The sequence below is a fragment of the Staurois parvus genome, unplaced genomic scaffold (assembly GCF_062004578.1).
Source record: "Staurois parvus isolate SC_StPar_1 unplaced genomic scaffold, SC_StPar_1.0 ptg000088l, whole genome shotgun sequence".
In the NCBI taxonomy this organism is placed as follows: domain Eukaryota; kingdom Metazoa; phylum Chordata; class Amphibia; order Anura; family Ranidae; genus Staurois; species Staurois parvus.
This window is the reverse complement of record NW_028317884.1, coordinates 2,205,395-2,256,120: the sequence shown is the minus strand read 5'-3', so window position 1 is coordinate 2,256,120 and position 50,726 is coordinate 2,205,395. Positions and strand designations below refer to the sequence as shown.

General features: G+C 43.2%; 1 protein-coding gene across 1 annotated transcript; it reads left to right on the top strand.

Moving 5' to 3' along the window:
* Positions 1-11,893: 11,893 nt before the first annotated feature.
* AP3M2 (adaptor related protein complex 3 subunit mu 2) lies at positions 11,894-50,428 on the top strand. The gene is made up of 9 exons (XM_089670257.1): positions 11,894-12,050; positions 34,754-35,079; positions 36,747-36,918; positions 38,548-38,685; positions 40,654-40,739; positions 42,924-43,057; positions 46,138-46,345; positions 46,434-46,578; positions 48,219-50,428. Exons 2-9 carry the CDS (start codon positions 34,807-34,809, stop codon positions 48,317-48,319), a joined length of 1,257 nt encoding a protein of 418 aa, XP_089526383.1. The 5' UTR covers positions 11,894-12,050; positions 34,754-34,806; the 3' UTR covers positions 48,320-50,428.
* The last annotated feature ends 298 nt before the right edge of the window (positions 50,429-50,726 follow it).

Genomic DNA, 50,726 nt, shown 5'->3' with positions numbered 1-50,726 from the left:
AACCTGCACAGTGAAACCACCATGTAAATATAATTGTAAATGTATGTCTCTTGCATGCTTGTACAAAATTTTAAAGTATTTATACTGCCTAAGAATAAGTGTTTGAGTTTTGCTTGCTAGTGTGTGGAAACCTATTGGACAGTGACTAAGAAAATATTTTTAATTATGCTAAATGCACCCTAAATCAGGCAAGTCAAATGACAAATCATGCCAAGATTAGGCCTCTATAAAAGACACAAAGGAATGCAACCCTGTAATCATTGAGGGTTCATTCATACCACAACATGCATGTTTTTTATGCATGTTCTAATGAGTTGTGTTTTGGGCACCAATGGGGCAGGCACAATTTTTTTAAAATTGCACTGCACCAAACCCCCTGGTACTAGAGTACTATGTGCTTTGGTGGCCGTAAACCCACCTGCATTTGCTAGATTTGTTGGGGTGCCTTTAAGAATCGATCCCCCCGCACATCTGCAGAAGGCAGTGCGTATTCATGCAGTACAGCAAAACATACTATACCACACACATTCCCACACCGCAACTGATGTGAACAAAATCCTGAAATACCCTTCAATTTTGTTTTTTAATGCAAGCAGTGTAAGTACCTGACTCTGACCTGGTATCAAACTCTTCCAGTGTTCTATAAAGCAGGGCTGGAGTGTGAGAGGAAGAAGCAGCACAAGGAGCCAATCTGTGCATATGCTGACAAGAGGTGTGTTGATAGGAGGAGAGAGTGATGGAGACAGGGGTGTATTTACCACAAGGCAAACAAGGCATTTGCCTAGGGCAGCATTTTTCATGGGGGCAGCACTGCCCCTCGGACGAAGTGACAGAAGAAGGGACACATGTGGCATGGGGACCTGGTGGGTTCTGAGAGAGGCTGCGGGTTTCATGACGGTGTATGCACAGCCCGACTCTCGTTCCTTGGGATGTCCGAAGCTGTGAAGGTGAATGTCTTTCTCTCTCATGGGGGATGGTGGTTGGTGTATGGGGGGCTGTGGTAGTGGAAGGCTCTTTCGGGTAGGAGGCAGGGGTATTCTTGGTCAATGTCAGGCTCTTTCTGCAGGGGGTGCAGATTTTTGTGTTGCCTAGAGCATCACGAAACCTAAATACACCATTGGATGGAGAGATGGGCTCATTACCGTGCTACTGTTGCATTCACTGTCCACTCACAGGCTGGGTCGGATCCACCATGACCTGGGCTCAGAGGAAGTACATTGAATGATGTTAACCTTCAGAATGAGGACATTTAGCACCACACAAAAATCAAAAACTAGTTTTGTAATTTTATCTTTAATGGGCTTTTTTTATCTTGTTGTTTTTGGCTGAATTTTTGCTGAATGCGTGCCTGTACTAGAAAAAGAAAAATACATTGCCTGCTATTAGTGAAAATGCTAGATAGCTGACTGTCATGCTCAGGGCTTTTTTATAGTGGGAACGTGAGGGACCGCACCTTCAGCACTGAATGTATGTAATGGCAGTGGGTGCTGGGGTGTCCTGGAAGGTCCATTGACACTGGCTGCTTGGGGATATATTATCACTGGAGGGCATCTATTGTTGAGGGAGGGGACCATTGTTGCGGGGGGGGGGTCATTGTTGCTGGGGGGTAATGTTGCTGGGAGGGATCTACTGTTGAGGGAGGGGTCTATTATTTCTAGCTTCTGGAAGGTGTAATAATGCTGATGGGGGTCTATTGTTCCTTGGGGTTGATCTGTAGTTGCTGGGGGGTGTTTTGTTGCAGAGGGTCTGTTGTCGCTGGATCAATCTACTGTTGCTGGTGGAAGATCAATTGTTGCTGGGGAGATCTATTGTTGGTGTGTGTGTGTGTGTGTGTGTGTGTAGGGGGGGTGGCTATTGTTGCAGGCTGAAGGGGATCTATTTCACTGCTTTTCTGGCTATCATTAACAAATTCCATGGAAATGACCTAACAGCACAAAATTATACTTGGTTCTGTTTTCTATAAAAGGGGGCGTTACTGGGAGGTGGATGATACTGCCATCTTGTGTTTAATCAGTACATCACTGGATCTTCATCATACCTGATGCGAAATACACCTCCGGAACGTGAGTGTATTTCTTATGTTTTAGTTGATGAATAAAAGTTTAAAAGGATAAAGCACTATGTTGAGTTCTTTTTAATGAGGAATATGGCTGATACAAAGACGCTTATCAGGAGGGAGCTTACTTTGGAGTCTTCATTCAGCAAGCTGATCTTCTGAGTCCATATGGGACCAAAAGTGCAGTTAGACTGTAACATTGTATAATGTGAGGTCACACTGCGTGAGGTGAGCAGATATATGGTGGAGGATGTCTTTGCATGGGAATTGATGACAGATGCACATATGTTTTTGTTATCCAAAGGAGGGTTCACTGAATGAACACTTGATTGAACTTGATTTTTTTAATGACTTTTGTTTGATTCATACTTAAAAATAGTATTTATTTTTTATTTATTTTTTGTGTGGTTTTTGTTTTATATATATATATATTTTTTTTTTTTCACTTTGTTTTTTGGTTATATTATGGATTGTGCCATTGTTTCATGTAGCACAGCATTTTTGCACTTCACATTATGATTGTATAATTTGCCTCACTGAGACATGGGTTGTGTGCACTAGTGGCTACAGCATTTAATTGCAATTTGTTGTTTTATTTCACCATAGTTAGCGTTATTCAATTTATTTTAGAATTCTCTTTGTGCCTGCGTGGGTTTCCTCTGGTTAGCACTTTTGCCTAGCAGCACTAGGCACAATTCTCCTTGTGCCTGTGTGGGTTTCCTCTGGGTACTCTGGTTTCCTTTCACACTCCAAAAACACATTGGTAGGTTAATTGGCTCCTGTCTAAATTAGCTCCTGTCTACTCTGGTTTCCTTTCAGACTCCAAAAACACACTGGTAGGTTAATTGGCTCCTGTCTAAACTGGCCCTAGTATGTGTATGTATGTGAGATAGGAACCTTGGGTTGTAAGCTCCTTAAGGGCAGGGACTTATGTGAATGTACAAGTGCTGTATAATTTGACAGCACTATATAAGTACCTGTAATAAATAAGTAAAATAATACCACTTTAAATTAAAAAAACTGCAGGCAGGCAGGCAGGCTCTTTATATCAGGCAAGACTTGCAACGTCTCTATTGTAATAATATAGATCTACCTGCCTGCTTTCAGTCTTCTCTAGAATGTACACTGAGCTGTGCATGAGCAGCTCAATTTACATTCCAGCACAGATCTTGTGTGTCGGGATGACTGAGCTCTAGACACATGCACAAGAGTGATGTCATCCTGTGCCAGCCAATGAAGACAGTTGGATCCCGGCATCTGGAAGAACCCAGACTGAAGATGCCAGCAAGGTACCTTGGATTGTTGAAGGAGAACTTTTTAGTGCAGACTAGTTAAAAAAAAAAAAAATTTGACACGGCTACTCAGGCATCTGTGGCAGTGTTACACTTTGTGTCCCAACTAGTGTTGCCGCCTCATCCCTTTAAACCCAAACACATAATTACTGAGGTTCTGAGGCTAATTTAAGTCAGATAAGGCACTAAGTGAGTTTAATTACCACCTTAATCAGCCACAGAACCTGTGTAATTAATATGTGTTCGGTTTGAAAGGGATGAAGTGGCAACTCTAGTCACCATCACTTTTACTGGTCAGCATGTAAATATGGCTAAGGAAAAATAAAGACAACTGTAATACAAAAATAAACTCAGATAATATTTTTTTTCCTACAAAGCTCTGCAGTATGGTACTTATCAAGTTTCTGTGATCAAAAACATGAATGGTGAAATCAAAGCACACAAAAAACATGCAAAAGGGTAGAAACATAGAGTGATGGCAGATAAAAAACTAAGTGGTTTATCGAGTCTGCCTTTTTCTTATACATATACAATATTTGTATTTTTTTTTTTTGTTAACTTTTTTTGTCTGAGTATAGATCTACGTATGTTTGTTACAAGCATGTTTGAAACCACTGACAGTTCACGGACGCACTACCTCTGCTGGAACTGGAAACTACAAAACTCTTCTCCCAACTCCCCAACCATAGTACAGAGCTCTTCCCTCAACCCCTTGCAAGTACAGAGCTCCCCCAATACCTCACGGCAGGGAGTGCTTTGTATGAGCCCACGAGAGTGGCACTGACACTTATTGAAAACACAGAAGCCAGTAGAGAGAGCTGACTTCTGTGTTTACAATAAATGACAGGGTTGAGCACAGGGCTAGTACTGTTGGTGGCAGTATGCGGTAGATGTTGCATCTTTAGTATCTCCATTGGTCCTGCTGATGCAGTTATTAGGCTATGACTAGTGTCAGGAAGACATCCGACAGACATCTGATTATCGAGAGGCCTTTGGCCAACCTTATGTGCACTGAACCTGTTTATTACTTCTGTAGGACCTTGCTGCTGCCAGTGGAGCTCCATTTTAAAGGGTTTTTTTTCCTCATCTTTCCATCTTCAGTCATCCTAGAAATAGCCATCCACTAGCCAGTTTTAAGTTAGGTTTAAAAAGGGATAGTTAGGCCCCATAGTCATCTGCACCCCTTCTCTTCTGTCTAAGACTGTTTATTCCATTTATTGTTGTGTATTGCTATTATTGACAGTATCATTCTTCACTCACCTAGTGCATTTAAGTGTGTTTCAGACAAGGTCTTTCACTGGCTTTAAAGAGAACAAACACAATAATTAATTTGATTGTGGTTCTGCATGATACAGCTAATATTCTATTTCTTTTACTGCTCTTCAATCTGTTTAACCAATACTCATCTGCAGGGCATACATTTTTTTAAATAATGCCTATTCTTCAGTCATTGGTGTGCTGTGTACTGTTGGTCCAGTTACAGTATGCATCATCACTGGAGAGGATAGGAGAATCCAACATTTCTTGATCATAATTCATAGAATGCAGGAGTTTTGTCTAATACCAGTGGACCACCTTCAGGATCATTGGACACTTTCAGCAAAGGTGTAAAGAGCAACCCAGTATAACTCTTCCCACTCTCAGTATACCTTCAGTTTTTGCTAGTGTCCTTAGAACAAACATCTTCAGGTTACTTGATCAAGCTGCAACACTTCATTCTGCATATGTGTATTTCACACAGATTGTTCTGGATGCAACACATATGGATGATATCCCCACCCACTGCACACCTTGCCAGCTCCCCACATTATCAGAGTCAGCTATTACACCCCCTTTGGTCTGTAGTTGGTGAGGAACCCTTGCTGGTAATGTTTCACTGTGTACTGTTGGTACATCGACCGAGTCACAGACAGCTATTAAACCTCCCTGTTTTTCCCAGGTATGAAAAGTGGACTTCCTCAGTCATCCATATCTTGACTCTAGAGCAGCCTGGGGTGTCTCTGGGTTTCTTCAGTGGTACCTTGGCAAAATACCTTAAAATTGCCCAAAAGCTGCATACAAGCCAGCGGGTGGATCAAGCCTGTCTTTTAGTTACACAAAGACACGTTTTCATTGTGCACCATTACAACCTTCTAGCCATTGGTGTTCTAACAATCAATGATGGACCAAAGGAGGATGTCGGGCACCTGCACAGCATCCTTGCTTACTCTTCCCCTGCCCCCCTCCATCACCATTGGGGTCACATTAGCTGAGTGAGAAAGAAAAAATTAGGGAAAAGTGAAAACTTGGAATACTAGTCAGAATCAGTGTGCAAAGGTGTATTTGCTTTGGCAGAATAAGTCACCTCTAACATGTCCTACATGTTTGGATGCTGCTGCATTATGTAAAACTATTAGTTTAGTTTTTCACATTTTAGAATGGGGTGCCTTGAGATTGTGCATAATTTTAAAGGGTGCCTTGACTGAAAAAAGGTTGAGAAATACTGTTCTAGAGTAGGGGTCTCCAAACCTTCTAAATTAGGAGCCGGTTTACTGTCCTTCAGACTTTAGAGGGTCTGGATTGGGGACAAGGGAAGTAGATAATACCTCCAGCTTGGTGGTCAGTGGGAGTAAAAAAATTACGTAGCAACCTTGTGGTTAGTAGGAGGATGAATAGTGCCCCATTACTGGTATTAATGGGAGGAATTGTGTCCCATCATTGATGTAAGTGGAAGGAATATTGTGCCATCATTGGTGTCAGTGGGAGGAATAATGCCCCACTGTTGGATTTCAATGAGAGGAATATTGCCCCATCATTGGTGTCAGTGAAATGTATATTGCCATAGCATTGGTATCAGTGGGAGGAATAGTGCCCCATCATTGGTGTCAGTGAGAGGAATCATGCCCCATCATTGCTGTCAGTTGGAGGAATAGTGCCCCATCATTGGTATCAGTGGGAGGAATAGTGCCCCATCATTGGTATCAGTGGAAGGAATAGTGTGCATAGTGTGCATCATTGGTGTCCATGGGAGGAATAGTGCTCCCATAGTTGGGGTCAGTGGGAGGAAAAGTGCCCCCATCGTTGGTGTCAGTGGGAGGAATATTGGCCCATCATTGGTGTCAATAGATGAAATAATGGCTAATCATTGTTGTCAGTGCCCCCATCATTAGTGTAAGTGAGGGGAATAGTGTCTCATATCAGTGGAAGGAATAATATCCCAAGGGCCAAATAAAGGCAAGCAAAGGGGCCACATTTGGCCCCCAGGTTGCAGTTTGGAGACCGCTGCTCTAGAGAATGGTGTTTACTTTGAGATGCTGAGGACCTCTGTACTAGATGGGGTGACATAGTCCTAGATTCCAGGGGTCAGGAGTGCATAAACGTCTGAGATCAGGGGTCAGGAGTGCGTAAGATACAGAAAGCAGAGGTCAGAAGTGCATAAAATACAGAGTACAGGGGTCAGGAGTGCATAAACATCTGAGGTCAGGGGTCAGGAGTGCGTAAGATACAGAGAACGGGGTCAGGAGTGCATAACATACATAGTACAGTTGTCAGCAGTGCATAAACATCTGAGATCAGGGGTCAGGAGTGCGTAAGATACAGAGAGCAGGAGTCAGAAGTGCATAAACGTCTGAGAACCGGGGTCAGGAGTGCATAAACATCTGAGATCAGGGGTCAGGAGTGTGTAAGACACAGAGAGCAGGGGTCAGAAGTTCATAACATACAGAGTACAGGGGTTACGAGTGCATAATGCACAGGGTGCAGGGGTTTGGAGTGTGTAACACAGAGTGCAGGGTCAAGAGAGTGTAATGTACAGGTCAGCAGACAGAATACAACAAAAAATGACCTCCCTCCCAAAGCCAAAATATCCCTCTCTCCTATCAGTATAGCTCTCCCCAGTAGAGCCTCCTTCCCCTCCCTTCTCACCAGTACAGCTCTCCTTCCCATCCAGTACAGTTCTTCCCCCCCCCCACCCCTTGTACAACTCTGACCTATTAGTACAGCTCTCCCCACTCTGTAGTGCTCTCCTTCGGTACAGGTCTGTTCTTTCAGTACCCCCCCCCCCCCATAGAACACATTTACCAGGCCAGAGCAGTTCAAAGTAAGGGACATCCTCCCCTGCCTGGGTCATGTTACTGGACCAGGGGCAGACTGACCATTTGGAAACTCGGGCACTGCCCGAGGGCCCGGGGTCAGTAGGGGGCCCCATGAGATGCCCCTGGTACCTTTTTCATAGGCTTTTTTGAGTTTGGGCAAGGACACAGGTGCCCCATGATCCCCTATTGCCCGTGGGCCCCATGAGTTGTCAGTCCGCCCCTGTGCTGGACCCAGAAAAAGTAGCCTTCCTAGCTCTACGCTGATAGGCTGCAGGATCAGCTCTGCTTCCTGTGCCTGGCACAAGCTGTCATCACTAGCTGCTGCATTGGGCTGCGGATACTCTATCATCCCCTACTATATGCCCCTGAGTGGGAGGGGTTATAGTGGAGTGTGCTTCCAGCCTTGCTTGCCAGTGTCCTGCAGGTGGCAGTATAAACCAGAGGTAAAAGACTAAGTTTCTGTGTCCTGTGAGGTACACCGAGAAAAGGATTTTGCAGGCAAGTCAAAAATCCTACTTTATTAGCAGCTTACCATGGGAGTTAGTGCTACAAACTAAAAAACAAAGTAAATGGGCTTTAGAGTTTATGTATAGGAAACATTTTTTTTTAAACATTTTGGATAGAATGTGAAAGGGCTAGATCCTCTGTCAAGTGTTATTGTTGTCTGTATCCCCACTGGAAAAATACACCCCTTTTGTGCTGGTGACCACTGATAATGAAACACAATATGAAATCCAAAATTTTAGAGCCATCACCAGAGCAACATATAGGGGAAAATATTACAACATTTTACATTTGTCAGCAAAACAAAATACAAAATAAAATATTCCAATGGCAGTAATCTTTTCGCAAGAAAGCTACACTGTGTTTCCAAAAGTATTGGGACACCAAGGGGTTTATTTACTAAAGCTGAAGAGTCCAAAATCAGATTCCCTTCTGCATAGAAACCAATCAGCTTCTAACCTCAGCTTGTTCAATGAAGCTTTGGCAATGAAACCTGGAAGCTGATTGGTTTCTATGCAGAAGGGAGTCTGATTTTGGACTCTCCAGCTTTAGTAAATAAACCGCCAACTCTCTGCAGTCAATAGCTAAAGCCCTCCAAACTTCGTGTGGCCTTCAGATTAGTACAACAACAGTGTGTAGAGAGCTTCATGGAATGGGTTTCTACGGCCGAGCAGCTGCATCCAAGCCTTACATCACCAAGTGCAATGCAAAGCGTCGGATGCAGTGGTGTAAAGCATGTCACCACTGGACTCTAGAGCAGTGGAGACGAGTGACCAATCACGCTTCTCTGTCTGGCAATCTGATGGACATGTCTGGGTTTAGCGGTTGCCAGGAGAACAGTACGTGCCTGGCTGCATTGTGCTAAGTGTAAAGTTTGGTGGAGGGGGAATTATGATGTGGGGTTGTATTTCAGGGGTTGGGCTTGGCCCCTTAGTTCCAGTGAAGGGAACTCTTAAGGCATCAGCATACCAAGACATTTTGGACAATTTCATACTCCCAACTTTGTGGGAACAGTTTGGGGATGGCTCCTTCCTGTTCCAGCGTGACTGCGCACCAGTGCACAAAGCAAGGTCCATAAAGACATGGATGAGTGAGTTTGGGGTGGAGGAACTTGACTGTCCTGACATCAACCCGATAGAACACCTTTGGGATGAATTGGAGTAGAGACTGTAAACCAGGCCTTCTCATCTGCCATCAGTGCCTGACCTCACAAATGCGCTTCTGGAAGAATGATCAAACATTCCCATAGACACACTCCTAAATCTTGTGGACATCCTTCCCAGAAGAGTTGAAGCTGTTATAGGTGCAAAGGGTAGGCCAACTCAGTATTGAACCCTATGGACTAAGACTGGGAGGCCATGAAAGTTCATGTATGTGTGTAAAGGCAGGTGTCCTAATACTTTTGGCAATATAGTTTATCTGTTCACATGGGCTGGTGAAGAGTAGTAAAAACAATTGGGCGTGTCGCAGTTTTACGGAACACCCATCAAAACAATAGCTTGCAGCTGCTCAGGGTTGTACACAGGCCACGGTCCTGGCAAAAAATATACCACAACCCATGACAGCACAGCGGCACAGGGCAGCACAGTGGCTAATGGTTAGCACTTCCGCCTGGCAGTACTAGGGTCACTGGTTTGAATCCCAACCATGAAACCACCTGCCTGGAGTTTGCATGTTCTCCCTGTGCCTGTGTGGGTTTCCTCCAGGTACTCCAGTTTCTTCCCACACTCCAAAGACATGCAGGTAGGTTAATTGGATCCTGTCTAAATTGGCTCTAGTATGTGTATGTATGAATGTAAGTTAGGGACCTTAGATTGTACGCCCCTTGAGGGTTAGTGACTGATGTGAATATATATGTAAAAGCGCTGCGTAAATTGATGGCACTATATAAGTAACTGAAATAAATGGCTAGATCTAGGGGGGGTGCAAGGGTGGAATATGCCACCCTCCAAATTTTAATTGTGCCCCTCCCCCAAAGCCAACCCTAACCTGTCACTATGCTGCCCTAATCCGACACTATACCACCTTAATCTGATACTTTATCGCCCTAGTATGACATTATACTGCCCTAGCCTAACAGTATACTGTCCTTGACTGACACTATACTGATCTCAGTTATGCATTGTATGGGGAGGAAGTGCTGTGTTGCTTGTGCCCAGGCTGTGTTCAGTGCACTGATGGGGCAAAAGAGCTGTGCCCCTGTCCTCTGCCCTGCCTGCAGTGACCCTTGTCCTCTGCCCTACTGATCTCCCATCCTCTGCCCCCCCCCCGACATTTTTTACTGAACCCCCACATCAGACTACATCTGACCCTACCACAACCTCAAGCTAATTGTGATTCATTGAAGTGAATAAGGCCAGGCTACAATGGTGAGCCAAACAGTTGACTTGCTGTTGCTGCACAGTATTTACATACAAAATATCGGTTTGGCTTTCAAAACAAAAAGCATTCAGGAGGTGGCAGTATTACTTCTTGAATGCCTGGCAGCAGCTGCTCTGCCACCATCTGATAAGTGATCCACTGCAGATCGCTTTTTAGAGGGCAGCAAGGGTTGCCGCCTGTGTGAACTAGGGATTTCCCCTCACATGGAAGAGATTCAGTTTAATTCTTTCAAAATGTAAAGTGGATAAACACTCCTAACTAGAACATATCTAGTTTGCTAAAGCACCATGTGTCATAAACAATTGCCATTTTATTTTTTCATTTTTATTATATTATTATACAGGATTTATATAGCGCCAACAGTTTGCTCAGCACTTGACAATATAACGGGAGACAATACAGCAACAATACAGTTCAATACAAGAGGGTTAGGAGGGCCTGATCCTTGGAGCTTACAATCTAAGGCTGGCCACACATTATACAATTTTCTTGAGAATTTTGCTTTAGATTTACCAAAAACCATATAATAGGAGGTCAAACCCAAACAACACTTTCAATTGTATCCAATTAGGAAGGCCCTTGCACTACACAGTTGAAGGTAAATCTAAAGGAAATCGGGCAGAAATTGGACAGAAAATTGTATAGTGTATGGCCAGCCTATGAGATATCATTAAACTTTTTTTTTCACCCTAAGGCTGGCCATACATTTTACAATTTTCTTGAGATTTTTGGTTTAGATTTACCAAAAACTATATAATAGGAGGTCAAACCTAACAACACTTCCAATTGTATCCAATTAGGCGGGCTTTTGCACTACATAGCTGGAGGTAAATCTAAAGAAAATTGGGCAGAAATTGGACAGAAAATTGTATAGTGTATGGCCAGCCTTAGTTGCATATCAGTGTGGCTCATCTCCAGCAGCCTTTTTTCATCCATTTCCCATCTACATGTACTCCATAGCATAGGTAGCTTCATTTCTCAGGGCAGGTTTCCTGCGTACTTGCGTAAACGTCGGTCGCTTCTGCATTGGCGATTACCCACGCATGCACATATGGCGTATTTCCCTAAACATGAAAGAGGTGCATTTTGACAAATACCTTAGATTGTACACCGCTTGAGGGTCAGGGACTGATGTGAATGTACAATATATATGTAAAGCGCTGCGTAAATTGACGGCGCTCTATAAGTACCTGTAATAAATAAATAAAACGTACACGTAAAGACTGATGCAGAAGCGATCGGCGTTTATTCCAAGTATGCCATTCACTTGAATTGGAAAGCGGAATGGATTTTATTCTCGGCGACTTTGCAGCCTCTCAATGCCCGTGAGGCCTAAATCCTGCGTTGGTACGAGGTATCAGGGATCGGAAACAAGCTACGGGGATAGATGACAGCAGCCTCGGGTTTCCTGATGAAGAGAGACATCTGTGCAAGTCAAACTATAGGAAGAGGGCATGGGCATGTGTGTGACAGCAATGATTAACATCTACATGAATGGGAACATTGCATATTGGGGAAAGGGGGGCATCCCAGGAATAATCCATTATACATCAGAGAGAGGTGGAGCGGAGGACCAGACCTGAGCACACACTGGTTCCTCCCTCTGTGACAAAGAGGCGAGCAGCAGCTGGTGTAGGGAGGAGGGAGTCAGCTGAGAGAGGGGAGGAAGCATCATATGATACAGAGGAAGGAGCTGGATGAGTGTGACATTGTATCCCCGGGTGCAGGGATCTCCTGTGTAAGGTAAGAGCCTCTATTGTCACCATCTACGTTGCATACAGACATGACCGACATACCCTTTAAGTGTACTGCACTGGGCGCAGTTTAGTATAGCACAACATCTGATATATATAATGTGTTGTGCATGTAGACAGCATGTCTCCTGGGTCTATGAGCTCCAGCTTCCTGTTTCTAACCATGTGCTGTGTTATACAGCCATCATACACTTGTACATACAACATACTTATTATCATGTAGAAGCCATTTTATTGCAGCATGCCACCCTATGACCTCTGGTCAATGCATGGTCCTTATCCGGCAGCACAAAGAACATACGTATGTTCCTGCAGTTAAAGGCATGGTTTAGGATTACAGGTGAAACCTTCTATATGAAAGGCAGAAGGTTAACCCAGTGGTGGGCAACCTTTTTTTTCAACTGAGCCAAATCTCGCCAAAACCATGATTGAAATTTATTTTGAGAGCCACATTTTTAAAACTGAAAATACATCTCCCATATAGTAATTCATCCCCCATAGTAATTCATCCCCCATATAGTAATTCATCCCCCATAGTGTAATTCATCCCCCATAGTGTAATTCATCCCCCATAGTAATTCATCCCCCATAGTAATTCATCCCCCATATAGTAATTCATCCCCCATATAGTAATTCATCCTCCATATAGTAATTCATCCCCCATAGTAATTCATCCCCCATATAGTAATTCATCCCCCATAGCAATTCATCCCCCGTATAGTATTTCATCCCTCGTATAGTATTTCATCCCCCGTATAGTATTTCATCCCCCGTATAGTATTTCATCCCCCATATAGTATTTCATCCCTCATATAGTATTTCATCCCCCATATAGTAATTCATCCCTCATATAGTATTTCATCCCTCATATAGTATTTCATCCCCCCATATAGTATTTCATCCCTCATATAGTATTTCATCCCCCCATATAGTATTTCATCCCTCATATAGTATTTCATCCCTCATATAGTAATTCATCCCTCATATAGTATTTCATCCCCCCATATAGTATTTCATCCCCCCATATAGTATTTCATCCCCCCATATAGTATTTCATCCCTCATATAGTAATTCATCCCTCATATAGTATTTCATCCCCCCATATAGTATTTCATCCCCCCATATAGTATTTCATCCCTCATATAGTAATTCATCCCTCATATAGTATTTCATCCCTCATATAGTATTTCATCCCTCATATAGTATTTCATCCCCCATATAGTATTTCATCCCCCCATATAGTATTTCATCCCCTCATATAGTATTTCATCCCTCATATAGTATTTCATCCCCCCATATAGTATTTCATCCCTCATACAGTAATTCATCCCTCATATAGTAATTCATCCCCCATATAGTATTTCATCCCTCATATAGTATTTCATCCCCCCATATAGTATTTCATCCCTCATATAGTAATTCATCCCCCCATATAGTATTTCATCCCCCCATATAGTATTTCATCCCCCCATATAGTATTTCATCCCTCATATAGTAATTCATCCCTGATATAGTAATTCATCCCCCATATAGTATTTCATCCCCCCATATAGTATTTCATCCCTCATAAAGTAATTCATCCCTCATATAGTATTTCATCCCCCACAGTACTATTCCCCCCCCCCCCCTTCTAGTAAGCCAAGTCCCCCGTGTCAATTCACTTACCTTTTGCGTTCCTCTCGCTGTCTTCCCGCGCCGTTCGGGTCTTCAGGGCGGACTGTGAGAGGAGCCTAGCTCCCCTCCCCTCACGTTCGGCACGCTGCCCCGCCTACACACATCCTGACAGCCACATCCGCAAGCCGGATTAAAAGGTCCGCGCGGACTTTTGGGGCTGCCAACCGAGAGGAGGCAGGGGAGCGGCCGACCGAGAGGAGGGAGGGGAGCAGGCGCCCGGCACACAGAAGAGCCGCATTAGACTGGGTAAAGAGCCGCATGTGGCTCGCGAGCCGCGGCTTGCCGACCACTGGGTTAACCCAATGGAGATCTCGGATGTAATGGTGGCATAGAGATGTTTAGGGATGTTGCCCTTGGTTACCCACCTTCCACCTGTCATTTTTCCAAAACAGGTTAGAAAATGGAGTAGCATCAAATGGGTTGTTCTTGCCATCAGCATCTCCACCTCTTGTAGGGGCGGACTGACCATTTGGAAACTCGGGCACTGCCTGAGGGCCCAGGGTCAGTAGGGGGGCCCATGAGATGACCCTGGTACCTCTTTCATAGGCTTTTTGGAGTTTGGGCAAGGACACAGGGGCCCCATGATCCCCTATTGCCCGGGGGCCCTATGAGTTGTCAGTCCGCCCCTGGCTGTGTCCAGGATGATGCTGGCAGGAACAACCTATTTGATGCTACTCCTATTTTCTGCTTTGGAAAAATGACAGGGGGAAGGTGGGTAACCAAGGGCAGCACCCCTAGACATCCCTACACCACCATTATATCCGAGTTCCCCACTGGGATAACCTTCTGCTGTCATATACAAGGTTTCGCCTGTAATCCTAAACCATGCCTTTAACTGCAGGAACATATGTACTGTATGTTCTTTGTGGAACATATCTTTAGGGCCAGTTCATACTGAGGAATGCACTGTGTGTTCTGGTGCGATTCGTATGCAGGTCTGTGCGATGCGATTTCAGCCCCGTTCATTTTGAATGGGCTGAAATCGCACCACATAGCAGCAAAAGTAGTGCATGCAATACTTTGCAAACTCCCTGTACCCACATCAGATGCTACTTTGGACCATGCGACCCGGTGCAGGCAACCGCACTGTGTTTGCATCCTGCGTTTGGGGTGTTATCAACTTTATATTGATATCTTCTGCAGATTGCATTTGAAAGTGCAACACAGGTTTCCCACACCATGTTCTGGTGTGAACTGGCTTCAAAAGTACACTTGTTGCAAGGGAAGTATTTAGTCTAAGGCTCAATTCACACGTTCTCCATACAGATCATTGTAAGTAGCAAGGGCGGACTGACCATTTGGAAACTTGGGCACTGCCCAAGGGCCCGGGGTCAGTAGGGGGCCCCATGAGATGCCCCTGGTACCTTTTTCATAGGCTTTTTTGAGTTTGGGCAAGGACACAGGGGCCCCATGATCCCCTATTGCCCGGGGGCCCCATGAGTTGTCAATCCGCCCCTGGTAAGTAGTCACAGTCACAAATCGTTACAGCCACCGTCAGCCTGTCATTGCATTGTAGGGGCTCAGAGGCCGCACTTCTGTCAATCCCAGCCACAGGAATTCACATACTCTTGCCGCTCAGATTTCACAGAATGAGTAATAAAACGAAGGACCGATCATTCGATTTTCACATAAATAGTGTACCTACTGTGACCGGAGATATTCCTGCCACCATTGAAACTGAGTGAATGAACATGTTGGAAATTATTTTTAGAATGAACGATTTTGTAATTGTTAAGCCCCGGTTCACATATATGCGGCCATGCGGGCCGTGTTTTGAGCGGGCACGAGAGCCCATTCATTTGAATGTACCCCCGTGCTCTGTGACATGCAGGGAAGGAGTCCCTGCACTCCTTCGGAAACCACAGCCTGCACGGGAACCTTGGTTCCCAGTATGGCTGCGATTTCCATTGCAGGGTGGCTTGCCATTAGAATTAATGACACCCGCCCGCGGGTCTGCATTCTTTGTGTGGGTGGCTGCATGGATTTTCGTGCAGATCCACAGCGGCACCACCCGCTCATATGTGAACCTAGCCTAATAGAAGACTCATTGGAGGAAAAAAATTAAAATGAAATTCGCATGAGCTACTTCCGTCTATGAAGAAATCAATCGAAAAAAAGATGTGTCTATGTTGACAATGATCAGAAATATGTTGTTATTTTGCTGCACAATGAAACCATTATGGGACTATTGCTTTTGATATTCGTTCCAACAATCGTTCAATTTTCTACTCATCTAAGGCCTGCTTTAGGCCTATGGTACACTTGTAAACCTGTCAATGGTGACAACCCACCAGCCACAGGATCACTATAGAGGGAATATAAATTACTCACCTGTTTTCACAGCGTCACTTCCTCATTGTTAAGAATTTAGCAGTTTTTCCATCAGAGGGCGACAGGATTGTAAGTGTTCTAAAGACCTTTTACTGACAACCTACTTCTGAAAATGGTAGTCGCCTGGTTGTTCTACTGATCCTCTGGCTTAAGTATCTACTGATCCACTAATCCAGGACAGGACAGTCAGAGCTCTTGATCTGCCTACCTGTGCCAGGTCAGGGAAAACCAGCATGAAAGTCCAGCAACAAGTATTAAGCTGGCCATCAATTAATCAAATTCAGTTGGTTTAGCAAGGACTTGCCAAATGTCAATCCTTGTATGAGCAGGCTGGTTCTATAGAAGTCAATCAGTAGACAGTCTGTTGGGTTTTTCCTGATCGATCAGTACAGCCGGCAGCACTGATAAGTGTATTCTGACGGCTGGGAATTTATGAATTGTGTATGGGCTTTCATTGGTAGCCTACATATATTTCTCATAACAAGTTTCCTGTAATGAAAATTCCATTATAACTGACTCCTTCTGTAAAGATTTAATGGAGTTCCTTCTGCCGTAGTTCTTGGACCCTTGCAGAAATAACTTTTCTCTAGGAGTGCCACTGCTGGACAACATAAAAATTGGGGAATAGGGAGAGCTGTGATGGTTGGGGACCCTGCATGTTTCTACTTGGGGAAATATTTTGCTGTGGAAACCCCCTTGAATCAAACAGCCTTCCAGTGAAAAACTGGATTGGGTTTTCACTATGGTGCTGTGGTAAGGCATAAGTTACAACGTGCTTTACAGCAACGCACAACAGCACACATTAAATGTGTTATTGCAGTGGCATGCAGTCTGAATTACATCCCATCGCCCTTTTGAACAGATGTGTGTTGCAGCACCTCTGTACCCATTTGATATTGGGCAGCTGAGGGGCAGTAAAAATTAGCCCCCCTCTTCCCCCAGCCACTGACCTAAAAGGTAAACTACAACCAAAGGAATCAGTTTAAAAGCGGTAGCCATGATGCTTTGCGTTGCAGCCCCCTACAAATTTGGCAAATTTAATGTGGCATGTCAACCTGACAGGCAGCAGTGCCTATAGAATTCAGTCATTCAAATCAATGGACCTGTATCACAACCATAAACCTAACATCTGACCTCATTATAAATTCCCATTCAGCATTAAAAAAGAAAAAAGGGCATTCAGGAGACAGCAGGATTGATTTTCAGAGTATTGGCTTGTGTCAACATAGCCAATATGAGCAGAAATCATCCTAATGGGGACAGATTATAAATTAAAACCTGACAGAGGTACTATGACTTCCCTTTTTTACTGAGAAAAAAGTGTGTTGTTGCAATCTATGTCGCCGCTGGACAGATTTGTCATCACTTTCCGCCTTGGATGAAGGGGACATAGATTGCAAACACAAACCTGACAGAGGTTCTATCACTTCCCTACTTGATCCAAAATAAAAAGAAAAGAAAAAAAAAAAGTTTGGGTTGGATCTAGGCTTCAAAGAACATATTTATTTGAAATAAACTGTGCTGAATGTGAAAGTGACATTTTCGTATCAACATTTACTTAGCTTGCGGGCTGGGCACCATCGGCTTATTGTTGACTAGTCAAACACCAGAGAACACATTACAAATCTATGAAAATATTTTATTGGTATGATATAGTTTTCATATAGTGCTTTTGTTTTTTGGAATTATATGTGAAAGTAAAACACTGTGGATATGTGGAAGAGGACCTGTCATATAACACAGTAAGGTCTACCAGTAACAGTTGCATAGGATAAGTTTGTTCTGACATGGAAAATATTAGGTCAACATAGTCTTGAAAAATGTTCATAATAAAATCTTGCCCTTCCAGAAGACCCCATTGTTATCTGATGTGCAGGTTCACTGTACAGTGCATGCTAGAAAACTCCTTACTGTAGGCAGTGAAGTGTGGTACCACCATATCTTGGAATATAAAGAGAACAATGGTGACAATGTTCCCTTTACCCCCCACCTCTCTGACATAATTAGTTCCACTATGATGACACAGGGGCCTACAGATTAGGTAAGCCCTAGTTAGCCTGATCAATACAATCCAGTGACATAACTCTGGAACAACACATTTTGTGCACTATATCACTGTGGAGTCATTGTATTAAGCCGTCCGTACATGGATCAAAATTTGGCCAGTTCAGCAGGGACTGGCCATATTTCGATCTATCTACACTATATTGCCAAAAGTATATGGACACCTGCCGTTACATGCACATGAACTTTAATGGCATCCCAGTCTTATTCAGCAGGGTTGAATATTGAGTTGGCCCACTCTTTCCAGCTATAACAGCTTCAACTCTTCTGGGAAGGATGTCCACAAGGTATAGGAGTGTGTCTATGGGAATGTTTGACCATTCTTCCAGAAGCACATTTGTGAGGTCAGGCACTGATGTTGGACGAATAGGCCTGGCTCTCAATCTCTGCTCTAATTCATCCCACATGTGTTCTATCGGGTTGAGGTCAGGACTAGTGCGCAGTCATATTGGAACAGGAAGGGGCCATCCCCAAACTGTTCCCACAAAGTTGGGAGTATGAAATTGCCCAATATGTCTTGGTATGCTGACGCCTTAAGAGTTCCCTTCATTGGAACTAAGGGGCTAAGCCCAACCCCTGAAAAACAACACCATACTATAATCCCCCTTCACCAAACTTTACACTTGGCACAATGTAGCCAGGCAAGTACCCTTCTCCTGGCAACTGTCAAACCCAGACACGTCCATCAGATTGCCAGACAGAGGAGCATGATTCATTACTCCAGAGAACACGTCTCCACTGCTCTAGTCCAGTGGTGGTGTACTTTACACCACTGCATCCGACACTTTGTGTTGCACTTGGTGATGTAAGGCTTGGATGCAGCTGCTTGGCCATGGAAACTCATTCCATAAAGCTCTCTATGCACTGTTGTTGTGCTTGTCTGAAGGCCACATAGTTTGGAGGTCTTTAGCTATTGACTATGCAGACAGTTGGCGACTTCTGTGCGCTTCCACATGTGCTGAACCCACTCTGTCATTTTATGTGCTGTACCACTTCGTGGCTGAGTTGCTGTTGTTCCCAGTTGCTTCCACTGTGTTATAATACCACTAACAGTTGACCGTGAAATATTTAGTAGCAAGGAAATTTCATGGATGGACTTATTGCACAGGTGGCAACCTATCACAGTACCACGCTTGAATTCACTGAGCTCCTGAGAGCAATCCATCCTTTCACAAATGTTTGTAGAAGCAGTCTGCATGCCTAGGTGCTTGATTTTATATACCTCTGGACACTTGGAACACCTGAATCCAATGATTTAGAGGGGTGTCCCAATACTTTTAGCAATATAGTGTATGTACTGGCTGGTTGTATACAAGTTGATCTATCAATCAACTTGTGTACACCCAGCCTGTCTGGGTTTCCCTGAACAAATTATTGCCACCTACTATAGCCAGCAGCACTAATCTTTGTGTTCTGCTGGCAGGGAAGTCTTCCCGCCAGCAGAACACAGTTGCACTATGGGAAGTATTCAGTGTTGATGGGTGGAAGGAAAGTAAATTGCACAATTTATGGCCTGCCTTCATAACAATTTATTAAGTGTATCTCTAGCCAGTTTATTTTTTAGTTTTGGATAGAATGGAGAACTGTTTGAACTCTATGTAAAGGCTTTTTTTTTTTTATTGCTCAAATACACTCCCCAGCCACTTTATTAGGTGCACCTTGCTAATGCCAAAAAATATTCCCCACGCCATTACACCACCACCAGCCTAAACCATTGATACAAGGCAGGATGGATCCATGTTTTCATGTTGTTTACGCTAAATTCTAACCCTACCATATGAATGTTTCAGCAACCAGTCTGCCCATTCTCCTCTGTCATCTGACATCAACAAGACATTTTCATCCACATAGCTGCCCCTCACTAGATATATTCTCTTTTTCAGACCATTCTCTGTAAACCTTAGAGATGGAGATCAGCAGTTTTTGAAATACTCAGACCAGCCCATCTGGCACGAACAACCATGCCATGTTCAATCACATAAATCTCTTTTCTTCCCCATTCTGATGCTCGGTTTGAACTTCAGCAAGCCATCTTCACCACATCTACATGTGTAAATCCATTGAGTTGCTGCCATGTGATAGGCTGATTAGCAATTTGTTACCAAGCAATTGAACAGGTGTACCTAATAAAGTGCCCAGTGAGTGTATGTAAGAAGCAGTAATGGCCCCACATGTCATGTCTATGGTAGTGAGCTCTATCAAACAACAGCTTGGGGTTCCCCAGGGTGCGGAGTCTAAGCTCCAGCCTGCTTGTTCACCAGGGCCCCTGATGGTGGGGATGGACTTAGAGCAGGCTGGAACCAGGTCGCGGCCCCCAGGTACACCCAGCTGAGGTAGAAGGGACCGCTAATAGGAACAGGGTACAAAGGGAGTACAGACAGGAGATCCAGTTGGCAAGCTGAGGTCAGGACAGGCGGAAAACTAGCAATGTCAGGAACGAAGCCGGGGTCGGTACACCGATATACTATAAAGGATTCTCAGAAGACCACAAGGGAGCTCCGACAACAACCATTGCTCAAGCAATGTGGTCCAGTCTGAGCACATCTTAAATAGACAGGCAGACAAGGAGGTGGGACAGTAAGTGATGGAAGGGAAGGACATGAAACCCAGGGAATAGCAGACAACGCCCATAGGTGAGCACAGAACAACACACATGTGAAGGAATCAAGAGCAGCATGGAGATAAGAGTAAACACACAAGAGGCTGCAAGCTAACTTGTGAAAGTACCCCCCCCCCCCCTCTTATGAGGTCTCCCCACTTTTTTTAGGGCCAGGCTTAAGGAGAAACTTCCAATGAAAAAATTCCACCAGACTGGGAGCAGAAACATCAGTAGAAGGAATCCAACACCTCTCCTCGGGACCATATACCTTCCAGTCAATAAGATACAAAAGCTTCCCTCTGATGAACTTAGAATCCAAGATTTGCTTGACTTCATACTGTTCCGAAGTACTCGCTATTGGGGAAGGATAACGATGAGGATGGGAAAACCTGTTGATAATATAGGCTCTCAGAAGAGAAACATGGAAAACATTAGGGATTCTCAGATGTGAAGGGAGGCGGAGTTTGAAAGCAACAGGATTGACCTGGGGAAGGATGGTAAGGGGACCAATGAACCGAGGAGCAAATTTCATAAAGGGTACCTGTAAACTCTTGGTAGAGAGCCAAACCTCGTCACCCGGGAAATATTTGGGACTCACCCGGTAATGACAATCAGCAGCTACTTTGTACTTAGAAGCTGACAGATGTAAGCTCTTGGAAACATTTGCCTCGGAAGGAGTAAGAATAGGAGAACATGACAGGAAGCTGGGCTGGAGCAGACACCAAAAATTGGGATGAAGGGTCTGGTGAGGAGGCTGCCAGGGAGGGCACAGGGGTAGGCGTGAAGGCTTTGATTCGTATAGTGGGCAAGACAGGCTGTGTGGAACAGGAACCTGGGGTAATACAAGGAACAGAGGGCACTATGGGATGTATGGGGACAGGACAGGGGACAGAAGGTACAGTAGCTACTAATGTGGAAACCACGGCTGGCTCCAAAGCAGCTGAAGGGAGTTTTGGGGTGTCAGCATGCAGGAAACATGAATCTGGGAACACAGATGGTACAGAGGTCACCCATCTGAAAGGTCGCGATATAGGATCTCTGAGCTGCAACATATGTAAAGGGACCGAAGATTTGGGCAGCAAAGAGGGTAAGGAACTAGAGTTCGACAGCACCGGAAGGGGACCCGTAATAGGAGTAGGCAGCGGAGCAGCCTTACTACAAGAAACATCTTGTAAAATCTGGCAATGTTGAGGGGGCATCGGAGAGGTGGTGGCCACGGGTACAGTGCGAGGTGGGGACACCTTAGGGAGACAAGTCTGATTGCATTTTGACCCCCAAGACAATACTTGGCCAGAGTTTCAGTCAAGATTTGGTGAGTGTTTCTGCAACCATGGAAGTCCAAGAATGACGGGGCTAGAAGACTTAGGGAGGAGCAGGAAGGAGATTTCCTCACAATGAAGAATGCCAACCTGCATAATTACGGAGGAGGTCCGGAAGCGTAGAGGTCCTAAGGCCAAAGCAGAGCCATCAACTGTAGATACTGATTGGGGAGTCGTCAAGGGGACAAGAGGAATGCCCAATTCAGTGGCCAAAGATTGCTCAATGAAGTTCCCGGCTGCCCCAGAGTCCACATAAGCAGAAACCTGGTAAGTATTTAAGGCCCAATGAATGGAGACAGGTATGGCAAATTGAGGGAAGGTGGCAGAATTCAGGTTCACCTCCCTCAGTGACCCAGACCAGAGTTTCCCGTTCGGACAGAACATGACTTAATTACTTGACCCTTAGCCCCACAAAAAAGGCATAGACCAAGTCTGAGGCGACACGATCGCTCTTGTGGAGTAAGGTGTGTTCGGCCTAACTGCATTAGTTCAGGAGATTTTTGGAACACAGGAGCAAATGAACCCACTGGGGGGGGACGTGGAGCAGACTTTTCCAGATCTCGTTCCTGAAAGCGGACATCGATTTGGATGCTAAGAGCAATCAAGTCATCTAGAACAGTGGGTATGTTTCTTCCAGCTAATTCATCCTTAATACAGTCCGCTAGACCTTGCCAAAAGGTTGCAGAAAGGGCCTCATTATGCCATGCAAGTTCCGAAGCCAAGGTGCGAAACCGAACTGCAGTCTACCCAACCGTCATGCTACCTTGACGTAGCTGAAGAAGGGCTTCCACAGCAGATTAGGTCCTGCCGGGCACATCGAACGTTTTCTGGAGAGCTTGCTGGAAGGCTGGGAGACTGGGGATAGTGTGGTCTTGACGCTCCCACAGTGGAGAGGCCCAAGCCAGTGCATCACCTGAAAGGAGGGAGATCATGTATGCCACCTTGGAATGATCGGTAGGGAAAAGATCGACTGCTAGTTCAAAATGAATCGAGCACTGATTGATGAAGCCTCGACAGGCCTTGGGATCACCAGAGAAGTGAGGCGGTGGAGGCAGCTGGAGTCTCTAAGGATGGTGTTCCACAGGGGAAACAGTGGAAGGTGGAACAGCAGGGGCCGAAGCCAAGAGTGAGGAAGTAGACACAGCCTGTAGCTGGTCTAACCGGGAGGAGAGTTCCTGTAGACAGTGCATAATCTGTTCTTGATAGGTCTGCTGGACATCGACTTTCTGCGCCAAAACCCTGAAGTTGCTCCAGGAGAGGCTGCGGTGTCTCTGAAGAGCTCATGGCCTGAGCAAACTGTCACGTCTATGGTAGTGAGCTCTATCAAACCACAGCTTGGGGTTCCCCAGGGCGCGGAGTCTAAGCTCCAGCCTGCTTGTTCACCAGGGCCCCTGATGGTGGGGATGGACTTGGAGCAGGCTGGAACCAGGTCACGGCCCCCAGGTACACCCAGCTGAGGTAGAAGAGACCGCTAGCGGGAGCAGGGTACAAAGGGAGTAGAGACAGGAGATCCAGTTGGCAAGCCGAGGTCAGGACAGGCGGAAAACTAGCAATGTCAGGAACAAAGCCGGGGTCGGCACACAGATATACTATAAAGGATTCTCAGAAGACCACAAGGGAGCTCCGACAACAACCATTGCTCAGGCAATGTGGTCTAGTCTGAGCACATCTTAAATAGACAGGCAGACAAGGAGGTGGGACAGTAAGTGATGGAAGGGAAGGACATAAAACCCAGGGAATAGCAGACAACGCCCATAGGTGAGCACAGAACAACACACATGTGAAGGAATCAAGAGCAGCATGGAGGTAAGAGTAAACACACAAGAGGCTGCAAGCTAACTTGTGACACCACATCAATGGTCAAAGAGTTCAATTAAGTTTTTTTTACTTTGTGTAAAAAGAGCACCAACATGTTTCGGAGTTCAGATATTACCCCTTCATCATGGTGGGCCTGTGTTTCTTGGAACCCGAAAAATGTCTGGAATCAACTGAATTGTAATAACAGTGGTGTTTAAAAATCAGATACCTTCGCCAGAAGGTTGTGCACCTCCCTCATTTCACTTATCTAGTGTAAAAAACTTTTAGGACTCTAACCAATAGTGTGGCACCCTTACTGCTTCTTGTAGTACATTTAGACACCCTTCCACTTAAGGTGCTCGAAGTGAGAAGTCTCACTGAAGCGATTCAGCTTGATCAATGAGACAGTCTATCACAACATTGGATATTAATAATAGTAGATTTAGAGCCTCCTATGCATGTACCATATAATTTTTTTCTGTCTGGCAAGATTAACCATCTCCTGATGACCACTGTCAAAGGGAAGGGAGATCCACATTTTTATGGCTGTCATAGAGCAGAAGGTAAGGGGAAATCTTCCAACTGGGACACCTGTTTTGGTGCCAACTGTGTCCTCTCACTTTCTGTTGTGTCTCTTAGACAGGAGGTGAAAGTAAATACTACCCAGCAGAACACAGAAATCAAAAAAAGAAAACTCCAAAAACAAAACGGGTTTGTCTAACGATGTACTTTAAAAAAGCCAAAATAGGCCTTCACACTGGACATAGAGCAAAGGAGACCCTTCTTTGTATTGCATCCTAAAAAGTTTTAAAATACTTCACTTCCTAGACCAGTGGTGTTCCACTTTCAAGCTATAGGGCCCCATATAATATAAAACGTAGGGAATATTCAGTGTCCGAGACACACACAACGAGATATAGTGAAAAAAACTATGGGTATACCAGAAGAGATGGTCAGAAACCTGTGGATGTAATTCAAGAGATGGTCAGAGACGGCGGTATAATCTACATTTATAGACTGGAGACCTATTGCATCAATGCTCAATACCACTACCATAATAGGGCAATAAGGAAACCCATATTAGTGTCTTCAGGGGCCCCAAGGGCATCAAAAAAAGTGCCAAGGGCTACAGGTTGGTGACCAGGGTCCTAGACACGTGTGGTTTTTTTTCAGGGTTTTTTTATATTGGCATCAATTAGAGGGTTATTAATTGTCTGGTTTAATACCATGAGGTGTATTGAAAAAATTGTACTATAGACTGTTGGGTAGCAATAGGCAGAGTTTGAATAAAAGTTTCCCAGACGTCAAAAAAATGTTGGAGATATGATTCCCTATGCAAGGAAGCCTTCACCCATTTCATAGGAAAAACATAAACATGGTCTTTTTTTTTTTTTTTACCTCTTATGTACCTGCACCATTTATAAATGGTGCCTGATAATGACAGCTCCTACAGGCCTCCCTTGGCACTAGCATTTGAATGGCTTGCTGTCGGTGATAGCTGGGGTCCAGCACTAAGCTGAAGCGATCAACTCCAGAGCTTCTGATAGTTTTACAGTTTAGATAGTTGTGATAGTTTTTAGAGTGGAAAAAGAGAAGCAAAAGTAAACACAACACAGAAAAAAGGGATGTTGCCGCTTTCTTGTCATTACAGTTTCGTCCCTTCTCTTCATACAGCAGTAGAGCACTGCTATAGAGATCTTTAGCTTACTGATTGCACCAATGGCATAACTAGAATCTTCAGGGCCCTGGTGCAAGAAACCATGATGGTTCCCCCTGACCCCCGGCTGGTGTCCTTTCCTCTGAACCCAGTAGTGGAACGCCAGGGCCCGGTCGCAGGTGCAACCATTGTGACCCTGTTTTTTTATTTATTTTAAATATTTTTTACAATTGTTTTTTTTAGGAGTTCTGTTTGGGGGCTTAGGTGAGATATCAGGAGTCTGGAAAGTAAAGAAAAAAGAAAGCGAGAGTAAGGAAGGAAGAAAAAAAAAGGAAGAGGGAAAGGAAGGAAAGAAAAGAAGGAAAGAAAGAAAACTGTCAGCGCAAACTCTCAGCTCAGGTGCAGCTGAAAGAAGCTAGATAGGACGAGCAGTGGGGCGGCTGCATATAAAGGAATCCAACTCTTCATGTTCTTCCTGCAGCTGCTGAATGCCTGCTTCTCCTCCTCTCCAACAGGCATTCTGCGGCTGCAGGAGGAACAAGGAGAGATTGGTTCCTCTATTAACAGTTTCCCCCGCCTCTCATCCAGGCGTACAGGCCCTTCAGCACGGGGCCGGATTGCAATTTCGACCCCTGCAACCCCTGTAGCTATGCCCCTGGATTGCACCCAGCAATAGATAACTGTAATTGATCTGCTATTGCTTGGGGGGGATCTGAATTAGTTCTCTACTGATCAGATCCAGATAAATTCCCATGTTGCAACAATTACGCCATATCCAGATGACATCTGTGTTTATTGCGCAATCCTCAAATGCCCATGTAAGTGAACACTTTGCAAAATGTTTGTAATCACAAATCTGTGAACAAAGTTGCTGTCAAGCTATCTTGTGCTCTTATCAACCCAACTTAACCTTTTTTTAATGTTACATTAGCAATTTTCGCAAACTGTCTTTCTCTTCTCACCTTCCAGGATGGCACACCTTAGAGGAAAACAACTGTTAAAGTCCTCACCCTTCTTGTCCCTCAGTTTTGATTGTGTTTTTCCCTACACAGCGGAATGTTTGTTGTTTTGTTGAACCAAAAGACCAGGGAGAGTTGGATGGTACCCCTTTGAGGCAGGTCTAGTAACGCTGGAGAGGGCTGAAGTAATCTGCATGCCACTTGCCTCTTGCAAGTTGCCCAGAAATTGTACCAGCAGTCCGGTCACAGGGGAGTGTGAACCGCCGCTGTTGCACACCACTCAACATTCTCAGCCTCTGTCTCCTCTTGTCTTCCTCTGCATGTAGGCGAGCCTGATGGCCAGTTTTTGATAAGGTCAACAACAGGGTGAGGGTGGCAGCACAACCCAGAAGGGGGATGTACCGGAGTAGATGCTTGACCCATGTGGCGGCTGAGGAAAGAGCTAAAAGAGGCACCAGGTTGATACTGTGTGGGCAAGTGGTGCAGTGGAGTGAGTGTCTGCCTAACCACCTCAGATGGAAAAGGAGTAGGGAAGGGCATTGCCAGTGACTGTGGGTAAGAGCACGTTGGAGCTTGGTAAATTCCTTCCCTGAGCGGGGCTCAGAAAAAAGTCAGAGTGCCCTAAGAGGGGACAACAGAAGCTAGTCACCCCTGGCTTTCATGGCCCTGGCCTCTCCATCCTTCCTTTTTGAAAGATTTGGATCCTAGGAGAGGTGTGTGTGAGTGTTTCTGATGCAGTATGGGCCAGCTCTGCAGGAGGGACAGAGACTTGGAGAGGGTTGATTTTGACCACTCTCCTCCTCTCCCTAAGGATGGAAAAGCGAGCCCTGTGACTGTGGCAAAAGGTGTAAGACAACAGGCGGTGAGTACTTTCCTTTCGCTTTGGGTGTTTAGCAGCAGAATCCCTAAGAACAGCCAGGTGGTTTCTGGGCATGGAGATAGCACTCCCTCCCTTAATCCGGGTGCTACTATCCTTTTACCCTGGGGTATGGAGACAAATAGCCCAGAAGCTTCAGCTAAAACCACCATCCACATCTTCTTCCTACTTCAATAGATGCTGTGGTTATTGCAACATAAAGCCTCACTGTAGTAAATTAATAGTAGTGAACCTAGTGAAGAGGTGAGGCCTGCTAGACACTAGCTCCCTTTTGAAGACCCGAAGAGCCTCTTACAGGCTATTTATGCCTCTGAACAAGTTTCTGACATTCTGACAAGGGCTATTGGAAAAGATGATGTGCAGTGATTTGCTGGAACCTGCAGATTCCAGGAGTACTACAGCAAATTTCCCTTGATTAGTGTGTACACGGGGCAATCTGGATATATTATACCAGCTGCTATGACTATGGCAAAGTAGCTCCAAGATGGCTCACTTTTTATTAAGAGCTCACCTTCTAATTGTATCCATACAGGGAGGCATAGTAAGGTGTACCAGTGTGAACATATCCTCTTTCTGGGAATTGTTTGCTATAGGTAAAATCTCACAACCTATTCCTCCCTATATTGCCATCATATTTGTTCTTGTGTAAGGGTTATTTGGGACCTCTTGTGTTTTGAGCTACAGCCCACCCTTTGGCTGAACTAGAAACATAAAATCTTACCCTGCAACCCTTAATTGATGGGTTCCTGGTGCAAACCTCTATACAAGAGCTACATATACGAACCTGCATTTAAAGGAAAAGTTCGCCTTTTGGAACAAGTTACATGTTCAACCCGTTTTTAGGGTGGAATATGTATCGTGTTCCCAATGCTGCAGCTACCCGATTCCCCCTCCCCCGCGACAGAAGTATGGGTAGAAGTTCCCCATACAAGCTGTCACCTTTTGAACAGAGCGCGGCCATGCAGGGCTCTGTCCACACAACCGCGTCATTCATTCACAGCGTTCTGTGAATGAATGGACTACAAGTCCTGACAGCCTTAGTGGCTGTCGGCTTTTAGTTCTCCATGAACTACCACAATCCTGTACGGGCAGGCAGATATACTGACAGTCTGCAGGAGACCTGCATGGCACCAGCAATCTGTTGATTGCTGGTGCAATGGTTTACAAGCTTCTGCAACCAAAAATAATAAATGCACATTTTTTTACCTGCAAAAAAATGTGCATTTATTATTTTTGGTCAAAAGGTGAACTTATCCTTTTTAATGATTGCTTGTTAAGGCCTACAGATGTCTGATTGCCTCCAGGCTAATATGGTGTCCACCTATTCTTCAGGTAGTCTTAATTGCTCTCTAGGACTGTGCTTGGTAAGACCTTAGGATCTGAAAGGCTTGGAACTCGCTCCCACCTGTGTATGGGCTAGCCAAACCAACTCCTACTTATGTCAGTGTATGGGAGATTGGGTGGGTGTAGGACTAGGTATGCAGTGGTAGGGACACAGCTACTACCACAGTGGCGTATTCATCCACCTCAGATTCCATTATTTAGAACTACCCGGGTTCTACACTGGATTGGTAGATGAAGGTTTAGTATACAGAGTCCAGGCTATACCTATGATAGATATTGTCCTTGGTTGAGTATTTCTTAGATGCATACACCATGACTCTGATCTTATGCTTTGTCACATCAGAAACACAGGTAGCACTACCCTCTTAAGGGTTGCTTAGTCATTTGTTTTGGGTTCCCTGTTAATCTGAATCTCTAGTGGCAAACTCAACCTGTGCTGACACCACCGTGCTCCTGTGACCAAAGTAAATCACACCTGTAAAATGGACTCGCAAGTTAGTGTAAACCAATGCGAAGTTTATGTTGGAATTAAAGGTAACTTGGTCAGAACAAAATGACATTGATATATGCAACAAATATAACCATACTTGGAAATTGTGAGCAAAAATAATGACATCATAAAGCAACAATAACTGTTAGCAGCCTGCTTTCAGAAATAATCCACTGCCTCCAATCTGAGGAAACTGCTGAATCCCCAGTGAGTAGAAAACCGCTAACAAACAGGTAAGCTCACTATGGGTCCTCAGAACTAGATGACAAGGATCAGATGTGAAGAAAAATGAATTCTCAGTTGAAATTGAGCACTGTCCCTTTAAGAACACTACAATGTCTTCTGTGCACTTGTTGGGGCCCAGTTGGTATGGAGGTGAGTTGAGGTGTGGGATCTAGTTCCTTGGGAAGGCATTACAAAGATGGTGAAGTAACAAAGGTGATTTAACACTTTTCCTCTTGGTGGTAGCAAATTGGGGCAGGGTGTCCTTTAAAACACTCAACATGGGGCAGATTTGACGTGATGAATAGCAGCAATTGGCATGAATGTCTATCGGCAGACAGCTTCCTTTGTACAGCAAAAGCAAAAGTTAACAGTAATGGCAATCCTGCTCTGTTGAGAAAGGGTAACTTGTTTCAGTGACACTGCTGTATCCTGACCTGCACTGTATGTCCTAAAGTCAACTTCTGCAATGTAGATGTATCTCAGTTAGGCGGCTGCGAGAACTAGGCCACAAACTGAAGCAACTACAGGTAATGTTCACAACTATGTGTAGGTAGATACAGTAGCTGAGGTGGCAAACTATCAATATTCACTTGGTTAGTGGGTGCATGAGTCTCTCTCACCTGATTAAGTAGTCCGGCAGATCATAGCAGTCTGTCTTTCTCTGCAGTCAGTCCAGGGAATCCCTGGCTCAGACTCAGCATCCCGTCTGGTCTCCTGTGGCCAGTTTGGCCTGCTTGGCAACATGGCAGACCAAGTGGTCAGTATGCTCTTTCTCTCTCTCCAACTCTAGTCCCGGGCCTAGTTCAGCCATGAGCACACCTTCTTCCCTTTCAGTCTCTCCCCGCACTCTCCTGGCCAATCGCCCTGGATTTGATATTTATATGCCCTCGCTCACACACTACCTCTCTTGGGAAATGTAGTCCCTGACTGCCCTGCTCACCAGCCTGTTGTACAGCATACAAGTTCCAGAGGGCTGTTCTGTTCATGTGAGTGACCCTGAATGGCAGACCACCGCCATGTAATGTCAATTTCAATGTACTGCAAGTAATAACATTTCAATGGGCTACACACACAACATGTAAGTTTGGTTTCGTCTTTTCTGTTTTATATTGGTTATATTGCCTTAGCTTGCTGCACATCAGAAATACACAACTTTGTAGTTGGTTTGTGTCTTTTTTGTTTTATATTTGCTGTATGACTTTATCCTGCTGTACTTCAGAAATACACAGGATTGAAGGTTGTTAGTGTCTTTTCTGTCTTATATTGGCTATATTGCCTTATCTTGCTGCACATTAGAAAAACACAACATTGAAGGTTGTCTGTGTCCTTTCCATATTATATTTTCTGCACATCAGAAATACACATACCGGTAATTGATATTTGTGGCTTCTCTACTCATATTTGTTATTTTGCTGCACTTCAGAAATACACAACATTGAAGTTTGCATGTGTCTATTCAGTTTTATAATTGTTATATGACTTTATTTTACAGCACATCACAAAAACACAACATTAAAGTTGTTTGTGTCCTTTCTATTTTATATTGGTTATATTGCTTCACTGCACATCAGAAAAACACAATAGTGAAGGTTGGTTCTCTTTTCTGCTTGTTATATCGCTGCAGTTCAGAGATACACATCATTGAAGTCGGTGTCTTCTCTGTTTTTTTTTTTATTGAGTATATTGCTTTATCTTGTGGCAAATCAGAAAAACACAACAGTGAACGTTGCTTGTGTCCTTTTCTGTTTTTGTATTGGTTATATTGATTGATCTTGCTACAAATCAGAAATGCACAACAGTGAAGGTTGTTTTGTGTCTTTTCTGTTTTATATTTGTTATATCACTGCCATTCAGTGATGCACATTATTGAAGTGTGTGTCTTATCTGCTGATATTTGTTATATTACTTTATCTTGCTACACAACAATCAAGGTTGCTTGCGTCCTTTCTGTTTTATATTGGTTATATTGATTTATCTTGCACATCAGAAATACATACCATTGAAATTTATGTATTTTCTATTTATATTGGTTATATTACCTTATCTTGCTGCATATTGTGGAATAGTTACAATAAGTTTTTACCCAGCTCATTTCTGCCTAATTTTAATCCATTTACCGTAACTGCAGGCATATAGGGAACTTGGGTATATAGAGCACTTGTACAGCTGACATACCAGCATTGAGATGTGAGGAAGCCATAGCTGGGTGTTCCTTGGGTACATACCTGTTCAGCCTTTGCGAGCCCAGGGAATAAGCTTCCCTTTAATATATTACTCTTTAGTGGGCTGCCTTTTAGTAATCACTATGAGGGAAAAAAAAGGGATCCACAAGGGTTGTCCATCAGGAAGCCTTTTCTAAATAATTCTCCAGAACAGATTAGTATTTAAGCCAGATCCTTTGTTGGCCATAGTAGTATCCTTGTTTCACAGAACAAGTCTCTGATTAGTCCTTTTTAGTGGTCCTGAGAAGCAGTTATAGGCATGATAGGCCAAAATTGCTAGATGGTTGAGACAATCGACCTTGCTAACCTACAAAATTCAGAGTTTCTGTTTCCATCTTTAAGAGCCCCCTCCACCTAGATCCTGCATCCGAGGTAGAGAAAGCAGGGACATAGGTGAAGCTGACCTGCAGATCAGTCACATGATCCAGCTAAGATACCTTCATCAGGCATTATGGAGTGGAAATAAATTCTTACAGGCAGTAGTCCCACCCCAAGGTAGGCCTTCGGTTACTTGATTATCCTCTTAGGTGTGCCATCCGGGAAGGTGAGAAGAGAAAACCAACAGTTAGACTTGCCAGTAACTGTGCTTCTAGGAACCTTCCAGGAGAGCAGGTCTACTTCCTGCCCAGAAGAAGGGGGGAAAAGATATTAGAGCAGTAGTTGGTAAGTACCTATAAAGAATTATGCCCCTTGTGGACCGGTTTTAGGAGTTACTTTATCACAAACTGAGGGACAAGGGGAAGGGTGGGGGCTTTAAAAAGCTGTCAGTTGATTGTGTTTCCCAGTTGTGCCATCCTGGAAGGTTCCTAGAAATACCATTACTGGTCTTGTTTTTTTTTTCATCCTTTGTGCTTTGCAATGTAGCGTCAAAAGGGGAATAAAGCTCTCCTAAATTAAAGTGCATACATTCGTTTTGACCTTTACCATTCTGATATATAAAAGTCGTGCTAATGTGATAGCATTTTAGCCTAGGTCAGTGGTCGGCAAGCCGCGGCTCGCGAGCCACATGCGGCTCTTTCCACACTTTAATGCAGCTCTTCTGTGTGCCGGGCGCCCGCTCCCCTCCCTCCTCTCGGGCGGCCGCCCCAAAAGTCAGGACTCTGCAGCTAGCCCAGCAATGGGCAAACTACGGCCCGGCGGACCTTTTAATCCGGCCCATGGAGCGTGGCAAACATTGGCTGTCAGGATGTTGGCGGGGCAGCGTGACGAACTCCTCTCCTCTCACAGTCCGCCCTGAAGACCGGAACGGCGAGAGGAACGCGCGGAGCAAAGGTAAGTGAATTGACACAGGGGGGACTTGGGGACTTAATATGGGGGATGAATTACTATATGGGGGATGAATTACTATGGGGGATGAATTACTATATGGGGGATGAATTACTATAGGGGGGATGAATTACTATAGGGGGGATGAATTACTATAGGGGGGATGAATTACTATATGGGGGATGAATTACTATATGGGGGATGAATTACTATATGGGGAATGAATTACTATATGGGGGATGAATTACTATATGGGGGATGAATTACTATATGGGGGATGAATTACTATATGGGGGATGTATTTTCAGTTTTAAAAATGTGGCTCTCAAAATTTGGTTTTGGCGAGATTTGGCTCAGTTGAAAAAAAAGGTTGCCCACCACTGACCTAGGTTGACACTACAGCGGTGTGGTAAATCCCATGTAATTCGCACAGGAACCGCACTGCATTCCTCTACAAGTCACAAGCGATTTGTTTGCGGTGCGATTGGAGCCATACATTTTGTATGGCTCTATTCACACCGCACCCACACCAAAAACTTGCAGGACCCTTTTTTGGTCCACACTAGAATCAGATTGCATGGGTATTCACAGCCATGTGATCCGATTCTGCACATTGTACCGCGTTTTGCGGACTGATGTAGGTGTGTTGTTAACTTAACATACACACCCGCATTGGTTCGTGTGAACGGGGTGCGATTGTAATGTGGTGCAGAATTTGCACTGAAAACGCTGCAAATTCCGCACCGCATCAGTGTGAACCAGGGCTTAATCAGCAGACTTTGTTGAGTATATTTTAGGTTAAATATATGGGGTGCACAAATTCCATGAAAAAGCTACAGGAACAGGCATTTTTAACATTTTGTTACAATTCCTAATAAAATTAAGTAAACAAAATTTATATGTGTTCAAATTTGCTACCAAACTAAGGTCTATCTGTTGCAAAAAAAATGTATAATATATTAGACTATAGGCTACAAATCCCCTCAAAAAATACAAGGTGCAGAACTGAGACATTGTCAAAACGACAAAAAATACTCTGGTACTGAAGTGGTTAAGAGGATTGTCTTGCCCATTTATGACCTTACTTCAAAGATATGCTGCGTTAAATTAGAAAGTTTGGCATTCAAGTGATACTCCTTTATTGGCTAACTGAGAAAACTGAAAAGTTATGTAAGTTTTGTCAGGCATGCCTGATGAAGAAATCAAAAGTTGTGAAACTTTGCATTTTCTGTCTTCTGTGTTGTCCAATAATCCCTTTAACTCTACACATTCTGCTTTCATCAGTGAAAAACACACTACCATACACTGTTGTGACTCAGTAAAGATGTACAATGACAAAAATGGTTACGTTACGTTTCCCTGCATAGTAGGAACCTTTGGAAAGTTCTTCTGTGGGTGAACTTTTAGGAATGTGTACGCGGAAACCTCTCCAGGATGTTTATATAAGAATTATTGTAGAAAGCTTTGGAAGCAAATTCTGTTTACATTTTATTCTATTCTGCCTAATTAAAGTGAACATGTAAATGGTATCAAATGTTTTAGAGTACCAATAAAATAGGCGCAAGAGAGCTTTTTTTTACCATAGTAATTATATGACCAAAGGAGGACCAGCAATGGGCTCTAGAGGTCCACCCAGGTTTGGGGTATAGGTACAATTTCTGTACATCATTCCCTACGAGTGGAATTGTTTGAAGCCTTCCCAATATCAGGAGCTACAGTACATGGGCTCCCAGTGCAGCCATATGCCATCACAGTGATATTACCATGCCCCACCATTGATGATTTCATTGGTGCTCTTGGGCCCATGAGAAAGAGGGCTTGGTTTGTATTTGACAATGTTTAAAGGCTATGTTTTTTGTTTTTTCTAGGGCCAGCACCAAGAAGACCATCCTTTCCTTTCTTCCCCATTAAACCACCAGCCATGATCCACAGCCTGTTTCTCATCAACCCTTCTGGGGATATCTTCCTGGAGAAACACTGGAAAAGTGTGGTGTCGCGATCAGTTTGTGACTACTTTTTTGAGGCCCAAGAAAGGGCATCCGATCCAGAGAATGTGCCACCCATCATCCAGACTCCCCATCATTACCTGCTCAGTGTTTACAGGCATTCCATATTTTTTGTGGCTGTCATACAGACTGAGGTGCCCCCACTATTTGCTATAGAGTTTCTTCACCGAGTCGTGGACACATTCCAGGTGAGATCTTACAATAGCTGTTGCCTGTTATGCCTGGAAGTGTTATATTATATACGGCAACATGTCAGATATCATTGTCCAGTACACAAAATGCATGCATTAAAGTGTTATTAAACCCACAACAGTAAAATCAGTCTGTATATGTTATACCCCTGTGGAACCTAAGGGGTTAATCCTCTGCATTGTGTAAAAATGCAGTTTGATCCTGACTTTTCTGATCCTCCCCTTCTTCCAGTGCTCATCTCTTATCTCCTGATAAGGCATATCGTGTGGAATCACTCTGCACATGCTCAGTTTGGTGTGTATTACTAGAGAGGGTTTTTTTGTTTTTTTGTCTTGGGAGAGTGCATGTGATCAGCACAGGGCCAATCAGCACTGTCCAGACAGAAGTCAGGGTCCTAGATCCATCCTCCTAGAGCAGAATGAAAACTCCTCCTACAAGCTTTAACATGCTGGGCTGGACACTGATAGAAGTCACAAGACTGCTCTAACTGCTGATGAAAAAAGGTATTTAGCAATTAATATTTACTAAAATAATTGCACTTCTATGTTCTGTATATTGTGGGAGACCAGATATAGTGAATGCAGGGTCCTGAGTTTAGTAACACTTTAAGCATGAAAGGGCAACATAAGTTGCTACGGGCAAAGAGAAGTGTTCTATCAGATGCTCAAAGTTAAAAACAAAACAAATTTGTTCTTCAGTGACAAGCAGAAACTGTTGATTACTCATTTTTAGGACTTTCAGACCTGATTACTAATCTATGTACTTATGTGAATGTTAGTGTATTGTTACTTAAAGGATGAGTTTCCTTTAAAAAAAAAATTATAAATGCACATTTTTTTGCAGGTAAAAAAAGTGCATTTACTATTAAACTTTTTTTAGGAGCCTGGAAAGCATTGTACCAGCAATCAGCAGACATCTGCAGACTGCCATTGTACATCGTATGGGCAGGCAGTTTCACACTGATGGGAAGAACTTCAAACCGACAGTCGCAAAAAAGGCTGTCGGAACTTGCAGTCTTCCATTTACGGAACTCTGTAAATGAACGACGTGGGTGGGTGGAGCAATGCACGGCCGCGTTTTTAAAAAATTGTAAAGGCTAGCAAGGGAGAAGATACCCCGCTAGCTGTCACACTTGAGGGTGGGGTGGGGTTACAGTAACATGTGTTGCACACTGAATATGTTACAAAAGGTGAATGTATCCTTTAAGGCTTGTTCAGACATGTACCCAAGGGGAGGTAAAAGCAGGTGCATTTGACGTATTTTATGAAAGTTAAACACCTCCCTTGTCAAGACTTTCGAAGGGTTTGAAATTGCTGTTGGTCTTGACTATGGTGTTGTTGATGTGTTGTTAGTAGCCCAAGCAGGCTCAGAGCTGTCACTCAAAATGAGACTCTGTAGTACTTTGCTCCTCTCCTTTGCTTCCTCTATGTTGCTTATTACATTTACTATCTACTATTCTTCTAGTGAAGATTAGAGAATGTCACCTACTGATTGGTTGTTACAGGCAGCAAAATTAATTCCCTTTGCTTAGGTTTTAATAAATGAGTTGTGCATTTGAATAAACATACCCATAAGAAAGCAATGGCTTGAAGAATTTGAATTGTTTGGCTATCTAACTGTATCTTTGCACTCATTCCTTTTTTTTTTTTTTTTTTTTTTTAAGGATTATTTTGGTTCATGCTCAGAAATTGTCATCAAAGAGAATGTTGTTGTTGTTTATGAAGTTCTTGAGGAGATGCTGGATAATGGATTCCCTCTTGCCACTGAATCAAATATATTGAAGGAGCTCATTAAACCTCCCACTATACTCCGCAGTGTGGTGAACACAATTACAGGTACCAGGTTCTGTCTTGTAAAGTTGTGCTCTGAACAGGGGTGGACTGACCATTTGGAAACTCGGGCACTGCCCGAGGGCCCGGGGTCAGTAGGGGGCCCCATGAGATGCCCCTGGTACCTTTTTCATAGGCTTTTTTGAGTTTGGGCAAGGACAAAGGGGCCCCATGATCCCCTATTGCCCAGGGCTCTGAATGACTGCTATATTCTTGGGGGTTTTCCCCATCAGGTTTACTGCTGTCTGTGACCTGATCGAAAAATATCTCCAGCTGCTACTGGCCTGAGGTTTCTCTATGTCCCTAGGGAAAATCCACTAAAGCAGAGGTCTCCAAACTGCGGCTCGGGGGCTGGATGTGGCCCTTTGCTTGAGTTTATCTGGCCCTTGGGACACTATGCCACCAACTGTCACCAATGATGGCACACCATTGCCCCAACTGACACCATCAATGGGGCATTATATCAACAATGGGGCACTCTTCCTCCCTTTACAATCAATAAAAGGGGACTGATGCCAGGGAATTATCTACTCCCACTGGCTACAGTCTGAACCCTAAAGTCTGAGGGACAGTAAACTGGTCCTTTCCATAGAAAGTTTGGAGACCCCTGCACTAAAGGGTTGCAGCATACATCATTCTTCACATAAATATGTGTAATATTTTACTTAGACCACACACCCCACTTAATGAAGACTTCATGCAGGAGTCCGTCAAATTACTATAATCCCAGCAGGGTCTCAAAAAGAATCCTAATCCACATGGGTGGAATGGAGCAAGTTTTAACGACTCAAAGACCTGTTTATGCAACATGAAGAAAAGACAACTGCCTATACTGCCCGGAGAAATCTTTTAGTTAATGTTTTTTATCTTACAGTATATGCACTTGACAATGATCTAATGTAATCTTGTTGGCTGCTTGGGCAGCACACAGCAACCGTAAAGTGTGATTTCATGTCACGGTAAGGGGTCAGGCTCAGAGACCAGTAGCTATAGCAGTAGAGAGGCTCCCACCGACTAGCATGATAAGTGCACAAGCAGGTCACCCTGTCAGATGATACAGTCTCACCCAAGGCATGGGGTCTAAGCATTAACCGGTATTCACCAGAGCTCCTGATGGGGGAGAAGGGTTGTGCTGCGTTTTAGTACCAGGTTGCAGTCCTCAGGATCGTCCCTCCAGGAGATGAGCAAGCCAGATTCCAGTAGCAGATATAACAGGTAGGGATCAAGCAGAAGCATAGTCAGTAAACAAGCTGAAGGTCGGCTACAAGTGGTTTTAGTTTGGGATCGAGCAAAAGCGTAGTCAAGGAACAAGCCAGGATCCGATAATGAATGGTTCCAGGTTGGGATCAAGTGGTAAAGTAGTTGAGGAAGAAGCCAAAGATCGGTAACATATGGTAGTGAAGGTAATAACAGCTGCCGGTGCGCAAGGGGGTAAGATAGCGGTTGGAGATGGCACAATAATATTGCAAACAGGAAACACAAAGTCAGGGCTCAAATAGAAAGGTCTTGGGAGGAGCAAGAAGTTCAAGGTTCACAAGAATGGAATTATATTATTATTTTGTGTTTTTTTTTTTTTTTTTTTTTTTTTTTTTTTTTTTAGGCAATCTTTGCATTAATTTTTGTGTTTGGTTGCAGGTAGCTCGAATGTGGGTGACCAGCTCCCAACCGGCCAGCTCTCAGTGGTTCCATGGAGGAGAACAGGAGTCAAATATACCAATAATGAAGCTTATTTTGATGTCATAGAAGAGATCGATGCCATCATTGACAAATCAGGTCACTGGTTAAAATATACAGTAACTTATCAATTCTCTAATAAGGTTACAGGGGCCATACACATTCTAAATACAGCAAGTGAAGTAAACATTTCAAGCATGGCCTAGAAATCGCCACATTTGAGTTGGTGTAAAGATCACTGTTGCTGCTGGAATTGCTACATTACTTGACATTAGCTGTTCTTGGTGAAACCATGCCCTTCTGTTTGCTTTCTCAAACTATAACGGCAAGTACACAACATTGAAGCTGTCCCTTAAATTCTGTACTACCATCTGGACGCATTCCACCAGCTGAAAATGTAGCAGATATGCATACCTGTGGCAGCCACTGTCACTTCTACAGCTTAGATCATTGACTCAGGAAGCTCTCACAATAAACCAGCCTCACCCTCATCCATATAAAATAATACAATGTTTGCACAGTTGGCATCACAAATTGTCACATTTAAAATTTACTTTAACATCTCCCTCCTCTGCCTCCAGAGGCATCTGAAAAACCTGGACTTGAAAGTAGGGGGAGACAATTCAGACCTCTTCCCATCCCCACCAGGTCTGCTTGCAGCCGCAAGTGGGAGGCAGTTATGCAAATACTGACTTTAGGGGCTGCAATGGCACCCTGGGATGTGAGAAGTTGAGAACAAAGCAATGTGATCTTACTGTGCCTTTTATACACCTGCAGCCTTCACTTAGGTTTACTATTCTTTAAAATGGTTTCTAAATAACGAAAAAAAAAAATCAAAGTCAAATACAGTAAATGATTATAAAGTGTAGTTTAATAATGCTGTGTTTTAACACAGGAAGGGTGATTAACTAAAGGAGTACAATTTTCACTTTGAATGCCCAATCATGTGCAAAGGACTTTAAAAAAAAAATAATAAAAACAGATAGGGAATTTCCTGTGCATGTGGTTGGATGATTGAAGTGAATACACCTTCATTTAGCTATGTGAAAAATCTGTTGCTCAAGGGTAATATGCACATGGATGCATATAAGGAGCATTTGATGTGCTTTTAAATGCCTGTCAAGCAACCCAAAGTGTAGTTGTTTGGCAGGAATAACTCTTTAACAGTCAGAGACATCTTGATTCATTTTGTAGTGTTAAATGTAAAGCTGACTTAAGGAAATAAATAGGCTGCCATTGCTTAACTTTCATCAGAATATGGTACTTGCCTAGACGTCATGCTTATCCAATGGCTTCAGTGCTTTCTGAGTTATTGGTCCAGAAAAATTAATCCAGAGACAGCCAAGCAACCAGCTTTTTCAGGAGAGGTCAGCAGCAGCTTCCATATTTCTTTAAGTACAGGCAGAGAATTGAAATGGCATATACATAAAAATAAAATTTGTCGCTTGTAGAGTGACTGTCACATGTGAGCCAGTAAATGATCTCAGGCTAGTCTTACACATTATGAAGAAATCCATCAGATTCCCCCCTACATGCTAAACAGCAGGGATGAAGATATTTCACCTGCCAGCTATTGTGTTTTTACCGCCTCTACTGTTAGAATACCTGAGTAACTGCATCTGATTGGTTACAGTTTCTGTTTGGCTAAGAATTTTCACGTGGCTCCAATGTTCAGATCAAAGTTCACTGAGCTAGGAGGTGACAACAAGGCCTCCCATGCCTAAAATTTCAGTTGGTTCAACAGGTTTTGGACAAAAGTTTAACTGTGTATGGCCAGCATTAGAATAAATGGTTCGCAACAAATTGGGGATTCTGGGAGTTGTCCCAGGTGCCAGTATAAAAGATGGTGGAGCTTTGGCACAGAGTGCATTTCTGGTCAAGTTTGATTTTCATCTATTTGGGGTATGGGTAGATTAGCAGTTGGTGAAATTTTTTAGTGAAATTTTGGCAAGAGATGTTGAATTTAGCTAACACCGGATTATGGTAAATTGGGGGCAGTACTTGTCTACAGTTCTACTATTTAGTGTCCAAATATGAGCCATGCTAATTATGCCTTCTGTATTACAGGCTGCACAGTAACTGCTGAGATCCAGGGTGTGATAGATGCCTGTGTAAAACTGAGTGGGATGCCTGATTTAACCCTCTCCTTCATGGTAGGTCAGAAGTATGAAATAGCTGTCTGATAGAACATTGCATTAGCCAACTTACCATCTCACTACTAGTTCCTAGGTAGTCTTCCCCTTCACAGTGAAGAAGAAGTAGGAGAGTAAGGCAGTAAATAAATACAAGTGTTAAATACAAAAGAGCAGCAATACACTCAAACACTTGGGAAGTAAGACATGAATGTGCAGTCAGCTCAGACCAGTTTTTATATATTCCTTTTCCATGCCGTGGCCAGCAACTGGGAATGCTGTTGCGGTAACACAGGCCAATCTTTACAGATCCATGCATCAAGGGGTAAGTAAAAAGTCCAGAATCCGCAATCATGACTCCACCCACTCTCAAATGTGAGGCGGTACATCATTGAATCATGGTGCGTGTTTCGGGAAACACTCTTTTTTTTTTTTTTCTCCTGACCTCAACTGGATGCCACCCAGATGGAAAAGGGCATTTAGTAAATGTACCAAATCAGAAACCATAAAGCCCTAAAACAGAATAATTAGATTATCCAATGAGCAGACATGGGTAGTCCCCAGAGCTCAGACAGATGAAAGGATATAAGCTTTCACTGCATGTCTCTTTTAAATCTGATTCATGATGCATCAGGAAAAGAAACAGAAAATTGCATAATAAAATACTGAGAGTAGTCCCACCCAAAGTACATGTGAGGAGCTCTGTGAAGTTGTACGGTCCAGGGTTCTGGAAGCTGACCAACACACAGCATATGTGAGGAGCTCTGTTAAAATGGAACTAAATCCATCAATTTAACAGTTTTTAAAAAGAAACGCATTCCAGGCATGCCGGGAATGCTAACGGTCACATTTGCTTGTGTTCTCAAACAAACTGTCATGGCTGAAGTCATAACTAATCACATGTGCAGCACTACTGCAGTTGCAGCTCAGAGGCTAAGATGGCAGCTTCATTGGCTGAAAAAGATAGGAGGGTTTAGTTCTGCTTTAAAGTCATTGTAAACACTTACATATACCCAATGAAGTAACTGGCCTCCGATGATACACAGAGGCGAAACAAATCCTCCATAATAAATTGTACCTGTTTATCTCCAGCTGTCCATCCCCTACATTGATTCAAAATGCACAATTTACAGAGAATCTCTCAGCTCTGAAAAGCAGGGGGCAGGGAGCTGCAGTTAGACTCAGTGTGGAGAGCTCTGAAAGCTGATTGGAGGAAAGAGACACACCCCCCTCACACAGGAACAGAGCTGAGGCTGTCAATCGCAGGCTGTGCCCTCCTCTGTCACCTTTTTTCTCTTGGTGGCAGGAAAACTCATCAGAAGTGACTCATGCTGATAGCAGAGGAACAAGGCAGAAGACAGAAATGACACTTAGAGCTCTGGATTGAGAGAAGTACACACTATAGAGGGATATGCTTTGTTCATATTTCATGTCTGAGATTTACAACCAATTTAAGTTGAAGAATTAAGGGAGCCGACCAACCCACAGCACATGTGAGGAGCTCTGTAAAGTTGCCCAGTACATAATTTAGGAAACAAACTTGCCCACAGGACATGTGAGGAGCTCTGTGAAGTTGCACAGTCCACAGTTTAGGAAGCAGATCCACCCATGTTACATGCGTGGAGCTCTGTGAAGTTAGACTTTCTAGGATTTAAGAAGCCGATCCACCCATGGCACATGCAAGAAGCTCTGTGAAGTTGCCTAGTCCAGGATTTAGGAAGCAGACCTACCCACAGCACATGGGAAGAGCTCTTTGAAATTGCCCAGTCCATAATTTAGGAAATTTACTCACCTTTAGCACACATAAGGAGCTCTGTGAAGTTACACAGTCCATGATTCAGAAAGCAGACCCAGCCACAACGCATGTGAGAAGTTCTGTGAAATCTGGGTGTAGTGGATTGGATATAACCTAGGTTAGGGTACATTGAGGAGATATTCTCTCTTCAGCATGGGGAGTTTGCTGGGTAGCGTTCATAGTTCACCAACTGATATCACATGTCTGGAATTGCCCTTTAGTAATAATGCCATATTAATTTTTTCCTATTCATGCAAATGAGTTTAGATAAAACAGTGCAATTACAGATGAACAATATAACAAGTGAAAACAAGTGCCTTACAATATTACAGGAAAATACAATGCTGTTCTACATGACCTAATGAATTCTCCAAGTAAGAGATGTCTGTTTTATCTTTCTCATTTCCCAGAATCCTCGCCTTCTGGATGATGTCAGTTTCCACCCCTGTGTACGTTTTAAGAGATGGGAATCTGAGCGAATTCTGTCTTTCATACCCCCAGATGGCAACTTCCGCCTCCTGTCCTATCACGTCAGTGCTCAGAAGTAAGAAAGGGAATATTGGAATCCGACTGGGGTGATTTGAACCATTATACCAAAGACTGCAGCACATTTCTCAAAGTAGAACTATAGGCAAAACTTGTTTTTCCATTATGGTTAGAGTAAGGGAGGGTTATAACTCCTGTCAATATTTGTTCCTCAATCTGTGTCCCATTGCAGAGATTTCCCTTCACTTCCTGTCCCATAGCCAAAACAGGAAGTGAGAGGAAATTCCTGCAAATTAAGGGAACTCCTTGGGGACCTCTAGGTCACCAGAACTAGTGTCCCCAATGGAAGATTTCCCCTCTATTACTTTTCTGGGGACAACACAATATTTGGGATTTTCTTTTATTTTCACTTTCAATCACAATGGTAAACAGGACAAATAGAGAGGGTGAATCTCAACAGGGGCACAGACAATAATAAAAACTGACAGGTGTTCTAATCCCTCCCCACTATGTCCATAACTAAAAAAAAGTTTTGCCTTTTAGTTAGTTATACTGTAAAATAAATAAGTTGGCATCATACAAAATTTGTAAGGAAATACAAGAAATAAGCTCACTTAGGAAGAGTTCACTTTTTTAATTCCTTATTTTTTTTTTTTATTTTTTTTTTATGTAATTCAGGCAAATTGAATGACACAAATAGCAATGTAAGTGTACATTCCAGAGTGTCCAAACATGCAAAGGAGTGTCTCTTTAATTCTGCAATTTTGAGGTTTTCAACCCTGTTTACTATTTTTTTTTTTTACATAGCAGAGGAAGGATAGGGAGGGAGGAGAAGGGTATATGGGGAGGAACACTGGGGGTCTTGTGGGAAGGAAAGGAGGAGAATGCAAGAAGAGGTGCTCTGCACCTGTGGCCGCCATCCCACTCCATAACACCAAAGGAAAAAGGAGCCATGGACTGCAACCCTGGTGATCCTCCATAAAGATTGGATGTAGTCATTGACAATAATGGATCTGCATTCTTGGGAATAGGTATAGTCTATCCAATGGAATCATTTATTTTGCAATTTCTCCTCCCAGGTGCTTCAGAAAAGCTTTTAGATTCCATATGTAGGAGAACCATAATTTTGGAGTTGGAGGTGTAGCCTGCTTTCAGAGTAGGTGGGCGCAACTTTTGGCAGCATTAAAAAAAGGTGAATGAGAAGGGACTGTTGAGTTCATATTTTTTTAAAACTAATCGGAATATATAAATTTTATAATGTTTTTTTTGAGATATATATATATATATATATATATATATATGAGAAAGATCAAATTAATAGCACAGGTGAGTTGGCAGGGGACTGTCAGGATATTAAGGATTTGGGCAATTGCTCAGCTGATTTGGGCCAAGTTTTCCTTGGGGAGTAGTTTGCTTGTTAGGATGTAATTAAACTTGAGTTCAGAGATTATTTTTAAAGTTCTTCCTTTCCCCTTCCCGGATGGTAAAGAAAAAAAAAAGTCCCAAACTTTGCTTACCCTCTCCATGCTTCAGTGCTGTCCCAGACTTATTGCTCGCTCCAGTGCAATTGGTCCTTTTTAGGGCAAACCAATACTCTTCCAGCCTGTCATTTATACACCCCTCTAGGAGATGCATCATCATGCAGCCTGGGCTCACAGTACTCCGGGACCAAAACCAAAATTTCATATATTATATTGCAACTTTACTAGTACTTTTTTTTTCTTTTTCTCTCTGGAGGGGACAATGCTCACTCACCCTTCTGATTCAGGACAGCAGAAACCATAGGACATCCATATTTTTTTATTATATATGCAGGCTCTGTTCCTTGCTTAGTAATGGCACACATTGTTTGCCCTCAACAATATTGCTGTCCGCAGTGGCTAAAGATGTGAAACCCTCATAATGCTTCTGGTAGCTACAGACTTTATTGATTTAGGCTTTAGGGCACATGAGAGACCTTGGAAACAGTGTTTTTTCTTCTTTTTTTTCATTGCAAGAAAAAGGAACTTTTTAATGAAAAATCTAAAATATTAATGAAATGGTGGCAAGTGCCCTCTTCATTCGTATGAAGCTTGTATTGTAATATTTCTGCATTACTTTTATTTTGTATGACTGAAATTTACACTTGCATTCAAATCTGCTATTAGCGACATCTTGGGTTCTATGTGAATGGAATAATCACTATAATAACAGCTTGCAGCAGGGACCACCTTTTTATTTCCAGGTACGGGTTTTTTTATAATATGAGGATCTATTATTAATTACCTTGTTAAAGACTGAACTTACAGTGTGTCAATAAATGTATTTTATGATTTGTACTTAGGAAAGCTGATGACCATTTAAAACCACAGAACACTAAGCGCTTACTGTGGACTATTGGATCACAACTTGCATTTAAATACTTACAGCAGACAGAGCTGATGTTATCAGGTCTTTTCGTCTGCTTTCCACCCATACCATAATTCTAATACAGTATATCATCTTGCTGTTAATGTTCTGTTCTGAGAACACCAGCTGCTAAGAACTATGAATATACAGGCTGGATATTCTCAATTTCCCTTACACAGTTTAGAATCATGTGTCAAAAATTGTGATTGGAGTGTAGCTGACTTCTACACTGCAGTGCGTTGCAGTAATGCAATCTCTACTTCAACGCACATTATGTGTTAGTGTGTCACGGTGTCATTCGTTTTGATTGTTGCCCCAACACACCCCCAGCACATGCACTGAAGCACTACAAGAAGTACATTAACACACCACTGTGTATTGTTTTGTGTTGTGTTTTGCTGAAAATGGTGTATACCCAAATTTTAGGACACTTTGGGGTGTTGCCAGCTCATTCACATGAATGGGCTGCCCTAACACAGTGCACGTTAACATGCTAAAAAACATAGGCTATTGTAATGCACCAGGATGCCAAGATGTCAGTGAACCCTGAGCCTTTTAGTGGCTGTGAATGCAGCAATATATTTGTCCAGCAGATGGTGCAGTAGGTCACTTCATTGGATGGTTACTTGTATTAAGGAGTACTCTGTGTAAATTTGCTGAGAATGTTTGTCACTATTCCATATGAATACATTAGAGCTAGATGTGTTGCTACTGTATGCAAACTTGTAGCTGATTAGTTATGTCTTACAGCTTGGTGGCCATTCCAGTCTATGTAAAGCATGCAATCAGTTTTCGGGAAGGCAGCAGTTCTGGGCGATTCGAGGTGACGCTGGGACCTAAGCAGAGCATGGGTAAAACAGTAGAGGGGGTGACCCTTACTGGGCAGATGCCAAAGGGGGTCCTGAATATGACACTCACCCCATCTCAGGGGACGTATGTCTTCGATCCAGTAACCAAGGTGTGTTCCCAGTGCAATGTGAATACTACTGCCAAACGTAGCAGCATATTCTAAAACTCATTACACATCTTATCATCTGCTTCCACAGTTGTTGTCTTGGGAGGTGGGGAAAATTAATCCTCAAAAACTACCAAGTTTAAAAGGAACCATGGTTCTTCAAGCTGGATGCTCAAAGCCAGATGAAAATCCAACGCTGAACCTTAATTTCAAGATCCAGCAGCTGGCGATCTCAGGTATGCACTGTATTATCCTACATCTAGAGATGATTGGCTTTGTTAGTATTAACGATCACAGAGGTGAAACTCTTAGGTTGATGTATAAAAATTTGCGTAGCCAATTTCCCATGGAAACATTCATTCATTCTGTGGGAATGGGAAGATAAAACAACTGTAAGTAGGCTATATCCTGTGCTGCTCGAGAGTAAAAAATTGATTTAAAATGACAAATACTGCATTAGAGCACTAGATGGTGCGAAAGTGTCATATGCATTTCCTATAATACTTGGATCCATCCAGTAGCCAAATGTGTTTTTTTCCATTTCAAACCAATGATTTACGTTCTAACAGCAAAGGATATAGCCTATTTACCCTTACAGTATTTTTTCTCTATTTGTGCAGTAAAAATGTACATGTACTCTCACTGGGTGAATAAGTATGTGACTTCTTTAAAAATCAACCCCTTTGTGTAATTATGAAGGGCTTATTCTGACGTGGCCAGGGGGCATAAATGCGAGTGGTTGACTTGTGGTTTTATGCCCCATCTTGTTGCAGCTGAAGTTCTTTGGTCAGCACTGTATGCAGGGAGTGGATCTGGACTCTGCATCTGACTGATCTTTCTCCAGATGATGGCCCTATAATAAGTCTTCAGTCTCCATACAGCATCTTAATGTCTAAAATGCAGTAAAAATAAAAACAAAAAAATGCGCACAAGGGACATAACTTACAGTCAGTAGAATAAGTCTCTTGTGCTGATGCCCTTTCTGTTAGGTAAAACCCTCCTCTGTCCATGACCCCACCCCCCACCCCTGCTGCCACATTCTTCCAGTGCAGGGAAGGTTAATAGAACTGCCACAGGTTCTCATCAAGAGCGCCCAACTATGTCTGCCCTTTTCACCCAGCTGCTCCATTCATGGAAGCTATACTACAGGATAAACAGGATCTATAAATGGAGGGGGGGGGGCCTTGGAATCATCCTCCTGTCCTCCATTCATAAATCACATCCAATAAATATATGCCCTTCAAATATGAGGTGGCTAGAGTGGAGTTTCAATGAATGTCAATGGGCGGCGTGAGTTGCAAACAAATGGTCATATTGTGAAAACTATCAGGACTATGGCTTAGCCGTGGATAGCTGAACGTTTTTATATAAGATTTGTTTAGGTGGGCTTGAAAATGAGGGAGTGATGGCAGTTTAGAAATCATGTCCTGATTTTTCAGCTCACACTCTAGCTTTTGTCAGCTCCCACTCTAGTTTTGAACATTCCGCCATTCATTCCTATGGAACAAATTTCACCACAAAAACGCTGATTAATTTGTGAACCATTCGGTGAAATGTTCCACAAAGTAATAGCACATCAATCGGGAACAATCCGCACGTTTCGGTATATTACTGTCTATGTAGTGTAAAACCTGTGGGAGGAGTTAGGGTGGTAAATTTGGCTATAATAATAAGAATATATATGTGAGATAACAGTAAGTGGCCTTGCCATGCAAGAACACTTAAAAATCCTAATGACCTTGCCACACAACAGAGGTAGGTGACCTGTGGTTTTCGTTTGGCTAGCAAGGCATGCTGGGACTTGTAGTTTTTTTCCATGTTAATGCCAGCCTGTGTTATGTCATCTGATTGTAATGCTGTGTTTAACCCCCTGCAGGTCTGAAAGTGAACAGGCTGGACATGTACGGTGAAAAGTACAAACCCTTCAAAGGAATCAAATACATGACCAAGGCTGGCAAATTCCAAGTCAGAACATAAGGGGGTGCTGCTATCCAAGGGATATCCCGTCATGCCCATGAAGTGTGTAGCCATCTCTGGTGCTTGTGATGCTTTGGTCCCATGTAAAAAAGCAGAGTATGCAGAGGGTGTGACCTGCTGTGTGTTTCTAGATAAAAAGTAGAGGCTGTGTCATGTTGCGTGGCAGGCTTGTCTTGTATGGAGACAAAGTGTGTATGGGATATATTGTGTGAGTATAGATTCATTAGGGATCAGACACTACCGGATTTTATGTAAAACTTAATGTAAACTTTTGTTAAACTACCACTTAGAAAATGAGGAAATCCTGAAACCTGGCCTGTATGTTGTGCACTCTGCTCTCCCTGCTGGTCAGTTTAAATTGCTTGTGTGTAAGTGAGTGGCCCATTGTTCTCCAGTGTATGACTACTATACCTGACTACTGAAAGTTATAGAAAACGGCATGCTGGGTAATACTGGAGCGAAGAAAACAACGTACGCTGTTTACTGTATGCTATGACTACTGAAGCAGGATATTGATGGTTGGATCTAATCAACAGCAACCAGACAGTCCTATGGCTTTATACCATATTTTTTTCTTCGAGTGATTTTAAAGGGTTAGATCACTTTTATAATACATTTACAGTACATGCAAAGGGCCCCAGTAGGTTAGAAATCATAATGCATTTTATAGAAATTCAGCTTCCTTTAAAAAACACATACCTGACTTCTGCAAAGCTTGGCCAAAAAACTAGCCATCTCACTGATCAGCACTATTTTGCATATAAGCTAGAAAGGATGATTTGTTGAGTACGCCCCTATGATACCAGGAGCAAACATGGCTTCTCCTGCATTGCACACCCACAAATTTGCACATGCGCAGTGCACTCTCACTCCCCTGTCAAAGCAGCACCGAGCTCAATGGACCATCCGAGCTTCTGGATGGCCCTAATCAATGAAAATATTTATTTTTTTGGCCAGGTTTTATTGAAGCTGCAGTTGGCCTGCCAAACTTCTGTAAAATGTACCGTGAATGCACTTACTGGAGTACATTGTATGTGCTGCAAATTGTATCGTAAAGGTGGACTAGCCCTTTAAACTGTGACTGTCAATCACATAATATTGTCAGGCATTTTGTTTGCTGGAGCCATTCCTATAAATTTCACGAGGGGCATCATGTTGGCATACACTGCAGCTTATGTTTAAAAAGTGTGTCAAGAAGAACACCGTAACCATTTTCAACTGAATTCAACAGAAATGGCAGTTGGAAGGTTTGTTTAATTTTTGTCCTATAGCACCCTTTTTAAGGCAACAATCACACTGGCGACAGGGGGTACTTTGTCTGCGCCGAGCATTCATCACTGCAGGTAACCATGGGCTGTGCAGAGAGAATAGGTGCTGTCACTGGCGGTCAGTCATTATACTGAACAGGGATGGCACCAACCTGTTGAGAGCCCCAGGAGGAATTGCTGCTACCAGTCACACCGGCCCTAATCACCGGTGTGAATGTAGCCTTCTAAAACAAGAAATGTCATTCTTAGCACACTTTTCATACTTTGCTATTTTGAAACTTTTGTTTATTAAGTATGCTGAAGGGATATGTATTTGCTGCCCACAGCAACCAGTCAGGGTGCAAGGGCTTTAGTGAGTAATCCCTACTTTTTATCAGGGTAGGGGGTCTCATAACTGACTTGGGCCCTTTGTCGGTGGACTTTTGTTCTCTTTAAACGGGTGTTGCATTCTCATACAAGTCAAAAGAAATGTAAAACCCACATGAAACAGGTCAGATGGAGATCAACTGTATCTGTCAAGTCGGAATGATCACTGAAGCTCCCCGGACTGATGTAAAACTGATGCCAATAACACAAGCCCAAGGTCCGTTAACTCTGGTATTACTCAGCATCCACTGCACAAGAGTGCAATACTATGGAACAGCTAAACTGATGCATGAAATCCTGATGATGAATGTGCAATGCACTGACTCTCTCCAAGGTGGGATGGTGAACCCGGCAAGTGGGACATGTCTGCTTCAGCATGTACTTACGTAAATAAAATAGGATCAGATGGTTGTTTATTTTCCTGATGGTTGTTTATTTTCCTGTGTGATAATAAAGAATAATGTAAGTTACCTAACCCTTTTGAAAACTTCTCCAATGATTCAATGAAAGGTACTTGTGTTTTTTGGATTTTGTTTTTAGAGTCCAGATGGATGCTTGCCATAGATTATTCTCTCTCTGATGTACTTAAAATAAAAGAAATACCCTCCAACCCAATCCACATTACCAAGATTAATTTAGTCACACTCATATTTGGGGCAATTTTACCTGCCTTTCACAAGCACTAATTTTAGGGACCTAAAAACCTGACCCTCAAATCAGTAGGAAGGTTTGCAGTCATTTGCAAAGATACTGTTTTACTCCTTAAAGTGATT

Excerpts from the sequence above, each read along its gene's own strand:
- AP3M2 (XM_089670257.1), top strand. The coding sequence starts at position 34,807 with ATGATCCACAGCCTGTTTCTCATCAACCCTTCTGGGGATATCTTCCTG. Across the intron at positions 35,080-36,746 it reads GAGTCGTGGACACATTCCAG|GATTATTTTGGTTCATGCTC; the intron begins GTGAGATCTTAC and ends TTTTTTTTTAAG. Across the intron at positions 38,686-40,653 it reads TGCCATCATTGACAAATCAG|GCTGCACAGTAACTGCTGAG; the intron begins GTCACTGGTTAA and ends TCTGTATTACAG.